The sequence below is a fragment of the Schistocerca serialis genome, chromosome 3, assembly GCF_023864345.2.
Source record: "Schistocerca serialis cubense isolate TAMUIC-IGC-003099 chromosome 3, iqSchSeri2.2, whole genome shotgun sequence".
NCBI lineage: Eukaryota > Metazoa > Arthropoda > Insecta > Orthoptera > Acrididae > Schistocerca > Schistocerca serialis.
The window spans coordinates 568115785-568187873 of NC_064640.1; positions in this window are offsets into that span (position 1 = coordinate 568115785).

Here is a 72089-nt window from a genome sequence, read left to right on the forward strand (position 1 = left end):
AAACGATACAAGCAGACATGACCACAGTAAAGTCCGAGATCGAGAAGGTTAATACAAACATGACACACATTTCAGACGACGTAAAAAATTTGCGCACGGAACTCAATAGTCTGGACACGAAGTTCACACAGCAGATTTCACAAATCTCCACGGAGGTGGATAGTAAAATTAATGAACAAGTACAAATTTCGGTTCACGATATGGGTGAGAAATTAAAAGGCATAGTGGGCGAAAAATTTGAAACACTAACACACACGTATCGACAGGAGCTATCCGGAATTAGAGAAACCCAAGAGAATTTACAGTCAATGCAAAAGAATACGCAGGTCAACTTAGACAATGTACAATCAGATGTAGCGAAACTACATTCTTTCTGTAACGACTTGCCAGAAAATGTAGAAAAAATCACATTGGAGGTAGGATTACTCAAGTTAGAACACAAGAGGATCAACTCAGACATTGTGCACCTTTATGAATCGGTAAAGAGCAATGCAAAGGACGACAATACAACGTTCGCAGAAAATGCGTACGTGAACAGCGTACCTATGTGGAAGCGGTAAAGGAAGTAATGGGGGACAAGGAAGAAGAAATCTTAAAACGCGTAGAACATGATATCAGGCAGTTAGAACAACGGTTAAGAGACGAAATAGTTAACAAACAAAGTACGGTAATATCATCGCCTGGGGCGGTAAGCGGAACGATAAACAGCCATCCGCCAGTGGGAGGAATCAGTGGCGCGGACAACAATGCCCAACCTACGCCGCGCGACCGCATGTCGACGCGCGACGCGAGCAGCGGGCAAAACTTTGCTGAAACAAATATACCATCACCGCAGGGAAATTCTGTTCCGCCGTGCTGGACAGCGTGGTTAATGGATGAGAGTTTAATAAAACATCGACAGTTTCCCGTATTCTCAAATGAGAAAAAGCGAACGCACCCAGTAGTGTTTGTCCGAGCCTTTAGAAACGTACTGCCCAGGACTTGGACAGAAGCTCAAAAAATTAAATATGTAGTAGGACACACCGAGGGTGATGCCCTTTTGTGGGCTACGGAGATGTCAGAACTTTGCGAGACATATGAGCAGTTTGAGAATGCATTTTTAGATAAATACTGGTCAACAGCTATCCAGGAGAGGTTAAGACGAGAGGTATTTAACCAGTACCATATCATTCAAAATTCGGGGGGCTAAGAAGCTATTTTGAAAAATACCTAAACAAGACCCGTTACTGGAATAATCCGATATCTCATGTCGATGTACTGAAAATCTTAAAGAACAAGTTACCTGCAAATGTTAGGGAAAAATTAATAACTGTTCCCGAATATGATCTCGAGTATTTTCTTTCAGTGCTCGACTCAATAGATCTGATTCATGAGGATGGGCAAGCCACACCTAGTTATCGTAACGGTAATGGGCACAACCCAAACGGGAAGAACTACGGTAACGGCAACGGCTTTGGAAATTATAACGGTCGTGTGCGTATGAATGAATGGCATCCGTATGTACCGCCGCGCCACAACGGAAATCCGTACAATCGGTCTACCTACCAGACACAGAGTGGCCGAGGGTCGTACGAAACTAAATATCAGCCCTATAGGTACGGTAATGGCAGAGACAATAGAAACTCGAGGGAAAACTTCGAGAATGGGCGACAAGGAAATGCAAATTACCAGGAACGGAATATGCAACACTGGGATCCGAGAGATAACAGGCAGCCCGTACAGTCAAATCGAAACAACCGGGACACGAACTGGCGAGCACGCGAACATACAGTAAACATAGTAGAAGTGACGGCAGAAAATGAAACAATACCTTTACCGGCCCCAGGAAATAATAATCGAGCGTGACTAGAGGAAGAAAGTAATGAACTGTCAGTGTGCCACAGTACTAATATGAGCGACTTAAACACTAAAGCGAACAGGAACGGGAAGGAGGAAGCAGACACTGAAACAAACCTACACATACAGCATATCCGGAATCTATTTTTAAGGTATGATAAGGGCGCAGAAATGAAAGAAGACTTGTTTATCGAAGAGAAAGAAACAACACGCAAGGTAAGTGAAATTATTAAAGCAATAATAAAGGTAAAGGTGGGAAACATAGATGTACTAGTTGTTTTGGATACTGGCGCGTCGACAAGCCTGATGTCTACTAACTTGTTCAAAGAGATAGCGAGGGAAGTAAATGTTCCCACACTACCTGTAGAGAACTGTAAGATCGTAACGGCGACGGGAAGTAAATCTAAAGTTATAAAATTACAGGCCAGCATACCCATTAGCATATGTGGCGTAATTTTGCAGTGTACTTTCTTGTTGGTAGACAAACTTATAGTGAACTGTATGCTTGGTATGGAGGTGTTCAGAAGATATGGGATAAAAATAGATATTGGCAGCGGGGAATGCCAGTTTCATGTAGGGGAGCGCACGCTGACTATGGACTTAATAAGAACTACAATGACAAATCAGGTTAGGCCGATACCAGACATTAATGTTAAATTTGTCTACCCTCAACCCATAATGGTAAAGGAGATGGAACTTGATGACTCTGGTAGGGAGATCCTCGATGAGCAAATAGTAGACAGTAAAATAAATAAATCCACTTGTCTTAACAATGAACAGCGAAGTGAACTGACAAAATTACTCTTCAAATATCATAACATTTTTCGTAAACAACCTAGTGTTATTAAGGGATATGAATATAAAATGGAAGTATACGCGCATGAAACTTATTGTAGAACGTCTTATGGCACCCCTTGGGCAAAGAAAGAGGCAGTAAGAAAGGAAATAGGGCGTATGATTAGTTGGAGGGTTATTGAAACATCGCACTCACCTTACTGCAGTCCGATTCTCGCAGTTGGTAAAACTGACGGAACGGTGCGGTTGGTGTTAGACGCGAGGGAAATAAACAAAATCATCGTTCCTCTAAGAACAAGGCCAGAGAATCTAGAAGAGCAGTTATTAAAGTTCCATGGCGTTAAGTATTTAACATCCCTTGATTTGAAAGCTTCGTACTGGCAAATTTTATTACATGAAGAGAGTAGAAAGTATACAGCTTTCCTAAATGCCCGGAGGAGCTACCAATTTAGGGTGCTGCCTTTCGGATTAAATGTGAGCGCTGGTGTATTTATTGAAGCATTAGACAGGGTTCTTGGACCGGAACTGCTTAGCCAGGTTACACTCTACGTTGATGATTTATTAATTGCAACTCAAACATGGGAGGAACATGTAAGTATTTTGGAAAGGATTTTGCAAAAATTTGATGAATACAATGTCACAGTTAACTTTAAAAAGTCTGAATTCGGAAACGAAAAAATAAAATTCTTAGGGCATATTATTTCACCAGTAGGAATTCTACCTGACCCCAGTAAACTAGATGCGATAAGGAATTTCCCAACACCCTATACTAAGAAACAATTAAAAGGTTTTCTAGGTATGGCCTCGTTTTTCAGGAAGTTCCTGCCACAACAATTGTTGAACAGTAGTTCACTATTAAACTTACTGCGTAAAAACCACACTTGGTTGTGGACTAAAGAATGTGAAAATGATTTTCAGCAGATTAAGCAGGCGCTGATTAACGCGCCTATCCTGAAACACCTAAATATGGAATTGGATTTTTGTTTAAGCACCGATGCTAGTTATCAGGGGCTCGGTGCGTGCCTGTTTCAAATAATAACAAAGGATGGTAAGGAAGAAGTCAATGTAATCAGTTTTGCCAGTAGAACCCTCACAGAATGTGAAAGATCTTATTCCGTAACTGAGCTAGAAGCATTAGCAGTAGTTTGGGCGTTTCGTAAATTTCAATATTACCTTTGGGGAAAACATACCAAAGTTTACTGTGATCATCAAGCCTTGTCTTTTCTTCTGACGTGCAAGTTGTTACATAAGAGAATAGCGAGGTGGTGCCTGTATGTCCAAGAGTTTGATTTTGAGATAGTGTACATAAAAGGGGAACAGAATGTTTTGGCAGATGCACTATCACGGTTACCTCAAGGTCTTACCGATTTCCACGAGTTAGAGGAACAAACATCAGACTTCAAGGTCCTTTTAATAGAGGATGGAACTTTTAAACCATATTATATTAAAACGTGCAAAAGCATGCAACGTTTACAGGAAGAAGACCCGAGATGGAGCAAGGTAAGGAAAAAATTGCAAGCTAGAACACACGAACGTTTAGAGCAGTATTACATTATACATAATGGCGTCCTCTTTCACAGAAGAGATCGACGAATGGACAAGTGGTGTGTGTGCATACCTCAGGAATACGTGGAAAACTTAATTCAACACACGCACCACACATGGGGGCACTATGGAGTGCTGAAGTGTGCTGCCAAAATTTCTACGTATTGTTATTTCCCTAATATGAGGCGACGTATAGGGCAAGTAATCAGACGCTGTGCGGTGTGTCAAAAGGTCAAACATCAGAATAGGACCTGTCTTAACGCACTAAACCCAATAATACCAAAGCAACCAAGAGATCTTGTATCTATTGACGCCGCAGGTCCTTATCCCCAAGCCCGCGGCGGAGTTAAATACATCGTAGCCCTGTATGATGTTTTTAGTAAGTATCTCCAGCTGTACGCAGTCAAAACAGTTAGGTCAGGGCCAATTATAAGGCGAATTCTGGAAGACTACATACCACGCATCGGGAAACTACAGGCAGTCCTAACTGATAACGCCTCAAATTTTACATGTGACCAATGGAAATCATTTTTAAAATCACAAAACATACGTCATATTTTAGTATCCAAGTTCCACCCGGAAGCAAGTCCCGTCGAACGGTGCTTCCGTGCATTTAATAGGTTTATCCGCACATATATACCACAGAACCAAAGGAAATGGATAGAATACCTGGGTCCGTTTCAGCACATAGTAAATCACCTACCACACACATCCACAGGGCACACACCGGCCGAACTAATGTTTGAAGAGATGGAGCTAGATGAATGGGCAAAACCGATACCTAAATTAAGGCACAAAGACGTAATCTTAGAAGAGAAAGTACGGCGAGCGCTAATAACATTGGAAGAGCAAGCTCAGATAAGGAAAGGAATTTACGACAGGAAATTGAAAAACGTAACAGAATTCCAGATTGGACAGGAGGTACTACTAAGAACGCATCCGAAATCATCGAAATTAAAGGCATTGAATAGAAAATGGCAATTGTTATATGTTGGTCCGTATATCATTGTTGACAAGCCACATCCGGCGTGCTACTTGATAGGAAATATAAAAAATGGTAAAATAAAAGGCATGTATCCACATAAAGATTTGCGGAAATTTATTAAATGAAAATTCAAATCTCATTCTGTCCTTATCTGTTGCATCAGTAAAACGCAAGAAGGTAGGAGTTTTGTCGTTCTTTGACGAATAAACCGACTGGCGCTCGGTTCCTCTCCAGCTAGGGGGTACAATATTTATATTTCCGGTGCCCTCTCCCTCTTCTACTATCCTGCTTAATCAATAAGGAATGTTCAATCTTCTTTTACTATCTAACATGCAGAGAGTGAGATTCAGCCTAGTGAAAATAAACTTTTCTTGTATTTTGATATTGTACTTTCTTAAGACTTAATTCACAGCGCGCGAGCTTTAAGCGAGAGGCAAGAGCGATGGGGTATACTGAGCCGTGCTGCCGCGCTTAAAGCAGAGCGCACTTCAACAATTATATACGGAGCGGCTTAACAGCTGATCGCAGGGGCCAAGTAGGCAAAAAGCAAGGTTGAGTTCAGTGTCCCCTGTACGATGCGCAAAGACACACTGCGCACCGCGACGGAAACCATTCTAGAATTTAAGCGAATCGGCATCCACACCGCCTAACCAGCTGGAAAAAATAGGAGCAATAGGAAATAGAGTACCTATCAGCTAGTTACTCTGACGTAGATGAGCAACACAAACTAAACGAACAGAGACATTTATTCCTAAGTCGGTGACTATACTGTAAAGAGCATTAATGTTAAGAGTAAATCATTAGTTTAAGCATATGCAGCTTTAAGAAAATGAGCACATGGACGCAAGTAAGCTATAAGGAGAGTAGAATACGCTAAATTTGTGAACTCAACATATTCTATTGAATGTACATAGCTAGGAATAAGTATAAGTATTCGAAGTAGAAGAGAATATATACAGGAAATGACCTATCCGACTATATACAACAGGACTAAGACAAGTTGAAAAAGAAAGTAACAACATGTACACTTGAAAGAACGCGATTAGCACATAACTTAAGAACTAAGCGACTTACATACAACACATACGCGAGCGACGATGTGAAAGGTAGAATGAGACATAAACATAGAAAAATGCGTGTGACTGAGACGTGCGTGTGACTGAGACATAAACTATAAAATAACATATCGTAGAACTACACTTCTTTACAGACAACATTAGAAGTAGTGAGCTTAATGTACAGGGAGAATACATATCCACAAATTTGTTATTACAGAGCTCACCTATGTTAGTTGCTATTAATTACACGATACCTTATAGTATAAGCAGCAAAATAAAGCTGTAAACATGAACTGAACAACACGCGGGAGATAAGCTAAGTAAATACAAACACCAACCAATACGCACACAACGTAATTGCATGAACTTAAAACAAAAGAACTGAGGTAAGTACTGTATGTTTACAAAAGCGATATGGAGAAATAAATGAAATTTCACTGCTGGATAATATTTTGAAGTAGAGAGAGTGAAAGGTTTTATTAGATTCGATTGAAGGTATTAATTAGTTAATCTACGTTTGTGGTGACTTACCGTGCATGGAGTGAATCTAGGAAGAGAATGAAAGTGTATTAGAGTAATACGAGTTTATTTATATTTGTGGGAAGAAATAAATAGTGCGGTGGTTCTAGTGTGAGAACCCGGTAGGTAGTACATGAGTATAAATGGCGATTTATGTGGAATATTTTTAATGAATAATTATATGGATATACGGCGATGAATATGAAGATTAATGTTACAAGGGTACCTAGGAAAGGGCCACGAAGCTGACGTAAGAAAGAATACACTATATAGTTTTAAGTCTTAGAATGAATGATTGTATGAGTGGGGAAAGCAAAGTATGATGATACATGTACGGTAAGTAATTATGAAAACGAACATCACGAAGAAGCAGTGAGTAGTATAGGAGAAACAGTGAAGTCGATAGTAACAATGGTACATGATAAACATTTAAAACACACCACAGCACAGTGATTTGCTACACAGACATCAGAATGTAAAACAACCTAGTATGAAAAATATTTCCTTAGCTACTAACTGTTACAGCTCGAGAAACTATAAGGTTAATATAAATGAAAATATGATACACGATTCGTATGAGGAATGAACACAAAATGCAGTGAAACAATATTTTCTACACTGAGTTCTTGCACGCAGAAGCTAAAGCATCATTTTAGCACTTGCGCGTTCTTATCTATCGGTAATGAATTATGAGTGGAGCAACACATGACAAAAATACGGTAAAATTATCGGTCACACGTCACAAAGGTAAACATGTACATGTCGTCGAATCAATAAGGCAGAAATATGGCTTGAAATATATATTCACGAATGTGGAATATTACGACGATTAACAAGCAGTGATGAAGTCAGGTTTGTCAAGGGATAAAACATTCCCCACACTCGCTCACAAACGAGCATTTGTAAATATTATACATAGTATGAAGATTTATCAAATGCCAAGGATAGAATAAGTACACTAACGACGCACTACAAATAGCAATCCTAGAAGCAGCTTGATCTCTGAAGCAGACCTTAGCAAATCCTGTTTTCCATGTAGTGAGTAGTGCTGGAACGTATTTTCTATGTGTATTTTTGATGCTAAAAAGACGCAGGAGGTTGGACCTGCAAGTCAAGAGAAAAACAAAAATTCAGAGCAAATGAGAGATTCCTTCTAATTTACTTATTAGTGTGTAAGATGGATGATGCCTAACATGGAACCCATATAGGAAATATGAATGTGACTTGTACATTTATGTGTCAACTTTACTATTGCCAATGTCGATGTCTATGAAAATATGTATGTAGTATTTTCTATTGTAGTTGTGGATGTAAAAACGCGCAGGAGGTCGGTCCTGCAAGACAATAACAAGAAAGAGCAAACATTCAGAACAAATGCAAGATTCCTTCTAATATACTTATTGCTGTGTCAGATGCTGCTTAACATAGAGTCCATATACGAAATGTGAATGTGAATTGGACATTTATTTGCCAACTATATAATTGTTAATGTCGATGTCCATATAAAATGTATGTATGTACTCTTTTCTTCTTTTCTATGTGTATTTGTGGACGTAAAAACGCGCAGGAGGTCGGTCCTGCAAGACAAGAATAGAAAATGCGAATGTTCAGAATAAATGAAAGATACTTCATGATTTACGTATTAGTGTGTAAGAGGGTGCAGGTCATCGAGTCCGTATATGAAATGTGGATGTGAATTGTAAATTTATGTGTCAATTCTATTATTGTCAATGTTTATGTCTATGTATGTACTATTATCAATTTTATGTGAGATTTTATACTTGAAGAAGAACAACTTATGTATGTATGTGAAGTGCAACGCGACGGACGAGTAAAATACTCGCACGTGTGAAGTGATACAAAAATATTAAGGCGTAATAATATTGAAAATAACGGCTCAGCCGTAAAATGAGTAAACGCTGCAGTCTAGCAAAGTGAATACAGAGAGTGTGATGCGTGTGCGACGGAGATATCAGAGGAAATCAGTATGACCACGAGTTGAGGTGTGAGAACCGCTAACTATAATGCACGACGGAAGATAATGCCGTATCCTGCAGTGCGGCTCTTACCTTCAATGTCACTGGCCGAAATCCTCGCCCAGGCGCGAGATGAGGTATTGGTATTCTTCGGTTGAGCGTTGGAGCTGAATCCGTCGTATCCAGTATCCGGACTGGAGGGCAAATACAACACCGACTTCACGAGCCTCGAGCGACATTACAGTGTGGGCGCGGGCAGTGCTGCTGCTCACGTGGCGTTTGCGTCACTGAGTAGGGCGCGTTAAACAATGAGCTGCTGCTGGCCGTAAGTGCAGCGAACAATGAGATAACGTGTGTCGAAAGGACAGCTTATCAGAATGGCTAATGAACCAAACACCAAGGAGAAAAACAATTATTAAAATATGGTGAAAGGACAATGTAAGAAATGTAACATTTTCCTCCTGATAATACTGCTTAATAAATGTAAGGAGAAATAAGAGACTACGACGTTAGCACGCCATGGACGTGCGATATGTAATATGAATATATGTGAATGTAATTACGTGATATAAGTATATGTGAATGTATTTATATGTATGAATTTGTAATGGCCAAGAAAATGAGCTTTTTAGATATATTTGTAGTAACATAAGGGTATTAAAACTCCATTGACGTGCACCAAGTGACTGAACTATGAGCCCCAAGGTTAATAAGACTACTGTATACTGTCTCCCTAAATAGAGAGACTTATTTCCGACAGTATACAGTAGGGGGGCATTTGTGATAAGCCTTTCGCATTTCCTTTATGTTTTCGTCTTCCTTAAAGGCAAACAGACAAGATGAAGCGGTAGCCCATCATAGAGCCTATGCCTACCGTCATGTATTTTTTGACTTTCAGTTGTTAATAAACAGAGGATTTTTTCTGGTACCGGTAGGAGGAAGGGGGGATTCGCGCTCAGCTAGTGAAAGAGTGAGAAGCACGTCAATTTTTAGCGAGTAATTGTAGACCGCCATTTTGGGGTCGCTATGAATAAGTGAGGAGTGTGGATTTCATATGTGCACCGTTTAGAAAAATACAGTATTGTTTTATTAACAGAAAGGTCGTGTGAGTTGTTATTTCAAATAGTACAATAATTACAATAACTGAAGCCCACCTGTGTACTTTGGAAAATTACGAAGATCCGATAAGCTTAATAGGAACCCGGTCAAGACTTCAAAGGTGAACGCGGCGACCAAACGTAGTATTATAAAGAATGGTAAGCACAAATCTACAGCGGAGAAAGAAACTACTCCGCCCTGCAAAATAATATGAACTAATACGGACTTATTTCCAGGCATAGCTCAGCTTATTGTGCTTGTCATTCACGCCGAAAAATTAATCTCATTAATTCAATACATTTTAAAAAGCCACGCATTTTATTATCATCTATTCCATTATTTTATTATACTATAGAACGACAGGAGACGAATAGATGCCCTCAGCAGCTGAATTAAGAGGAAGACCATCGGACCCTCCTAACCACTTGCAAAGAAAAAAAACGAGAAAAAGTTATGTCCATAAGGAATTGCACATACTAGATCATACACGCTTCTAACACTCCTGATACTTAAGGCTTGTCCCTTTGTCTGTGAAGGTCACCACGGGATATGGAACCACGCAAGTGTGATCTAGCAGCTTCCGAAAGTCTGTCTGGACAACACTGAGCTAATGGTGAGCATCGGCGTGGTATACCTCTTTACAAGGACACCCCTGTGAAACTCCTTCAAGCTCCTTGGGGAAACGTTGCAACCTTTGGGGATGAAACTGTTTAAAGTTGTGACAGTACGTCCCCTTGATCATCGAACGAAATCACCTTTAGCGTACACTCCAGTCTGAGAGAGAAGGAGCGTGGTCGCTCAGCGAGCAGTAGGTAGTGTCTGGACGGCAGGGCCTTGAGGTCACAGTAGTCATCACGTGCCTGACGAAAGTGATTTCTCGGAACACTCGGTTTCAAAGTAGCAGGTGAAGAGGTAGCCGAGTTTTGCCACAAACACATAGTGCGGCTACTTTGTGCGTTCAGCTAAACCATGCGGGATGCTAACGGACATAATCGCAATAGAAACTGAATGATTGGGGATCTGCAGAGTCATAAGGAAGTAAACGTCATTGCAAATTAGTAACTTTTGAAGTATTAGCTGCACAGAGCTGAGTGACGACTCAAAAGGAGCGTAATTCAATGTAGAATACTGATCCAGTAGCAGAATTTGGAAATTAATGCTTTTTTGGGTGCTATTAGCCCTTTTCCATTTTCTGGAAGCAGAAGCGAAACGCCGTCCGAACAGCCATTGAAGTCTGAACGGTATCGACAGGCCGCCGGTCATCCTCAGCCCTTACGCGTCACCGACTGCAGATACGGAGGGGCACATGGTCAGCACACCGCTCTCCCAGCTGTTCTCAGTTTTCGTATCCGTTCCTGGTACTTCTCTATCAAGTAACTCCTCAATTGACCTCACAAGGGCTGAGTGCACCCCGCTTGCCATCAGCGCCCGGCAGACCCGGATGATGACCCATCCAAGAGTTAGCCAGACCCAACAGCGCATAACTTCGGTGATCTGACAGGAACCGGTGTTCACTGCGGCAAAGCCGTTACCATTTTTAAAAGTAACTTTAGTCAAAATCGTTAATTTTAATAATTTTAACTGGAAATAAGAAACTCGATTACAATTCATAAAGTAGATGCCAAAACAGTGGGCTGAGACGCTGAAACCTCCGCTGCACTCAGTCTAACTAGAAGAAATCGATATTTCGTCGCCCAAAATCGCACTTAAATATAGCATCTGCCGCCTGTAGTACTCATTATATAAAAGCTGATGCCTTAACAGTCCTCAACATCTTATTATATAATACACGTTACACTGTTTTTAAATGGCCTATCTTAGTGTAAACGTTTGTATTGCAAAGAATGAATACTATATTCTAAGCATTGTGATAGTAATAACAGTTACAGACAATTTGTAAACACGCCACGAGACATGCTTTGGAATGACGTGCATAACACCTATGTAAATTTCAAATACTTTATAGGAAGTGGGAATATGACAGGAAACTAAATATTGCTGCGTTGATCAGTAGCCATTTGAAATAAATGCGACAGGCAATGTGTTACTGAGTCAAAATATTTAATAAATTCTTTGAAACTGATAAATTCAAATAATATGTATGCTACTGTACTTAGTTAAGGAAAGCATCTCTGCTTTGAGACTTGAAATCTTTATTAGCTATTGGGCATGGAAGTGAAAGCGAGCACCTCACCTTTGTGTTCTGTAGACACCCATGTAAATCTGAGTTATAAATAGTTATTATTCAAAGTCCCAGTGCCTAAAATTTGTCATGATGTCGATCTACTTCTTATTTGACCGACGTTACTATTATTGTAGAGACAAGAGGGATTACCCGCTATTACCAGTAGTAGCTAACATGGACATAGAGATTTTTCAAGGGGAATCATTCGGTACCATAGCGGGAAAACTGATATGTGCCTATCGGCTCCATTCCATCTTCCGATTAGCAAATGTGCTGTACCAGATGAGATCTGGAGGGAGGTATGAGGTAACGGACGAATTGTGGCGCCATGAAAATATTCTAAGTTCGGAGTTGGCGTGGTCGCACAGGCCGCTCGGCGGGCGCGGGCCGCTTGGCAGGCCGACCACGTGGTGCCGGATGTTGGACGAAGCAAGAGGGGTCCCACCTGATGGCGGGGCTGGGAATTCCATGTTGACGCTGTGACGAAGACCGTGCTTTGAGTCGATGAAGGAGATGTCTATGACGGGAGTGGACTTTGTGAAACCATAATAGCAGACATTTAACAGTTCGTATAGAAATTAATAGTAGCCAGATAAATCATGATACATCAAAAAGAAACATGTACATTACCGTTATTTGCACGACAATTCTGATGGTCTAATCAGATTTTCAATCTATTTATTAGTTTAAACTTTAGTATCTGATGATAAATTATACAAGTAACACCCAGCAACGAATATCCAAAATCTAAATGGTTCTTCTGATTTCGTCGATCTACGTTTCTTTATAAAGCTATTAGTGTAAACCTAAATTGGTATGAATTACAGGCATGTAACTTGAATAGTACACGAGTTAGTTATTGGAGGTCAAAGTGGCCGATTACTATCGATCGCGTCAGGCCATAAGTATTCCACAGTTACACGAATAAACGGTAGCAGCACGCTTATAAATATATTTATTCATCTATGTCCTTGTTTATATCCGATATATACTATTCACGAAGAAATTGGTTAAATATTTACTGTGTTTCGAAAGCACAGAGAGATTAGGCTACTGGCCTACCTTTTGTTGCCATTCCTTTGATATATGTTTATCTTATTTGTTTATGTATTTAATAACTTGTGTTAGAACGTGTTTATGGTCCAGCCATAGGAATATTTATTTAATTTCAAGTTATTTAAATATAAATCCAGTATTGCGTATTTGTTTCAATATATTTGTGAGTGCACGTTAGCTTGGAGACATGGAGAGTGCTCTCTAGCTAATCACAGCGCTCGTTTCTATGAGAGGCGTATGGAGGCTGGAGAAGATCATCGTTTCGACAGAGGACAGGGCAGTTCGAGGACGGCACAGGACACGGTCAGTACGGGACAGGACACGTTAAGTGCTGTACGTGACGGCACGACGGACGCACATTCGGCGAAAAAACTTGGACAGTGGAGCAGTTTGCGCGTGTCGCGGAGGATATAAATATTTCGGAGTGCCGATGTAGGCTCTTGTATGATTTCTGTGGCTTCTGCAGTGAAGACGTAGTATGCGTTTATAAGTGAGCTATGTTGTTGTTCATAACTAAATATGTGAAGTAGGAATCTATTGTTTCCCTGTTATTCAACTTATATTTTATTTAATTGCTCGACCATCGTCACCAATAAGTGTTTTGCAGGAATATACCGCATTCTCAAAAGTTCTTCTACTATCGTAATCAAGTCGTTAAGATAGTACCTGCAGATATTATTTAATTGCAATCTTTCATTTATAAATTTATATGTTACATTCATAATTCGCAACTGCCTAGTGATAGAAACCTTCGACCATTCCATTCATGTGTGGATTCTTATCGTGTACTGTAGACACAGCAGTATTTGGCGTGAAATGCGACAACTGAGTATCCCAGCCCTTAGACAACGAAACCAGCCAAAACTTTTAATATTGCAACTCTGAGTCGGAGGATACGTAGTTGAGGGCAACACCACCACATCATTTCATTTATCATTTGATAGCCCGCAGAGCGCACGTCGTGCTAGGAAACAGAATGTAGGCGGTGCCAGTTGACAGGCAGTTCGCTTGAAGACGTGAACAAGAGAGGTGGATCCCGTAGATAGTGCTGTAGTCGGAATCACATGCTGTGTATACGTTTGTCCTGAGCTGTTTTTGTGGGAAGTGTTTGTACTTCGTCCTGTTTGTGCTGCTCCATGCCTAGCGACAGTGTCTGGGCACAGGTGGCCGGACCCAGCTGTGGAAAATGTCTTTGAGTAGAGTTACTGAGTAATCGTTTCGAGTTTTTAGTAACATAATTTCATCTCCTTGTGTGCGAACTGGTGCTCACCATTCTGTCAATTACCTTTTTCGGAGCGTTCTTTTCGAACGTTGGGACCTTGTCCTACTTCTATGAAGTGCTGTGTAAGGTCAGTTTTGGACGTGAGTGGGGTGGCGTATCATATTCTTCTTGAACACGTGCTCACTCCACTCATTGCTCTGCCGATGGCAGAATATTTATCTAACAGCCGTTCCTCATTTCCACTGCTTGGAGTGGCCGATGGTGTAGTAAACTATAGGTTGTCTGTACTTGTTGTAGTAGGACAATGCATCCTGTGTAAGAATACTTGGCACGTGTTAAATATGTTTATCACCATGATTATTTCCTAGGAACTAGTTGTTCAGTACTAAGTACGCCAGTAACTAACTTATTATCGCTTTGTAAAAGGAAAAAGAGATTTGTTATTTCAATTTCTTAATTTTAGTGGGCAAATGCCCTTGATCTGAGTAAATATTAAAAAATCTTTATACCACAAAACGGGCTAGAGTTACCTGTCAGATTGCCCTCACTAGTGGTTAAGGCCTAGGTGGGCTATTATCATTCTTAGATGTTACTCCTTTAAAATTACCTTTTGAATTGGTTAATTTATGCGAGCTAGTACTCTTCCTATGGATTTAAGGTTTCTGTTTCTTTTAAAAAGAAGTTGTTTTCAGTTGTTACTCTAAGAGAGCTAGAGTTCTTAGCTTTAGCAGCTATTAAAATATTTTGCTAGAGCCTGATGCATTCTTTTAGTACCAACAAATTTGCTTTCTGTTTCATATTAATCCCCCCTAATTAATTTTGACGGACTATGTCAGTGATTTTACTCGTTAAGTTACGGATTCAAAAATTGCCTTTCAAATTTGTTAATTCATGTCAGAAACCTCTCTTTACTGACTTGCAATTGTTGACTTTATTGGACTAGTGCTCTTAGCTCGAGCACCCATTGGTTTTTTCCTTGCACAATGTACCGTTTGCGTTTCTTGACTATTCGGTCTGATTAGCTCCCACAAACTGCGTTCATTGACGGATGGATAACGTTCAAAATCGGTCAGTTTGTTGGTAAATTATGTGGGTCGGTACCCTTATCCTTCCAATCTGAGGCACTTCTCTATGTTATGTGTAGGTGCGAGACTGTTTGCTGTCAGATTTCATTTATTGGGCACAGTATACCGCCTCAGTAGTAATGGTGATCCTACGGGCTACTTTGAAGCTCGCAGATTTAAGAAGTGTGGTACCAACTTAGAGTCACTTACCATGTTCCACCAGCTCTGTTCTTGAAACTACTCTTTTTATTTAAAATGATTGTTTCCTAGACATAAATAGTTCATGTGTACCACCACTGTATGCGTTATAAGAATCTTTGTTTCATTTGGGTAAAAGAAATTATTATCAGAAATTGCTCAGGCTGTCAATTGATGCTTATCTATGATGCCTTTTCTTGGGATGTGATAATAAAGTTTTGGAAATCTAATAGCTCGGTGCCTTCCACCCAAAGATCTTTGCATCCAAGCAAACCAGCTCAAAAGGTAAAAATAGCCTAATCCTGTCCCCCTTCCTTTCCGTCTTGTGTCTTTGTGTATATACACAATGCGTACGTAAATGCCCAGCGGATGATGTAACAGGCAAGGGCCTTGTCTGCACCAGTGGACCCCAAACCCTGATATCCGTATCAAAATGGACGGGAAGCCAAACATCCAACTCTCATTTTTAATGCACGGGTTAAAAGAAGACCAAATATCACGCAAGCGGACAGCGTATAACGAAAACTATCGAAGACGTACTACAGTGTATCCAACTGTCATCACCATCCGCAACGTCAAGGCATCCTAAACACACTGGTCCACAAGGGTCTTGAAATTTGGTTGGTTGTGGATTTTGGGAATGGGACCAAAAATCAAGATCATAGGTCCAATCAAATAAGGGAAGGATGGAGTAGCAAATCGGCCATGCGCCTTCAAAGGAACCATCCCTGCATTTGCCTGAAGCGATTTAGGGAAATCACGGAAAACCTAAATCAGGGTGGTCGGACGTGGGTTTGAGCCGTCGTTATCCCGAACTCGAGTCAAGTGCGCTAAACACTGCGCCATCTCGCTCGTTCCTCTTGAAATTTCTGATCGAGAATGCCTAATAAAGGAGATAACATACATGAAGTCTGGAAGAACGGGTACAACAACGCCGTAAAAAGGAGCACATGCCACATGGAGCAGGAGACGAAATAATTCTATGGGTTCTTCAAAGTACCGAATCTACCGCATCCTGCACCAATGTGGGACAATGGTACCAACTTCAGACAGTTCGGACTGGACTGAAGAGGAGTGCCTGAGAACCACATCGACAAGCAATAACCAACAAAGGCAGCTCTCATAGAGCTCTTTCTCTTCACAGGACACCGAATAAACTACGGCGGGACCAAGTTGTCATAAAAGGTCAATACAATTCGGACTGCATACTAAAGGAATCAGTCAATATGCGGGTACATGGCGGACCTATGAATAAAATGAGTGGTTTTCAGGTTAATAGCCGGCGGGACCATGTTCTGATCCCGCTGGAAGCTCAGACTTGAAGATCTGGCCATGCTACGCTTAATAAAATGGTGAGACAATACCCTTAACAGGCCCTCCAGCAGTGTCTTGGAAACGGCGACTGAAGGCTGCGGCTCCTGTCTCTACGACACACTTACCCTTCCATCTCGACAATTAAGCCGAACCATGTCATAATAGACGCGGAATCGGCAAAAGGAGGGCACGAATATTCTACGCAGGATCCACAGAAAGAAATTCCGTCATCAGCACCTACTGAAAATGGCAAGAATTGACCATGTCGAAATGTTGTTCCGTCTTTGAGAGACCTAGTTCTTCTCTTGTTTCATTGCTCTAATAATGGGTATCACTATTTTACTACGTAACATGATGCATGACACAAAATATATTGCCGGCTGGAGTGGCCGTGCGGTTCTAGGCGCTACAGTCTGGAGCCGAACGACCGCTACGGTCGCAGGTTCGAATCCTGCCTCGGGCATGGATGTGTGCGATGTCCTTAGGTTAGTTAGGTTTAATTAGTTCTAAGTTCTAGGCGACTGATGACCTCAGAAGTTAAGTCGCATAGTGCTCAGAGCCATTTGAACCAACCAAAATATATTGAGTTCTGATCTGACACAATTTTAACTGTGATAGATGAGGAATTCAACGTTATAGTTATTGAACAGATTATGTGGTACGATTAGATAATGGTGTGAGGGCAACATAGTTTCAGCTGAAAGTTCCTCACAATCAAACGGTTTTAATCTGCCACGAATTTTCAAAACAATGAGAACTCCGGAGGAGAATGAGTGATTTATTTTGGAAGTTTCGCTTAGCTGCAAAAATCATTGATCAGTGCTGTGAATGTGGACCTAGGTACTAGCTGACCGGCTTGTATGCTCTCAAGGCATGGTTACTTGATAATCTCAGGCAGTTTACATGCACCCATGGTACTCGTACGAGATTACAAATGTTGGGCTAGCCGGATTAGTCCTCCACGAGTTACAAGCAGCGGTTGAATATGCTTATGTGGTTCCTATAACTCACTTTTCTGCTGTCAGTATGTGTCTGTTAATTTGAACTGAGATATCCAGTAGACAACAGTGACGATAGGGGTAAAGGCTTCGTCGTGTCCCAGAAGAGCGCTTCTGAGCATTTGACGCTTACAGTCTGTATAACACGTTATTTGAGCGCCTCTATATTCACTGGCAAAAGGCCAGGCATACTTGTTGTCATAAGATCCAATATATTTCAGTCTTGAGTGGGCTTCCGAATCATACGTTATAACTAATTTTCATATGAAATGCTCAGCAATATTTCAGAGGATGCTTTGTGGCGCCCATCACTTACAAAACTGTAATTATTTGACACCATCGTTAGTTGATTTAAGTCTCCTTCAGCGATGACAGTATGATTTGGGTACATGTTAGGGACAGAGGTTTCCTCCAAACTTTTCGGTAGCATCTGGGGTATACCCTGGTGATCGAGAGAGGGACCCATTTACAAGTTATTACCAACCCTTGTCACTGAGTCTCGAGGAGCTTCAATTTTTATCCCAGTAGATTTGATTTTAGTATCAACTGTGGGTAATACAGCACCTGTGTTTCCCGTTAGACAATATGGTACTTCATGGGTAAACATATATTCACCTGAAAAAAGTCACTGCTGTCAGTTTCTAGCTTGTCAGAATTCTGTATTTAGTATTACGGGAGCCCTATTGCCCTTTAATAGTGCTTTAAACTTTGTCATTAAAGTTTCGTCACTTGATTACTACGATTTTAATAGTCTTACCTGTGGGGTCCTTCACAGTTGTCTGTATATGGAATGTATTGAAAAAAAAACCCTGTGTGCTCCTAAAATACTGGCAGGTACCTAGGTAGTGGCCTTTGACGTTTTGTGTACCCATGAACCATTTATAGTGACCCAACAGTTCTCATTTTAGTGTTTCAAGCGCAAGACGTCTCACCCTAACTCGTCATAGAACCTTTAAGGACCTTGGTTCAAGCCATCTACTCGACTCGGCAGTAGAGGGCCACGAACAGGTCTGAGGACAGAGCAGCAGCTTATGAGTTTCGTTCATGTTCCGTAAGCAAGTGTGGTATTCTGCCCCTTCTCTGCCAGTCGCTGAAAAGTTACAAAAATGATCTCGTAACGCAGACCATTTAGTGTCGGTTCCAAAGCAAATGGCTGCATCGTGTTTCCCTGTAGATGATGGATCAGCCTATTCCACAAACGCATTGAAAATACTGGTTTGCTTTCATCTATATTATGTTATTGGCTGTACGTAACAAATTTCTGTGGTGAAAAAAATATTGAGAAAGAGTTTTCTGGAAAGAAAGAACAGGAGCTGTGCAAGTCTTGAGTTTAGTGGCACACTTCTTTAAACGCTATATTTACACTGACAAAAGATCTCCGTAGACCAGAAAAGGCGACTGAGACCCTCTGTCGTTTCAGTACATGAACTTCGCGTAGACCATTCCTTAATCACCACCGACTTACAACTGTTCTCTTTCCATAAACATTCTCACTGGGTTCAGATTATTTCTGCTGACCAACTCAGAAGGATCAAAACCTTCATTCACACAATGAATAATAAACCGGAAACCAATTTGAAGCGGGAAGTTCTCTTATAAGCACTGTGCAGAAATAGTACAGGAATCTGGAGGTTAAAGTTTTGAACATAATTGTAGATGAACTGAGAAATAATGTTAATAATACCAATATGCTTAAATCTAAGATGAAAGGTTACCTAATGACTTACTGCTTTTATTCAACAAGAAACTGCCTCTCAGTAATTTGAGGTTATTCTAATGTTTTGCATTAGCACTCTGTTAAGTACATATTGTGTAATTCCTTTTTAAAAGCGACTTAATTTCACTGAGTCGACTCCATGGAACTTCAGATAAATAAAGGGAAATTAGTGGAGTACAAGATACTAAAATTATGGTCTAGTGCGATCTTTCTGTAATGGCCCTTTCATTGTTCTCTAGTTCGATTAATTACCTACATAATACATAAAAAAACTTTAATCGTTTCGGAGCGTTGCATTCGTTTGAGCATTTTTCGTTTAACACAGAAGTATGTGGCAAATATTTATCTCTCTTAAGCCATTGGAAAAGCTCGAGATGATACAGCAATACATCGCTAAAATGACGATCTAAAAGTAAGTAGCGGAATTTATTCAGTTTGATTACTATAGACGTATACTTACAGATAAAGTGAGAAACACGACTAACGACAAAGCGCTAGTGACGATGAAATACGGAACGTTTATTGCGACTACAGGTTACACTCAGGCCGCTCTACCAGTGTGTGAAACAAAGCTCATTATGAAACAACACGCTGTTGGCAGAACAGTACACAAGAAACGAATTTTACTCTTCTTGATTATTGATTACTTTTTCACAGATTTACTTATCAGAATTTATTCTATGAACTGTTACAAGTGGAGCTTAGTTCGCAATTATTATATTTTTTAAGGCTCGTTATTTTGCATATATTTGGCCTATAGATGGAAACTTCATGTCAGCCTTGGAAATTTGGTAAATTACCAGCCAACGTAGAGGGTTTGAAGATATTTTCACCGTCAGTATTAGGCCGGCAGGAGGAGAAGAGATGGTAGCCTAAAATTCTTGACCATCAGACATTGCGTTAATGAGCTGCATTAAATTTCATATCTCTTCACAGTGTCTCATGCAGTGAGGGCTGCTGATGGTGGTGAATGAACACATTAAACTCAACAGCCCCACTGATGCTATCCCAGAGGTGTATAGACTATGTGACAGCAAAAGGATTCTCACTCTCCCTTCTCTAGTCGTCAAACAACACATACAAGACACCCATGTAGTCACCTGTACTCAAAATATACACTCACGACACAGTTCTCACACAGCGAGAGGAATGGTGTTTCTGTACGTGAAGGAAAACAGTCCGTTCCTATCAGGAGACTGAACGTACTCTGCAGGGTGACGTGTACCTCTTACTTGGTAAAATGAGATACTTGTGTGACAGTCATCAGTCTTTGAATTGATGAGTTATTTATGTTTCTTGTATTATTTCATATTACCAATTTAGAACGGACATTTCCTCTTCAGATGCTATGTTCGCAAGTATGAAGAGGCACGTGTGATTGTTCGTTGTATGGATTTCAGTGCAGTGGTGTCATTGAGGCCACCTCAGAGTTTTCGATTATTTATATACGCAAATAAAAAGCAAATATGAGTGTATTTCTTAAACATGAGTGGTGTTCTTGCTAAGTACAGAGATAAGATTTTATCTTCTGCATTCGCTGTCTCTAATGACAAAGTCGGTGAACCAATACTGTACCTTTCGAAGTAAGTGACATGTCCATTGGTGAGACATGATATGGTATATGATAGGCTGCCTCTCGTGTCTTCGTGTTGACAGATCATATCCTCCGTTGACTGTGGACCTTTATTCATAATCCTATAGCATTACATTACAAGAACAAGAACGGAACCTCATGATACCTCATCCAGCTTTGGCTAGTTTATTTTATTTCACTACGTCTGGTCTTACACTGTAGCTGTAAAACAAGAGCTGATATTCGATTGTGCATTCATAAGACATTTAAATAAGCGTCTGCCTGTATTTGGTGTGGTCAGTTCATTACAAATTTCAGCAAGTTTCATCCTAGTGATGAATAATTAATTGGAAAGAAAACTCATTACTTCAAGGCGTATCGCAGAGAAAGTCATATATTGTTCCCTTCGGATGTGTTTTTTCATTCCGGTCTTTGCATCCCTTCATCTCTTCGATGCCGACGAAAAGTCGAAGTATGCCGAATACATTTCCCAGTGGAAGACTCACATTCTGTTTCTGCTCTTAACCGTTCCATTACAAACTTAATTAGGAACACCCCCCCCCCCCGCCCAACTCTACCGCGAAATAAAGTTTAAACGAGTCTTCGTCGTGGTACGCCTCCCCCTAATCACCGAACCACTTCTTTGCCTCCTGCTCTATACTTCCATCTCTTTCTCTCCCACCCCCCCCTCTCTCTTTCTTATCTGATAGTCAGAAAATGTTCCGTGTTTTAGTTTCACCAATGGTTTGCTACTCCATTCGTACTTCACAGAAACAGGTTAATCTAGAATTAACATATAACCATTCCGGCTGCTCTTTTAAATATTCTTTGAGAGATAGTATCAGATACGAATCGCAATTCTTGTCATTTAACCAAAATAATAACAACTAAAATCTTTAACAATAATTCAACAGTTTTCATCGATTATACTCCTTCATAAACAGGAGTTACCAATTCACCAATCTCTAATTTCGCTTCATTGTCAAACTTTATTACGTTAGCTGACACAGCATGAAGCGTCTGTTGACAGTTATTTACTCAATTGCGTAACTTCTCCATTGCATACCGTGTCTGACTTCAAAATTTCACCAAAACAGACGAGACAAAATTACATACTTAACAGACAGCATGACGGATCTTACGAAAGAAAGTGTGATGTGCTATAGAGGTGGTACTACACCAGGAAGACCTGCAAATTGTTAATGCTTTGTGCATGGCTGGCAGGTGACTTAAAGGTTAAATAAATATAATATCGTAGTGATGAAGTAGATGGAAAGAGCAGGTAGAATTACGGTAATATCATGCAACGGCAGAGAGACTTTACTACAGTCTAATACATAGACGATTTCATACGAGCAGATTTAAAATATTTCGACTACTTGTATGTAGTCGGAATACATTTTTCACTTAGCATCGGAGTGTGCACGGAGGAAGTAAAGCTGTGAGAATGGGTCGTGAGTCGTGCTTGGGTTGCTCAGTTGGTAGAGCACTTGCCAACGATAGGCAAAGGTTCCGTATTCGAGTTGTGGTCCAACGCACAGTTTTAGTTTGCAAGGAAGTTTCACGTGACTGTAGTATTGGGAAGGACGAGTGTTACAATGAGATTCTTTGGAAGATTACCACGGAAGAGTAATTCTTTCTCGGAGTCAGCTGACATACAATACACATCCCATCAATATTCGATATTATTTGTGATTAAGGAAACCTTACTACGCCGAGCGCTATTGATAAAATTCCAATAAAAGATGTTCCATAAAGGAATAAGCAAAGTACTCAATTCGTCCCTACCACTAACATTAACGACAGCGAAATCAGAGAAATTAGAGATTACATGGATTCAGTTATACTATAGGAGGTTCCAATGGTTCAAATGGCTCTGAGCACTATGGGACTCAACTGCTGTGGTCATAAGTCCCCTAGAACTTAGAACTACTTAAACCTAACTAACCTAAGGACATCACACACATCCATGCCCGAGGCAGGATTCGAACCTGCGATCGTAGCGGTCGTGCGGTTCCAGACTGTAGCGCTTTTAACCACTCGGCCACTCCGGCCGGCATACTATAGGAGGGAACCAGTGCCCATAAGGTTGTAATATATTGGAAAATACACAGTATTTAAAAAGGCTTCATTTGATTTCATAAAACCATATCTTCTAGTTGATGAAGTAAGACACGCATTCGAGAGGGCACCAGTTCAAATTCCTGTTTGAGTATCTACATATTAGTTTCCAGTGGTCAGTCAAATTCGCATTAGTCGCATGCTGAGAAGATTCAGACTAATTCGCTCCTCAATCGGTAATGGTCCCATCGTTGAAAGTGCGTCAAACCAAAATCTCTTTTCCTTCCTTTAGTACAGCAACCTTCAAAAATACATATATCGACTATGACTACGAGGGACGATAAACTGGTTCAGTACCCTTGTGAGGATATTACTAAGGTATTAAAGAAAGCCTCATCAAAGATTTAAAAGGGGTAAAAGCCTAGTTTTCAAACAATATTGGAACAATGCCAAAATGAGGGTAAGAAGGGCAATGCGACAATCATTAATTAAATTGCAAGTAAAATGTTTCCCATAGATCTCTATGAAATCACGACATGGATCAAAATCATCATTACGGTCGCTCTGCGTTCATCCTAGCACCGAAACCGAAAATGACCGTAAAATTGACTAAATACTAAATTGGGTATTGTGAATGTATTTGACTGTGAAATATCATGACATGATTCTTTCTTTCAATTTTCATTAGAATCAACATGTAACTGACTAATTTTGTGATATGCGATTACACAATAGAAAATCAGTTAAAACCTCTCAACAGAAGGGAAGAATTTGGTGTCATTAGATACCTATACGAATATATTATGCGGAAGAAATTGTTCGATTTTCTGAGGACGATGTAAGCTCACGATAAGTGGTTAATTTCTTCTGCTGCTTTATTTTGATTTATAAATGTAAGCCACTTAATAAAAATGCTTCTCAGGATGCTTAGGATTGTGTACTTGGAAGAATACGGCTTATAATTATGACGCCAACAAAAAAGCGTATTAGTTCGATCTATAGAATTACGTGTGACTCTAATGTTGTGGCAAGATACATATATTATATTTGGAGGAAAATATTAATATTATTGTACATAGTAACATAAGTGGTCAATGTTTATTGAGTTCTGAAATATTCCTGAACGAATTTATGACTGTTGATATATAATGAGACTTAGCCATTAGAAGCTACCTTCATTACTCCAAATGCGAGCCTTTTACTGAAGAAAAAGGCAAAAAATTCTAATGGAATGCAGTCTATGTAAAGTGAAACAATACTAGAACACGCGGGTGAAGTTTTACGTGGCCACAAACGTTCTTAAAAGATAATTTCATAATGATACTAGTATATCAGCTAATGACCTTGCACCAGAGTTTGGTGAGTTATCAGGAAGTGAGTTTGCAGCGCGTTGAGTAGAGCTGAAACAGCGATGAGTAAGAACATTTCTTACGAAAATGACCCACGAATTTCTTGCATAATTTTGAATTTTATAATGCATCATATCTAAAAATTACAAATATCACGTTTTAGCTACTACTGAAAGATGGCAAAGGCTAAAAAACTTTATACTTAGTTTTGTGATAGGTGTTTCAATCCTCGACTGAAGGTCCTCATTAGGGTTCGAGAGCGAGTAAGGCTGATGGCTGCAGTCCGGACAATACCACGCCATGTGTGTGATTGTTGGCAGTAGACAATCTGATCGTCTTTTAAATGCCCCTTAATACGCATAATGCTGGCGTCAGCACCTTTTTTAACGCGTTTGCAGAGAATATCCACTACCATTAACAGACAATTTAGTAGTGTTTACAAAATAAGTTCAGTTCATTAATTGCATCCAAGAACAATGTAGGGGTTTTGAAATCTTATTTTATGACAGGGAAAGAACTGTGATTGAGTGTGTGACAGTTATTCGCCATTACGAATTGAAAAATTACAGCACGAATGGATCTTAACTACTGTTAAGGAATAACTTCAAGTTTTTTTTAATTATTCTTAGTTCCATTATATATTAAGGGGTGACTGTTCCACTGTTCCAACAGCTAAAGCGCAGGAAACTATTACACCTTACTGCCTGTACCATTTAATTTTAAAATGCTTTTTCTAGGGCGTGTGTGGAATGGGAAAATATTGATGTACGTGTAAGCACACGAGACAAATCTCACACAGATCGCAGAAAGTTTTGTGTTCTCTAAATAATAAGAAGTTGATTTTCTTTATAAATATTGGACAAGAGAACGTTGACGAGCAGCGAAATGCTATCTGTCTACTCAGCATAGTCATACTAACACTGATGGCATCATTACAGAATTATTACATCGATATTACAAGCGGAATTATTGTCTTGAAGAGCCGATCAAATACGATAAATTTTTTGCTAATTTGATTCGGAAACCACCACTGTCATGGCTGCAGCAGACATGTATTGTGGATGTTTATTTAATTGTAGGCCAACTTGGTGGAGGAGCTGTGAGAACGTCATAATTATTTATAACTAGAAGCTGAAATACAGAACATTCATTTCGAGAACATAGTTATTATAGTAAACTTTGAACTCCAAACCAGTACATTGATCAGAAAGTCGATATGAGGTCACGAGACTGTTGATTTTCAGAATTTAATTGAATATTATTAATACGAAAATACGTGAGATTGAATCATATGCTTCATTATTTCGAGAGGTCATTGAAAAAGGAAAATGAGGGCAGTACGTAACAGTACGTAACCTTCAGGGAACTAGGTTACTTTTAGTTGGTTACCGATGAAACCTGGTACAAAACTAATGAATCCCAAGACACATCACCTTTAGTATTAATTTACGTAATTCAGTGTAGTCTTGAATATAATACTAAAATGAAATGGCCTTTGAGATACAAATTAGAGAATATTTAGACTCTGGAATCGAATGGGGTGATTTCAGAGAAAGTGTTGATGTGATTATGAAAAAGAGAATGTTTCCAGTAAACAGGAATCGTTTGACCAGTGCAGTATATATAAAAAGTAAACCAATGAGACGAGAGGCTGGACTGGAAACTAAGATTCAAATTGAATAATAAGTGCAGAACGTTTCAATAATTGTTTCATGCTTGAGACTGATTTTAAGAACTGCTTGGTCGACAGAATTCAAATATAGATTGTACTTAGCTGTGGGATATGTGGTGTGGATCATTGATCGTGACCGGGTCAAATATTTCACGAAACAAGCGTCAAACGAAAAAACTACAAAGAACGAAACTCGTCTAGCTTAAAGGGGGAAACCAGATGCTTGGCCCGCTAGATGGCGCTGCCATAGGTCAAACGGATATCAACTGCGTTTTTTTAAATAGGAAGCCCCATTTTTATTACATATTCGTGTAATACGTAAAGAAATATGAATGTTTTAGTTTGACCACTTTTTTCACTTTGTGATAGATGGCGCTGTAATAGTCACAAACATAAGTGTCACAATTTTAGATGAACAGTTGGAAACAGGTAGGTTTTTTAAATTAAAATACAGAACGTAGGTACGTTTGAACATTTTATTTCGGTTGTTCCAATGTGATACATGTACCTTTGTGAACTTATTATTTCTGAGAACGCATGCTGTTACGGCGTGATTGCCTGTAAGTACCACATTAATGCAATAAGTGCTCAAAATTATGTCCGTCAACCTCAATGCATTTGGCACTAGGTGTAACGACATTCCTCTCAACAGCGAGTTGTTGGCCTTCCGTAATGTTCGCACATGCATTGACAATGCGCTGACGCATGTTGTCAGGCGTTGTCGGTGGATCACGATAGCAAATATCCTTCAACTTTCCCCACAGAAAGAAATCCGGGGACGTCGGCTTCGGTGAACGTGCGGGCCATGGTATGGTGCTTCGACGACCAATCCATCTGTCATGAAATATGCTATTCAATACGGTTTCAACCACGCGCCAGCTATGTGCCGGACATCCAACATGTTGGAAGTACATCACCATTCTGTCATGCAGTGAAACATCTTGTAGTAACATCTGTACATCATTACGTAGGAAATCAGCGTACATTGCACCATTTAGATTGCCATCGATAAAATGGGGGACAATTATCCTTCCTCCCAAAATGCTGCACCATACATAAACCCGCCAAGGTCGCTGACGTTCCACATGTCGCAGCCATCGTGGATTTTCCGTTGCCCAATAGTGCATATTATACCAGTTAACCTTACTACTTTTGGTAAATGACGCTTCGTCGCTAAATAGAACGCGTGCAAAAAGTCTGTCATCGCCCCGTAATTTCTCTTGTGCTCAGTGGCAGAACCGTACACGACGTTCAAAGTCGTCACCATGCAATTCCTGGTGCATAGAAATATGGTACGGGTGCAATCGATGTTGATGTAGCATTCTCAAAACCGACGTTTTTGAGATTCCCGATCCTCGCACAATTTGTCTGCTACTGATGTGTGGATTAGCCGCGACAGTAGCTAAAACACCTACTTGGGCATCATCATTTGTTGCAGGTCGTGCTTGACGTTTCACATGTGGCTGAACACTTCGTGTTTCCTTCAATAACGTAACTATCCGGCGAACGGTCCAGACACTTGGATGATGTCGTCCAGGATACCGAGTAGCATATATAGCACACGCCCGTTGGGCATTTTGATCACAATAGCCATACATCAACAAGATAGCGACCTTTTCCGAAATTGGTAAACGGTCCATTTTAACAGGGGTAACGTATCATGAAGCAAATACCGTCCGCAGTGGCGGAATGTTACGTGATACCACGTACTCATACGTTTGTGACTATTACAGCGCGATCTATCACAAACGATAGAAGTGGTCCAACCAAAACATTCATATTTCTTTACGTAGTACACGAATTTGTAATAAAAAATGGAGGTTCCTTTTTTAAAAAAAAAACGCAGTTGATATCCGTTTGACCTATGGCAGCGCCATCTAGCGGGCCAACCATAGCGCCATATGGTTTCCCCCTTCAAGCTAGACGAGTTTCGTTCTTTGTAGTTTTTTCGTTTGACGGTTATTTCGTGAGATATTTGGCCCGGTCACTATTAATGGACCACCCTATATATATATTGGAAAAGACGTCTTAGCAGCACACTGATATTTCAGAGAGTTCTTCCTTCTCTACTACAGAAACTTTATCATATCGTCTATTTTCAAACATTTTCATATATATATATATATATATATATATATATATATATATATATATATATATATATATATATAATGCAACAGGTGGGAGCTGTAATTTCACAATTATACGGCTGATAAATTAGTTGAAATGAAAATTTAGCAAGGAACACTGTTAATGAAAATGTTTGAAAATAGACGATATGACAAAGTTTCTGTAGTAGAGAAGGAAGAACTTTCTGAAATATCAGTGTGCTGCTAAGACGTCTTTTCCAATCAGCAAGGAAATATTCCGCTTTGTAAGGTCATGGTGCAACTATTTCGTCCAGACTGGCGCACGACATCCTTAGAGAAGTCTACAAGACTCGTAGGAGCACCTCTGACGATATATATCGCTGCTCTGGCGGAAACACCATCTGAGGTGGTGCAGTGGATAGCACACTGGACTCGCCGTCGATAGGGTGACGGTTATAATCCCCTCCAACCATTCACATTTACGTTTTACTTGGTTCCCCTAAGTCGCTTGTAGCTAATGCCGGGATGGCTCCTTTGAAAGGGCACGGCCGACACCCTTGAATGAATCCGAACTTGCACTCCGTTTCTAACGATTTCAATATCCACAGGACGTTAAGCTCAAATCTTCCTTCCTTCTGCAAGATGCGTTATGAAAGAAAACGTTTAGAGATGACGACCATACAACCCGGACGATTCACCAACTGCTATGACATCCCTTCATGGAAGCGTCAATTGCATGATACCATTGTCATTTGAAGGTCGGATAGCGTGGAGCTTTTGGATTTAAAACGCATTCAGTTCCTTCACGTAAGAAAAAGCAGTCAAAGGGAAAGTTCCTCGTATGTTAGGTAATCTTGTCATTTAGCGCTCTTATAATAACGTGATCCAATTCTTGTTGTAGGTAAAAGAGTAATACGCCTGCGAAAACTGTGTTCTCACAAAAGGTCACCCAGAAAATCTGGACAGGTATCTTCTAAAATTTAAATGTACAGTCGTTATTACAAGTAGATGGTTTCATCTTGTAAAACATAATATATAGTCTCAAAACGTGAAGCTTTTATTATAATATGTATTTTCAGGCCATTTAGATTTAATTTTATTCAGCAGAAATGTAGCATCTGACGTGATGAAATTAGCATTACAGTAGTGAATTTTATAATTCATTGTTCACTAGGAAGCAGTAATGGCTCCAAGATACCTTTCATTATTTACAGGAGACACTGGAAATATAAAAATAGTCATTCGGATGATAAATTATCTAAGAATCAAAATCAGCATAAGGGGCGAGGGAGGGTACATTAGAAAAGTATTCAGCAACACAAAGGCCAAACAGAGTACTGATATTATCCTTCAGTCGATTAATATTAAATGAATCACTCCATCTGAAGTCAAATTTCGAATTATTATCTCAAACATCAATATTACATTTGTAGCAGGACTACCAAATATTTGGCTCACTTTGACCTTCGAGCGTCTACAGAATCTCATCCTGTGTCCGTAATATGCACACACGAGGTCTTCGGTGATCCTGAATGTGTGGTGTCATCAACATGAAAGTGGAGGAAAAATTACAAAAAAAACTGCAAGATATCGAGATTGCATTGGTAAGAAATTTAAAAAAATATGAAATGGCACCGACGGGAAATTTAAACGTTTAGAAGATGGCCCTAGCAGGAACTACGGTACCTTTTTTAACATTCATTAAAAATTGAGCAGCCCATCATAGAGCAGTATTTTTTTACGTCAAACAAAAGAGGACAAACTGAATTTTAGCCCGTACAATAGTATCCAATTATACTACACTATTTCCTCATAAAATCATAAACTTTACCTGTATTAACGTCATGTTCAAAAAAGGATTGTCAGTACCAAAGAGTTTTAAAAAAATATGTCTTAACTTCTTGAAATGAATTACGTAAATCCATGCTATTTATCACTCACTCACTCACACACACACACCTTGCATAATATTCTACCTCTGCATTTCATCTACCTCTCCGTCTCTACGTGCGCTTCATACTTCACAAAAAATGTTTATGTCAAATACCTCACTGCCTCATCATCAAACATTGCAGCATGTTTAAAAATATTCCCTCTAATATCACAATAATAATATTTAGTTACCTAAAACTCTGATTCAGCAGCAAGTCTTTCCCCCCCCCCCCCTCTCTCTCTCTCTCTCTCTACCTCTCCCCCCCCCCCCCCTCTCACTGTCTGACTGCTTCATACATCACTAGAAAAATGCATATGTCAGTTACTACACATATTATCTCACATTGTCTCTCACATGCATCAGTAGTATTTATCAAATCCATATATGCATCAAACTTTGTGTCTCATGAGTAAATATCTCTCCTATTTACACTCCACTGAAGACTGTTTGTGTCAGATACTTCACTGACTCATCAGCAAATTTCATCTCTCTCTTCCTCTCTCTGTTTCATACTCAACTAACGTTTTTATCAAATTAAATCTCTCTGTTTCTCTCTCTATAATTGTTCCTTGAATGAGGCATTGCATTATAATATATCAGTTAACCGCCAGTGCTAATAAAGAATCGCCGCGCGGTGTAGCCACGCGGTGTGAGGCATCTTGTCACACTGCGCGCGACTGCCCCCGTCTGAGGTTCGAGTCCTCCCTTGAGCATGGGTGTGTGTGTTGTACTTAGCTAAAGTTAGTTTAAGTTAGATTAAATAGTGTGTACACTTAGGGGCCGATGACCTCAGCAGTTGCGTCCCACAAGATCTTACCACAAATTAATAAAGAATCGAGCTCCCTTGTATAAAACAGTTTCAAACGTCTGATTACTTAAAAACTCAGTTTAAGCGCCAAATATTTACCTTTAAAAATATAAGCGAAAAAGATTTAGGTAAGTTCTCGAATTATGCTTCAAGTTTCTAGGAAGACGCTATGTCCTCTCACTAAGAAACACTGGATGAATATAAACTGGGTAATCTTTGAGCCATTGTAAGCGAAAGCTTGTTTTCCACTTATCTCAATGTTTATGGCGTTTATATCTTCTGAACTATGTGTCGCACAATGACATAATTTTGTAGGCACAATAAGGATATATGTAGATACTTTATCTAAAGTGTTTTCGAACAGAGTTAGCACTTAAGAAGTAGTAAATTGAAACGTCACTCCTGATACTGTACGTTAACTGTGCGTCATTTGAAGCAGAAACCAGTTTCTCACGCATTTTAATATTTATGACGTCATATCTCCTGAACTGTATGTCGTACAATGAAATAAGTTTGCAAGCACATTCAGTGGTATATATGGATGCTGTCTGCAAACAGTACTGTGAATAGAGTTAGTAGTAAAGAAGTACTAAACTAGAACGTCATGCCTGATTCTGATGTTTGGTTACATTAACAACAAAAATATAGTAAGCGATAAACTTTTTTCCTGTCGTAATTTTGTGGGTATATCACAAGAAAAAGTTTCTTAAGGGTTTGAAATTATGTGCAGCTTCTGTTGGAAGTCACTAAATGCTCTCATTTGCCGCCCCTTGTTTGTAATTTCTGGCCTCTCCGGCACTGTCAAGCGACACCGGAACCAGATATGTTAGTGCCGTCCTTGTTTTTCTGCCGCTGGTTCTTTTCCGGCAGAATTGGAAACATCGCGGCTTCCGCCGCCACAGCCCGCGACTCCACCGACGATGCCTCCGCCGCTCGTGCCAACGACGCGGGCGCCCTTACCTGCACCGCCGGTCTGGTCTGCTGCACAGGGTGGGCGCCTCTCGTCCCCGACACGGTCCCACCCACCTCCGGCTGCCGTCGCCAACGTGTTCCTTCGCGGTGCCGGAGCCGATGGATGCTGAGGCTGACGTCACGCCGCTGCCGCCGTTGCTAATGGAGGCTGCCTCTTCGTCTGAGCATACCCAGTGGCGGTGCACGTCCTGGGCAGGTTTTGCAAGGGACATTTTCCTCGCCCCCTCGTGAGCAATTCGGGGACTTGGGTGGGCAGCACGTCCCAGCAGTTCCGCTGTCCGCCTCCTCAATTGCGCCTTCCCTGGTTCCACCTCCCCGCCGTCGGAAGCCCTGTTCCATGACGGTGCGTCCTTTCAGGGGGGCGGGGCGTGGCATCGATAGTTACGATGCCACAACATAGCTGCACGCTCTCGAGTTGGCACTACGAGAGAAGACTTACTACGCCGACCACAGCGCCCTCTGGCCAACGCTGTGGAGCTCAGCTAGTGCCGTCGTGATATCGCCCCCATTTCATCAAGAGCAAACGTCCTGGAAACATCGCTTCGACTACCGAGTGGGCTAGCTCGTTATTGAGACTTTAATTAGACATGGCTTCACACCTACCGGCTCATCCTAGCCGAAGTTATGTAAACCTTTATTTACTTGTGTTTTTTGACTCTAGTAAAAAAGTGTTAGTTACATGCACTACCGAAGTGCTTCACCTCTCCTGCTCCTAATCGCTTCCTTCACTCTAGCCCTGTGTTACAGAAGCGGTTCACAGCAGCAGACCCACGGGCCACCTATCCAGGTGGGATACAAAACCACCAATTTATTTGTATATTCCAGAGGATGTAGTCGACATCTCCTTATGATACGTTTGAGACCATCTCCCACTCGTGAACGTCATTTTCCTCACCATAATAATCATCTTCTTCTTCCTCCTCATCATCGTTATTATCACCAACCTCATCATAATAAGCCTCTTTTTCATCACTACAATCATCTTCCTAAATGTAATAACCCTCTTCTTCTTCTTGCTCTCCCAAATCTCCACCGTCTGCTCCCAAAAAGAGCATAGATTTCTTTGGCTGTAAGGTCTTCATCTTATTAGTCTTGGAATATGTTTACTGTTTCTTTTTATTTTCGTCATTTCCTTTCGGAGTAGTTCTCATTCTTGAATCAGTCTCTGTAGCTGTCGAGAAATGAATCTGATGAGAATTTCAAAATCGTGCCTCTTTATTCGCAACTTCTCCTCTGACAAAACCTGGAGAGTTTCTTTGCTAAATAATTGTAACACACTGTACGAACACTGTATTTAACACATTTTCGCATTTTGATTCGCTATATTGGTTGTGGATGGAAGAAATAAAATTAGAAATTAAGTCATGTTATAGTATTCACTCAATTACTTTTTATGAAATAATGTTTTCGTAGCTAACTGATGTGTAGAATTACGTATAACTGTAAACGATTATACCACTACAGATAGTTTTCATATTTGGACAGTATCACTGTAGCATCATGAAATTTATTCCACATATATTGTTAGTCTTCCTCAGTGAGGAAACATCATTTGGAATTGTGCCTCTGTTTGTCTTCCTTTTGTAATTTTGCACATTGTCTTCTGAAGAAAAATGCAGAATAAGATACTTCTGGCAGGTTATTACACAGGAACCACTTGGAACAAAATCTAACATATTAAGGATCTCCTACCTTTTTGTATTCAGTTATAGATAAACGTAACTGAAATTGTAACAAATTATTCCCACAAACCGCCATTGATACAGCAAAACTGTAACCAACTGCCCCATGTTGAATCGAATTTTGAGCATCTGCCCACTTTACAGCGAAATTATAATTTCATGTTACAGCAAATTTCCAACAATATCTCTACACAATGTGATCGAAAGTACCCAGAAAATTATTAGTGGACGTGAATACGGGGTATGTCCACCCTCCACCCTCCTGACAATTTGAACTGTGCTGAAGACACTTTCAGTGAGGTGTCTGAAGTCTGTGTTGGAATGGCAGCCCATTCTTCCTCAAGAGCTGAAAACAGAGCAGTTGGATGCTGGGTTGTGGAATGAAGTTGACATCCTGTCTGGTCCCAAATGTGATGCATCTGGTTCAGGAAGGTACTTTTTGGCAAGTTAGTCAATTTCAGGAATGTTATTGCCCACAAATCACTACCTCACTTATACTGTTTTATGACAGGGAGCAGTGTCATGCTGATAGAAACAGTCAGCGTCTCCATTGTTCCTCTTCTGCATGCAGCACACAGTCCTTAAAATGAATTCATATCCTTCCGTATTCAACATTTTCCTAAGCACGTAAAGTGACTTACCACCAGCCACGAAAACCAGTCCTGTATCGTGACAGCACCTCTTCTGTATTTTTCAGCAAGAAAAAACTGCCTACATTGTAAAAAAATCATAAGCTTTATTTACGAGTTTCGCCTTTATGAGGCATCTTCAGGATTTCTACACAGGAAAATTTGTAAAAACACGTTAGAGGTATGGTCCTGTCTAGCATGAAAAGGTCGTAAATTCTTTTTTAAAATACTTTAAAAACATCAGAGTGAGGGCGGATGTGTGTATAGCAACTGCGCGTAATGCATTAGTCATAAGTAGTGGAAAGTTCGGTGTACACCGAAAGTGCAAAAGCAGAAGAAATTCTTCTACTTTCGCATTTTAGGTGCGCACCAAAATTTCGGCTGCTTATGACTAATACAATAATGGCAGTTCCTACAGGTAAGTTCATCTTCACTCTGACGTTTTTATAGCATTTTACAAAAGTTTTTACCGCCTTCCCCTGCTAGGTAGGACCATACCTCTGGCATGCTTTTATGTATTTTTCCCATGTATGAATCCTGAGGACGTCTCAAAAAAGTGAAATGCTTCAATAAAGCTTATGCTTTGCAACCGATATGTATTGTCCATACTGAAAATATATCACAGTTTCTGCACCATGGCCATAGAGTGAGACGATTTATATAATCAATTGCCTTATAGGACAGCCAAGATGGCATATACCTTCCAGCGTACTAAATTCAAACTTACGAGAATTCCCATGGACGTCAGTTTCAGTAAGCAGTGTACTACTGAAAATCTAGTCCTTGTATGCATAATAAAATTTCATAGAATTCACAAGAGCCAGCCTGTGGACAGATCACTGCTGAAATGTGCCGAAGTTCTTACGAACAACGAAATCAGACGCTTTCATAGTGATAAAGATAAGTTTAATAAGGTCAAATATGATGTTCACATAGTAGGCCGGTGTGTCCGAGCGGTTCTAGGCGCTTCAGTTTGGAACCGCGCGACCGCTACGGTCGCAGGTTCGAATCCCGCCTCGGGCATGGATGTGTGTGACGTCCTTAGGTTAGTTAGGTTTAAGTAGTTCTAAGTTCCAGGGGACTGCTGACCTCAGCTGTTAAGTCCCATAGTGCTCAGAGCCATTTGAACCATTTTGATGTTCACATGTCTATTAACAGCTTGCTCAGACATTCAGAATTAGACAGTTTAATGACAGTGTTGAAAATCTGTTTTTTGGAGAGCAGCCATCCAGTTGTGCTAAGGCATTACTCTAAGATCCAAACATTGCAGGAAGTCTACTGGAAACCAGTTTGCAAGAATTATGGTAATAAGACTAGTTTGTTTCCCTTTGCTGAAAGCTTGGTCAACATAACATCTATTAACTTCCATGTTCAGTAAGAAGAGCTCTTAAATAAAGGGCTGAACATAACCTGCAACCCAAATTAGATGACAAAACGGGTACTGTCCTTGTATCTGATTTTGAAATGGCACTTGATAATGTTGTTGAAAATAGGACAGGTGAACGACAGTTGGCTTGTAAAGCCAGTGACCTTACAGAGAATGCAGTTCCAAGTAAGATAACAAATAGATATCAGTCTGTAATGAATGTAAGCAACTAAAATCTTAGAGATTACGAAGCTTTAATTGGGAAGGTACACAAACATCTAAGCATAGCTGCATGCCTTTGCCGAAGGTAAAGATCGTCACCTCCTTCACGGTTCCACTACGTATTTGCAATTTGGCTCTTCGTTGCTAGTCCAAGACAACTTTTCTTAAAATCCTTATACTTTTGCATTTTAGATGCACACCAAAATTTCAGCTACTTGTGACTAATGCAATACTCGCAGTTACTACAGGTAAGTTCATCTTCTCTCTGATGTTTTTATAGTATTTTAAAAAACGTTTTTACCGCCTTCTCTTGCTAAATAGGACCATACCCTTAGCATGATTTTATGTGTTATTCCCCATGTAGAAACTCTGAAGATGCCTCAAACTGTCACTAAAGCTTATGTTGTTTTTGAAACCTAGAATGTTTTCACCTACTGAAGGTATATCGCGTTTGTAGCACCGTGGCCATAGAGTGGGAGGGTATATATTCTATATTTCACTGTGCTCACTACAAATGTTGGTGGGCAACATTCTCTATCGAAATGCTACAAGGAGCAGTGTGTTTCACCACTCAAAATCACTCGTTTCGGTACACCTCCAATTAAACTGGTTATTTTTAGCAGTCAAATAATGTATCAGCCTAACCTTTATTTTAATAACTGTGGCGTAGTGGAAAAGTACTAATCCGTTTTAACCACAACATGAGTTACTTCAATGGGATTTTGGCTACGCGACAATACTACGCCAAAGACTAAAAGTTTTCCACTAATAAATGTCCTGAAAGTTTATTCTAAGTAAAGTTATATATTCTCGTTAAACACATCTATTCGCGTTTAAAATCGACACAGGTCAAATACACTTAATTATGGTCACATGCTGCTGTAATAATCTGCACACGTTACTCGCACCGCAGTCCGTCGGTCTGGTGCGGTAGATGTTAATGCATAATATTGGCACGATATATTTATAACCACTTTTCGGTAAAACACTTTAAATCACTTTACCACTATTTGGTATAATTCTTTCGGTTTTCTGGGGGTCAACACACAGAGGTGGGCACACTGCCACTCTGATAAGTCTATTGCTACACCATTATCAGAACGATACACACTTACTCAGCTGCAACTGACAGCAATAACACTCGCTGTGTGCGCTCGGCGCTTGACAATCCATTATTTACCAAACATCGCAGTCTGCGAATAAAAGCCGCGCGGTGTAACCACCTGGTATAGGGAGCCTTGCCACGGTTCGCATGGCTCCCCCCATCGGAAGTTCGAGTCCTCGCTCGGGCATGGGTGGGTGTGTTGTCCTTAGCATAAGTTAGTTTAAGTTAGATAAAGTAGTGTGTAAGCCTAGGGAACGATGACCTCAGCAGTTTGGTCCAATAGGAACTTAAAAATTTCAAAATTTTGTGAATAAAATACGCTTACCTCTGAGTAAGAGAGCATGAATTCCTTACACCCATACCCTCAAAGACGTCTTTGGATCGACAGGTGGAAAAGAAAATATAAAAGTTATTTTATAATAAATAACATAGAGAACATTAAACTCGAGAACAAAAAATAAAAGTTACAAAGTATCATATCTAAAGCCCCCCTGACTCCGATAGTGAACTGCCTCTACAAATATATCACAAGAAATTCAATATATCGTAGCGAAAAATGGTCATTGTTTTCATAAGTTCTGTTTTATATCCAAATAAAATCACTATTTTCTTTTAATGGTTTGTGTGCGCCGTCAGACACATAACTGCCGCAGGTTACATTTTTCGCGCAGAGCACAAACTCATTGGCTTAACTAATTTCAGGTATTCTTTCCGTTTGCAGTCCATTTCGCATGTCCTTTTACTGTCAACACTACCACCATTATTTCAGCTCACCTCAGACACCACACATGAAAGACAGAGAAGAGATACCACTAATTAAAAACCATACCCTTTCTACCTCTACCGAACAGTGATGACTGCGGGAGACATCTTCAAGGGGGTCCGTAACTCGATGGAAGGTCCGAAACACCCACTGGCTCGCTACTGTAGCTACAGTAGCGAGCCAGTGGGTGTGTTGGACCTTCCATCGACCTACGGACCCCCTTGAAGATGTCTCCCACAGTCGGAGACGAAACGTTGGGAATTGAGACAAAATTCATCAACTGACCACGGCATAACAGCCCGGATAATTATAATGGACAAGTTTCTAGCTATCTGTGGGTGAATTCCTCCTCTGTTTATACTTTTGCAGTGCATTAGCCTAGATGTACGTATTATCACTACACGTTACTGCAATGGCATTATATTCCCTCACTCTGAAAGTTTCAGTGTTAATTTCCCTAACAATGTCTTCAGCATTATCCTTCTCTTCTTGCATATATCCTTCAAAAGAGTTGAATCTCATGCTGGGATTGCTGAACCTGTCCACTTTCTGTCTATCCATTTCTTCCCTTAAATGCACAACCACTTCAGTTTCCTCAGTTTCTAGTGTTTCAATAGCGACAGTCCATCCTTGTGTCATCGCTCTCATTATCTGCTTTCCGCTACATCCCTCAACTTCTGAAATCTCCACTTGTACCTCAGGCTTAGCCTCCGTAACATCTTTTTATGCTTGTTCTGTTACCTCAACTCTCATACTATTCATACCGTCGCCAAGTTTACCTGAATTCTCCTACACTCTGACATCTCTTCCTCACAGTCTCTTATCCTGTTTTCTTCCAGCTTGCTTCTTCCTTTTTGACCAATTTCAGGTTGTCTTGGGATATTTTTAAGATCACTTCCAACACTGACTGTAATTTATCCCATTCTGTGCCCGATTTATCTCTTTTTGGTTTTACTGGTGTATCGGGGTGACTGACTGAATGACCCAAATTGCTGTCAACTGACAGTCAACAAATGCTGATGCATGAATCATCTTTAATCTGCTGCTCTACCACCTTTTTTCGAGATACTACACCCTCATCCTCTTGTTTTGGCTCAGAAGACATCCTGCTTATTTATAGTATTCTGTCAAGTATTATTAAATAACCCCTTAGTAACTCAAATACTCCTCTTAATCAAGAAATAATGGGAATGTCTATACTGTTCCACTTCAGTTAAACAACCACTAACATCCATATTCTTTGTCTTAAGCAAAACGTTCAAGTGATATATATATTAATAAACATATAAACCTGTAACTGACAATAAACAGTGCATCAAAATTGCAGTTGTTTTTGACAGTCACTGCTGAGATGTGTAAGCACACACACATGGGTGTACTATACTTCAGAGCTAAATCTTAAAAAAGATGGAAAATACTATTTAAACTTATCTGCAGTACTGAAAACTATAAATTGAAACCAAATATGTACTCTGAAGATTGCATAATGTAGGTTAGTATAGTTCCAGCATATTTTCTTCACTCATCCATTGACACAAGCACAAGTGCGCATGTTTGACTTCCGTGAGAGTACCTTATTATATGTTGCACTGATTATACCATGGGAAGGTCTACTCAGTGTGCTGACATCGTCGTTGTCTGGTGATTCATCACATGACGTAGCTGTCGTTTGGTATGGATATCAGAATACAATCATCGGCCACTCGGCGGAGCTGTGGTCACTAGTAGGTCGCAGGTTGGCTGGCAGATGGTGCAGCTGCTCTGGGTGCCAGATTGTACAGCTGCTCTACAGTTATGAGCTTCGCTGTTAGAGAGTGAGTCTGGCACTTGTTGTTCCCAATTTTGCCACTAAAAGTTACTACTACCATAAGCAGCCTCTCCAGGTCACAGGCGTTAACGTCAGAGGTTTATCATGTTGTTCTGCGATGATGCAAATTCAAGAAACGGTACTTCACCTCCGCACATGGTCTCAGTGGCGGTGTGAGAATATCGATGTGTGCCGCATTCACCTAAGGCTGATGGAAGGGCGATGTGCGCAGCATACGTGTGTCTGCCCTCAGACAGTAGTCAGCTAGTACTCTCCGTTATGGTGCTGAATACTCATAGGAACTGAACATTGGAGTTATCAGGTGCAGATGTCAGACCAAAAGGGCCGGAAGTATCAAGTTCTCTGAAGGACATAGTGCATACGGCAGGCGGAACCCAGTCTCGAACCTATGGCTGCAGCTGGCAGGGCCTATCGTCCCACTGTCAGGCATTGCTCTGGCACTGTGGTGCCACTGCTCGTTTCTCACGATAACAAGCGCTCCATGCCTTAAAATCGAGATTTATTTCTTTGCCTCCAGTGCCCATTTGTTTCATTGAAACCAAGCACGTAATGAGGTTCCTAAAACAAGAGTCTTGCCCTGGTTTCATTACACTGCCCTACTTACTGCATGGCTACACCTGTGCAGCATCGTTTAACACTGTGCTCCAATATCGTCTCTAAGCAATCCACTGGCATGTCTGTCGCTGTAACCCATATGTCGCCAGACTTGCAGATACCGACCTGCTTCTGTTAATGCGATTCTCTATGGCGCATTCACCTTACTTTGCTTAAAGATGAAATTATTTTCTGACCAAACGTTCGATCGTGGCACTGTACTGCCCGCCCCTACAGAGAAGATCAAGTTCATCAGTTTTTATCCTGACTCAGAACTCTATTGCATTTACTTCTACTGCCAATCTGTAAAACTAGTTCCTAACACTAAATCAGCTGTCTTTAACTATTAGCCAAATTACTGTGTTCATCCCTGACTCCTTAAATGTATCATTCATCTCTTACACGTGGCATCCAATACACGGGAACTTGGCTTAGAGCTTGATCGGCCTTCTTCATGGTTCATCGCTCCAAACACACACATAAAAAAAGGTTTTGAATCACCCCGGTTCCCAGAACTCCTGAAGATAGACGTTGACTATGGATATTGTATCACAGACACAGTCCCTTTGAATGTTCAGAGATGTCCCTAAACACACCCAAAGATGTAAACAACCTTGCATGATCAGCGCCTGTTAGACGGAGGGGGTCCGACAGACGATCATTTCCAGTCATTCCACCAGGAAGGAAGTTCACGGCTCCTATTGCCTGTTGTTCAACCACGCCTAGACGGTCAATTCCGCTGTTCGATCGCGTCCGCATTGTTACTTAGTGTCAGGAGGTGCTCTCAATAAGGGAAGTGTCCAGGCGTCTCGGAGTGAACCAAACAGATGATGTTCGGACATGGAGAAGATACACAGAGACAGGGACTGTCGATGACATGCCTCACTCAGCCCGCCCAAGGGCTGCTACTGCAGTGGATGACCGCTACCTTCGGATTATGGCTCGGAGGAACCCTGATAGCAACGCCACCATGCTGAATAATGCTGTTCGTGTAGCCATGGGATGTCGTGTTACGACTCAAACTGTGAGCAATTGGCCTCATGATGCGGAACTTCACTCCCGACATCTGTAGTGACGTCCATCTTTGCAACCACAACACCATGCAGCGCGGTACAGACGGGCCAAACAACATGCAAAATGGACCGCTCAAGATTGGCATCACGTTCTCTTCACCGATGAGTGTCGCATATGCCTTCAACCAGACAATCGTCGAAGACGTGTTTGGAGGCAAACCGGTCAGACTGAACGCCTTTGACACACTGTCCAGAGAGTGCTGCAAGGTGGAGGTTCCCTGATGTTTTGGGGTGGCATTTTGTAGGGCTGACGTACGCCGCTGATGGTCATGGAAGGCACCGTAACGGCTGTACGATGCGTGAATACCATCCTCCGACCGATAGTGCAACCACATCGGCAGCATATTGGCGAAGTATTCGTCTTCATGGACCACAATTCGCGTCCCTATCGTGCACATCTTGTGAATTACTTTCTTCGGGATAACAACATCGCTCGACTAGAGTAGCCAGCACGTTATCCAGACATGAACCCCATCGAACATGCCTGGAATAGACTGAAAAGGGCTGTTTATGGACGACGTGACCCACCAACCACTCTGAGGTATCCACGCCGAATCGCCGCTGAGGAGTGGGACAATCTGGACCGACAGTGCCTTGATAGACTTGTGGATAGTATGCCACGACGAATACAGGCATGCATCAATGCAAGAGGACGTGCTACTGGGTATTAGAGGTACCGGTGTGTACAGCAATCTGGACCACCACTTCTGAATATCTGGCTATATGGTGGTATAATATGCAATGTTGTTTTCATGATCAATAAAAAGGGCGGATATGGTGTTAAGTTGATGTCTATTACAATTTTCTGTGCAGGTTCCGGAGCTCTTGGAACTGATTTGATGCAAAACTTTTTTTGATGTGTGTTCGTAAGAGCTAGGCAGAACAAAAGTAGAGTCGCCACGATGCTAGGAATTGCGGAGGTCAGAGTCATGGCTACTTGATACCTACCATCTAGGTACTCTTCCACATGCTGCAGCAGTTGCTGTGCGGTAATCGACCCCTCCTTTTGACCTCTCATTCCGCTAGTGTCACAGGTTTGTTAAATAAGATAATGTTTTGTTTGTACAACATCTCTAAGGGTTTGTATGGCCAGTATAGCCGTGGCTGTGTCACATTTAGCTGAGTAACTCAGGTCATAGTAGCAGACAAGTGAAACGTGGTCCCAAAATATCGCACATAGCCCTGTTGGTCAACAATCCTCTGCTTGATAAATCCAACATCTCACCCCCATTAGGCCCCCTGGTGGTAGCACCTACATACTATCAGTAAATTACTGAACAACAAGTTTATGCATTGTATTCTTGCCTTCTGGAAATACGGTTCCAGTTTGATCACATCTTTCTTTCAACGATGTCTCCCTATTTTAGCCCTGAGGAGTTGCGAGATGCCTTTACTCCCCTTTGTCACAATTTTGCGAATCGGGCATGTGATGACTACCCCAGTCTGGCATTGCTTGAGTTCACCCTCAGTCATCAGCATATGTTGATCCCCAAATTCCACTAATAGCAGCGCCCTTCCTCCCTTACTTGCACCAATTTTCCAGTTTCTGGTCACTCCACTGGATAAGTTTGTACTGTATACCACCTGAACATCACATGATTGCCCATTACCTACACCAGTATGTACAATTGTGTGCTATCCATTTTTATACCCACCATTTCACTGTGGTAGTACATTGGCAAATTCGGCCTGATTGGCTCCTCTACTGTTTGTAATTCTGACATTAATTTTCTATGCATCTTCCTCAGTGCTCTCACATATTGTTCAGGTGACAACAAGGCAGGACTTAACTGCCCATGTAGCGTTTGATGGACGGCTTCCTGCAGTCTCGTTAACTCCACCTCGTCTGCCAGATACTATCGCCCGGACTGCAACAACCACGTTAACGTTAGTTTTGTGCCAGTATATGCACTCGAGGTTGTACTGCTTTCAAATACCAGTTCAGAGTGCTGGCTAAGGCCCTGGCATAATCCACAACTACCCTAGTCAGTTTCTGGTTCAAAAATGGCTCTGAGCACTATGGGACTCAACTGCTGTAGTCATCAGTCCCCTAGAACTGAGAACTACTTAAACCTAACTAACCTAAAGACATCACACACATCCATGCCCGAGGCAGGATTCGAACCTGCGACCGTAGCAGTCGCACGGTTCCGGACTGCGCGCCTAGAACCGCGAGACCACCGCGGCCGGCAGTCAGTTTCTGGAGCAAGCGTTTGTTGTTTAGCAAGCCGCTCTACAAGCTCATGATCTGCGTGGAATACCACTCACAGTTAATTTATCTGCCTCTGCCAATTCCTTTATTTTTTCTGCAGTTCCATTCAACTCACCTAGGTCGCTTTCATCTGCTGTCCTGAAGATTGTCTTCAGTATTCTACCCCCACCTTCTAACCATCTCGGTTTACTCTTCTGGATTCGTGTGAAACCACTCTGATCATGTCGTTCTTATGTCTCAAGCTAATTCTCGTGTTCCTTACATCTTTCCACTATTAACTGCTAATTGCTGTATCCCAGTAAACACTTCTTCCAAGCTCATAATTTCTTTCTGAAACCCCCACACATTAAATACTTAACACTTTTGGCTGGATAACACGAAGTCTTTTTCCCAGGAAAAGACAACTCCTCCGTAAAGGTGATGATCCTACAGCACCCTCTCTGTGCCTTCGACGAAGAAATACAGCACCACCAAAACTCGGATCCTACGTCTTCCATTTCTCTGAGGAAATGGGATAATGTCATCTCCCATCCCCCCCCCTCCCCCCTCCGAACAGCATGTCGCAATACACTTACGATAAGACCTATCCTACACTAACAAGTAACTTTACCCACAACATTCCTTGGTCTTAATTCATAACAAGCCTGAGATTTCTAGATCTCTCTCTCTCTCTCTCTTGTCACTTTTGCTTCCGCTGCTTCTTTTTCATCTCTCTCCTCAATTTCATCAATATCTCTTGTGTAACAGCCCCAATGCATTATAGAATTGTAGTAGATTAAAAACATTTTTGTCCTTGTCAGCAGCTGCAGTTTGACATTTGCCGGTGATGTTGTTTTAGTTACTTGGTGTGCGCCCTTCTACCGTGTTGCAAACTTCTTCATCTTTCCCTACAGAGTCTATGGTCTTGACTAGGTCACCCATTGACCAACTTCACACGGTGCTAGTGTTCCTACTCGTTTCATCGTCTATTCCTGCTTCTCCAACGCCTTAGTACTGGCTCCTTGGTCCTTTCTCCACATTTTCTTTATCGTTCTATCAATCCCCCATATTGCCTCTTTTCTGTCCCCGTTATGGTTAATCATATTGAACGGTGACGGTTTCTTCCTGTAAACCTTCTCGATGGGTGACAACTCTAATAGTGTGTAATTTTGAGATTTACACACCGGATCCAAATGGTGTGAGTTTACGTAATACTAAGCATCTTCCTACTTGTTTGATGTAGTAATCCCATTCTTCCGTTAGCTTGCAGGTGAAGTGGAACAGTGTTCAGTTTTTTCACCTTTAGTAACCAACACAACTCTTTTATCACGTTTGACATGAAGTTCGTACCCTCTGAGTCTCGTGGACGAATAGCGCGAGCTGAGTTTCACACGATCGTCTTTTTCGAAACCCATGTTGATTCCTGCAGATTAGATTTCTAGTATCCAGAAAAGTCATTATACTCGAACATAATACATGTTCCAAAATTCTACAACTGATCGACTTTAGAGATATAGATCTACAGCTTTGCACATCTGTTCGACGTCCCTTCTTGAAAACAGGGATGACGTGTGTCCTTTTCCAATCATTTGGAACGCTACGCTCTTCTAGAGACCTACGGTACACCGCTGCAAGAAGGGGGGCAAGTTTCTTCGTGTACTCTGTGTAAAACCGAACTAGTATCGCATCAGGTACAGTGGCCTTTCCTCTTTTGAGCGATTTTAATTGTTTTTCTATCCGTCATCTGTGCGGCAATCTAGAGAAGGAACTACAGTGCAATCTTCCTCTGTGAAATACTGCCCCTCAACTGCTTTCAACTGTCTTGATGCATAGGCAACATAATGCTTTTGCCTGTCGACTCCCTGACTCGAAACGCGCCCTAGAGCATGATTCGATAAACCACATGTTGATATGAAATCTGTCGAAAAAGCTCGGAAACACCATTACTCGACTCGACGTTAACTCTCTCTTCAACTCGACATATTCTTTCTGGCATTCTTCCGACCACATAAACTTCACATACTTCTTCATCAACTGCGTTAGCGGCTCGGAAATAAACGCGAACTCAGTCATGAATTTTCTGTAATAATTTGTGGTACCGAGAAAAAATATATCACAATTGTGGTTTGTGGTACTGGAAACTCTTGCACAGCTTGTATAATCCTCGGATCAGTCCTCGCAACATCAATACTAATGGTGTGGCCCCGATTGTTAATTTCTTCCAGCGCAAAGAGACGTTTTTCCATGCTGAGTGGCAAATGGGTTACATTTATTCTTTTGAACACTTCCCTCAGACATTATCTAAGCTCTTGTATATCCATGGAAAAGAAGATGATATCACCCAGAAAAGGTCATATCATATAATTAAAGAGTCACTGACGCCGATTCAATCACTTCAGCACTCTCTCCAGCAACTGTTGGAATGTTTTCGGTGCATTCTTCGACCCAAAGGGCATACCCTATAATTGATAGTGGCCCCAAGGTGCTGAACACCCTGTTTTCCGCCTATCTTCAGCAGAAAATTCCAGCTGATGGTACCATTCCCTCAACTCCATGCTTGGACATCGGTAGACATCTGTCGCAGTCTCACTATTCAAAATGTGGTAAGCGCGAAAAGCCGGATAATTCTTTGAGCTAATCACAGACTTTTTTCGCACGATCACATCTATGCTCCCCATGAACTAGTGGACTCTTTTGTAATTCCATTAGGCAACTGTTGGTTCATAAATTCCTCCAAACCTGACTGCAGCGGTCGTGGGATTCCAACACACCGGTGCTCAGTTTCCTGCCGTAATCTTGCGTTGTGTTATTCGTGAAGCAGGAAATGGCCCTTTCGGGAAAAAAACATGTCATGAAAGACTAGCAACATGTACTGTTTCTGCATCCTATCCGTTACCCACAAATACTTCAATTTGTCAGGAAAGTATCTCCAAGCAGCATCCTGCGCCTGATCACAACCAACACCGCCTGTGTGACAATATTCCTCATCCGGAATTTCCAATGTAGCAAATAACGTCCCCTTTAAAATCTTAACCTCTTTGAAGCCAAAGTTATCCAAATTGGTGGAGACTCTTTGCCTCTGTACCCCTCTTGTACGCGTACAATACTACACTACTGGCCATTAAAATTGCTACACCAAAAAGAAATGAAGATGATAAACGGGTATTCATTAGACAAATATATAATACTAGAACTGACATGAGATTACATTTTCATGCAATTTGGGTACATAGATACTGAGAAATAAGTACCCAGAACAATTACCTCTGGCCGTAATAGCAGCTTTGAAACTCCTGGGCATTGAGTCAAACAGAGCTTGGATGACGTGTACAGGTACAGCTGCCACGCAGCTTCAACACGATACCACAGTTCATCAAGAGTAGTGACTGGCGTATTTTTATGAGCCAGTTGCTCGGCCACCATTGACCAGACGTTTTTTCATGGTGAGAGATCTGGAGAATGACCTGGCCAGGGTAACAGTCGAACATTTTCTGTATCCAGAAAGGCCCGTACAGGACCTACAACATGAGGTCGTGTATTATCCTGCTGACATGTAGGGTTTCGCAGGGATCGAATGAAGGGTAGGGCCACGAGTCGTAACACATACGAAATGTAACGTCCACTGTTCAAAGTGCCGTCGGTGCTAAAAAGAGGTGACCGAGACGTGTAACCAATGGCACCCCATACCATCACGCCGGGTGATACGCCAGTGTCTACGAATACTCGCTTTCAGTGTGCGTTCACCGCGATGTCGCCAAACACGGATGGGACCATCATGATACTGTAAACATTATCGGGATTCATCCGAAAAAATGACGTTTTGCCATTCGTGCACCCAGGTTCGTCGTTGGGTACACCATCGGAGGCGCTCCTGTTTGTGATGCAGCGTCAATGGTAACCGCAGCCATGGTCTCCGAACTGATAGTCCATGCTACTGCAAACGTCCTCGAACTGTTCGTGTAGATGGTTGTTGTCTTGTAAACGTCCCCATCTGTTGACTCAGGGATCGAGACGTGGATGCACGATCCGTTACAGCCATGCGGATAAAATGCCTGTCATCTCGACTGCTAGTGATACGAGGCCGTTGGGACCCAGCACGGCGTTCTGTATTACACTTCTGAACCCACTGATTCCATATTCTGCTAATAGTCATTGGATCTTGACCAACGCGAGCAGCAATGTCGCAATACGATAAACCGTAATCGCGACAGGCTACAATCCGACCTTTATCAAAGTCGGAAACGTGATAGTACGCATTTCTTCTCCTTACACGAGGCATCACAACAACGTTTCACCAGGCAACGCCGGTCAACTGCTGTTTGTGTATGAGAAATTGGTTGGAAACTTTCCTCATGTCAGCACGTTGTAGGTGCCACCACCGGCGCCAACTTCGTGAGAATGCTCTGAAAAACTAATCATTCGCATATCACAGCATCTTCTTCCTGTCGGTTAAATTTCGCGTCTGTAGCACCTCATCTTCGTGGTGTAGCAATTTTAATGGCCATCAGTGTACGTTTCACCAAGCAACACACTGCATCCAATATTTTACTAACCTCCAGCGGTTCTATTGCACATATCATATCAACTGGTCATTCAGGCTCCATACCGATAGAAACTTCCCAGTACGTCCTGACACACAATCATGCAAATCAAGTCTTACTGTCATTTCTCGCTGTTTAACTGGATTGTTTTGTACATCAGATATTTCTCGCGGCAGACCGACGTTGATAAGAGTTTCCCATTGTCGGAATGTCTTATCACTAATTTCCGCTACAAATCATCGAAGGTCAGTTATGGCATGACGTTCATGCAAAAGTCTAACCCTGGGATTATGCTGTTGTTCTCATTTACATGAGGCACCACTCCTGCACATTGTTTAAATCTGGCTACCTCGAACAAAATGCTCATCACTACTGAGCCCAATGGTCGTATGGCATCATCCCCTACTCCACGCAAATTATAACGTGGTGGTTTGTAATGCCTCCTTCGCATGAGCTCTATTGAGATTACTGTTACATGTGCCCTGTGTCCAGCAAAGCTTTATATTTTCGATGATCTATCACACCCAGTATGGCACATTCCGCCTCTGTATTCGTTCTAACTAGATTTATTTTTACTTGGAAATCCTGTCGGTGGCCATGGGGCTCCCTCCTAGGTTTGATGGAACCTTCCTTCGCCCTGGAAAACCTATATCACCATCCTATATCCTTATCGGCGACCGACAACTCCCCTACTACCATTCTCATTAAATGGCTGGAAACCTCTATTAATCCCATCACTCCTTCTTGGCTGGTAGCACTGTCCCTGCATATTACCTCTTCGTCTTCGTCCACAATTTAACACGTAAGTAAACGCAGGTGGTCTGTGAGAACATGGAGAATATTTTCACATTAATAGAATGTCTGAGAACTGCTTCTAAGAAGCTGTCTTCTCAGTACATTTGAGTGACGTTAATACGAATCGTTTGGTACGGTGTAAGTAGTATTTTAACAAAAGCACTTGTTAGATTACGAGTCATTTCTAGACTATCACGTGCAATGGTGTCAGTTTATTGTTAGTTGCGCCTAGGTTACTCCTTTACGCAGCAGAGGAGGGAATTAGATGCCACTATTATTTTCGATAAAAATGCGGAATGATTACTGAGCAGAAGAGAATTACTGGGCCAATTTTCTTTTGCGCTTCTGCAAGACCATCTTTAGCAAAGAGCAATGTCGTAAACTTTGCCAAAGAAGACAACTGTGAGAACGGAAGAGCTTTGTGTTGTTACAGTGAAACTGTATCAAATTCACCCCAAACACTATTTCATCACAATCTTCTGGCCTCGTTGTCTTCCTATATATATATAATACCTTCATCTGCAAAATGTCTTACAGAGCTGCCGACGTTACTGCTAGATAGTATGAGTGAATACTGAAAACTAACGTATCCGAATTTTTTATGTGAAAGCTCTTAAAGATTGAAATAACAGGTGCTATTAACATTCTACATCCTCGTTCTACGTGTCTACATATTTATCTCTCAGCATAGTCACCCTGGCGATGGACGTATCTCTAATCGAGAGACCAGTTTATTGATACCATTACCGTAGAATGTCTGACTTCGTTGACGGAGCTGCAAGCGCACGTCTGCCTGCACAAGTTCATCACTATCATAAAGAAGTCCTTGAATGTGTTGTTTAAATTTTGAAAAACAGGTGAATATCGGGTTGGACCAAGTTGGGACTGTATCGACTATGATCAGTGAAAGTGAACCCAAGGTTTTGGTGTGTTGCGGATGTCGCACCACTCGTATGTGTTTCAGCATCGCATGCAGAAGGAGAGGGCGCTCCATATGTGGATGAACTTTTGGAAATAGAGCTTTCTGTTTCCTGGGGTCTTGCAGTACCTGGGAGATTTGGTTGAGGTACTTATGCATGAATTCAAAATACACCACTCCTTGGACATCTCAGATAACTGTGAGTATGGTTTTGCCTGCTGATGGCACTTTCTTGAACTTTCTTGACACTTGAGATCCTTTGTGGCAGAACTCCATTGATGCTGTTTTGTTTTCCGGATCAAAATGATGGACCTAACCTTTAGCACCTGTCACAGTGTTATTGAGGAACCCTTTCCCTCATCCTCAAAACGCCAAGTAAATTGCTGACAGACGCCTAGTCTCTGCAGTTAGATACTCATTTGCAGCACACTGTTTCTCACGACCCAAAATAATTACGTTACACACCGGTACATTACAAATTACGATTCAGAGCCCTCTATCAGCAGAGAGTTGCAGCTTGTGTCAGCAAAGCGTGAAAGTTGGCAGAGTAGTACGCATAACACACAATACCTCAAACGATATTGAGAACAGAATTAAAATTTGGAGGCATTACTTTCCAGCACGCACTTAGAGTTACAGCACATTAAGGTAGTGTTTCTTATTCTCGTTGTTTCAGACACAATCTGAAGATATCCCTAGTTTCCTGATGTCCGCTGAAGTATTCTATTTTCATATCATGATCGCAGGTGGCAGTTTGCGTTCTGTGGTGTTGTCCATTGGTATCTACGTTTTGGAAACAGCGATTACATCTTACATATAATCAGGGAGTGTCGTAATTAATAGGAAAACCTGACGCAAATTAATGTATGTGATGGTAAAAGCTAAAATGTTTCCAGTAACAATGATTTCTAAATAAATCTTTTGCAAGATGACTGTGAATACATTCTTAAGAGCTAACATTGATTTAGTATCAAGTATTGTCTTAGTTAGAGCAAATGTATTGTAAGTAGGCTGTTTAGGTTTTCTTATTGGTAACGCCACGTAGCGCTCTGTATGAAAAATGACTGGCTGTGCTGTGTGCAGTCTGTGGCTAGTTTGCATTGTTGTCTGCCATTGTAGCGTTGGGCAGTTGGCTGTAAACAGCGCGTAGCGTTGCGCAGTTGGAGGTGAGCCGCCAGCAGTGGTGGATGTGGGGAGAGAAATGGCGGAGTTTTGAGAGCGAATGATCTGGACGTGTGTCCATGAGAGACAGTAAATTTGTAAGACTGGATGCCATGAACCACTATATATATTACGACTTTTGAACACCTTTAAGGTAAATACATTTTTTTGTTCTCTATCAAAATCTTTTATTTGCTAACTATGCCTGTCAGTAGTTAGTGCCTTCAGTAGTTAGAATCTTTTATTTAGCTGGCAGTAGTGGCGCTCGCTGTATTGCAGTAGTTCGAGTAACGAAGATTTTTGTGAGGTAAGTGATTCATGAAAGATATAGGTTATTGTTAGTCAGGGCCATTCTTTTGTAGGGATTTTTTAAAGTCAGATTGCGTTGCGCTAAAAATATTGTGTGTCAGTTTAGTGTTGATCAGAATAGGTAAAGAGCGAAATGTCTGAGTACGTTCAGTTCTGCTCAGCTGTTTGAAAATCAAATAACGTAAGATGTTTATCAGCACAATCACTCATTAATTTTTCTAAGGGGACGTTTCATATGTCGACCCTACGCCGAGGATACCTCACTGGAATCTTCTGATTTTTTCTTGTACTTTCTGTAATTGTTAGCTCCACCGAGTAGTGAATTAACTAATGTTCAAAGTAGTAATTTGGTAATTGTGCATAGGGAAATGGGGCGGGCTGCAAATAATGGTGTAGACAGTAAAACAATTAGTGAACAGGGAAGCATTATCGATCAATCGGTCAGCAACAGCTCGCCTCAGGATTCCGAAATGACAGGACACAATCTTGCAAATACTGTAGATTCAGGTTCTGCGTCCTCACCGTTTTCTCAAATAATTTAAGACACATTTTCTGCTTTTCAAAATGCGAATATTGCCGGTTCAAATGCACTGCCGAATAGCACTGAGAAACATTTTTCAGACACCAGTGCATTGTTATTACAGTTAATGCAACAAATGGGACAAGGGCTACAAAAGTTAGACACAACGCTTGCACAAAATCAGAATCAAATGGGACAAAATCTTCAAAACTTAGACACAATTTAACAAAATCTTCAAAATTTAGACACGATGGAACAAAATCAGAGACAAACACAGCCAAAGCTTCAAAAGTTAGACACAATGGAACAAAATCTTCGAAAGTTAGACGCAATGGAACAAAATCTTCAAAAGTTAGACACCACGCTTGAACAAACACGTGAAGATTTAACTGCTGTGTTACTTAAAATCGAATGTCAAAAGGTCTGTAATGACGTAAAAACACAAATTTGTGAGCATTTTCAACCTATTTTTTCGCATTACAGAATCACGAAGCAGCCATAATAGAACTGCAAACTATTGTTCATGAAAATCACGACACCTTCAAGCTAAAATTGACTCAGTTGCATCTACCGATTCGGTTACGCAACTTACAAAAACTCAGGAAAACTTAAAGGACACAGTAGATACGATTTCAACACAAATGGACACCCTGAAACTTGGTTCAGAAAAACACGCTGAGGAAATAAGTTCACTATCGGATAAAGTAGCCGAACTTTCGGATCAGTTCACTAACTTATCTACAAAGGTAGATGATGATCTGAATGACACAGAAGAATATGAACAAATTAGAAAATTCAAACAAAATCAAAATCAAATCAGTACACAGTACAAAAGAGAAATCCGGGAAATACAAGATCAGTTGGCACAAGTAATACAAGAATTACATATTTCAGAGGACACTCGCGCTCCAATACGGGAAGAGGGACATAGAAATACGGAACAGCCACAATATAATAACACAGGGCACTTCGGAAATTATGAAAGAAATTGGCAAGGTACACCGAATTTTGAGATGGAACCAGCTAAACGAAGTTACAATGACCGATATGCGACTCGCTGACATGATGATTTTTGACTATCAGCTGTTCATTACTACACGTAAATTCAGAACATTTAAGAATTCTGGCAACGACATTCATCCAAAAGCATGGCTCCATCAATTCTCTCATTGTTTTCCTCCCAACTAGTCATTGGAGCACAGGTTAGAATTTGTGTATGGCTACTTAGAGAACGAACCAGCTGTAAGAATGCGATCGGTCATTCACGATTGTCACAGTGAAGGAGAATTGTATCATGCCTTCCTCTCAGCATATTGGTCTCAAGCTACACAAGACCGTGTAAAACATAGCATCATAATGATGAAACATTTCGAACACTCTGAATTTTCCAGTCTTGTGAAATATTTTGAAGACATGTTGCACAAGAATAAGTACCTGTCAAACCCATACAGCTCCTCAGAACTCACCCACATTTCCTTAATCAAACTGCCTCAACATTTACGACATATTATTTTAGCAGGACGTTGCAAAGACGACATTGAAGCTTTTCAGGGACTGTTACAAGAACTACAAATTGACACTGACAATCGCGGAACGCGAAAACAGGAGCACAACAATTACAGGTCACATCCGTCACAATTTCGTGAGGAAAGAAATAATAACTGAATACGACAAGGCTATTCTTACAACGTAAATTGTGACCAAAAGAGACACCACCCGTATGACAACCGTTGGCAGAGTAGTAATAATGACAGGGAAAGATCACCTCTCCGCAGTAATGGCTATCACAGAGACAATGAGAGAAACAGGCAATATGGGAACCAAAATAATTATTATCAAGGGAGACAGAATAATTTCAGACGCAATGGTCGACCGCGCAGTTACGATTCTGGGAGAAATTCTCCACCACATGACCGACAAACAAGAAACTATGTAAACTACCGACAAAACGACAGACCTGAATTCCATCAGAACTGGCGGGATTCAAACAGGGTAGGGCCCTCCCAACAAGGTGAATTTGTAGAAGTTAGATCTCCAAATCCCAATAAGGACGCGCGCCAACAAAGAGACAATAGGCAATGACTCACACCGCTGGCAGCCACAAAACGTACTTATGAATCTGACGACGTAGCTGCCGTGGCTAGTAATTACGTAAAAATGGAACACATTAGGGACATCTTAATCCAGGAACACGATGTAAACTGTTGTGACGTGGCAAGACAGCCAAGCCACTATGAGATAGCCGAAAGGCACGCATTTAAGCTCATGCAGGCTGGTGTGAGGTCTGGAACAGTTAAAGGAGTTGAGTCTAGTGAAAAAAGTACGTAGGTTCTGGAATACTTAACTTTAATCCATAATTGGTGAACATCGGTCTGACGGTATATGTATCACAAGATAAATAGCAAATGATAATGGCGCCTTGCTAGGTCGTAGCAAATGACGTAGCTGAAGGCTATGCTAACTATCGTCTCGGCAAATGAGAGCGTAATTTGTCAGTGAACCATCGCTAGCAAAGTCGGCTCTACAACTGGGGCGAGTGCTAGGAAGTCTCTCTAGACCCGCCGCGTGGCGGCGCTCGCTCTGCAATCACTAACAGTGGCGACACGCGGGTCCGACGTACACTAACGGACCGCGGCCGATTTAAAGGCTACCACCTAGCAAGTGTGGTGTCTGGCGGTGACACCACATAAAACATAACAACATTGCATATCCTGTAATTCACATTACAGTAAATGACGTAAAATTTACGGCAGTAGTTGACTCTGGCAGTCCCATTTCAGTAATTAGTGAAACAGCCTACTAACAGTATGTAAAATATAGATGTTTCAGTCAAGTTCCCATAAAACTGTTTAGCCATTTTGCACTTCCAGTCGATCTCATTTTTGAGAAGCTTGAGTTGCTTCCCACCTGCTTCATTTACTGCATTTTTATATTTTCTCCTTTCATTAATTAAATGCAAAATATGTCTTCCGTTACCCAAGGATTTCTACTATTCCTCGTCTTTTTACCTACTTGATCCTCTATTGCTTTCACTATTTCATCTCTCAAATCTACCCATTCTTCTTCTACTGTATTTCTTATCCCTGTACTTGTCAATCGATCTCTAATGCTCTCTCTGAAACTCTCTACAATCTCTGGTTCTTCAAGTTTATTCAGGTCCCATCTCCTTAAATTCATACCTTTTTGCCGTTTCTTAAGTTTTAATCTACAGTTCATGATCTCTAAATTGTGGTCAGAGTCCACATCTAGCCCTGCAAATGTCTTACAATTTAAAACCTGGTACCTAAATCTCTCTATTACTATTATATAATCTATCTGAAACTTTCCAGTGTCTCCAGGCGTCTACCACTTATACAACCTTCTTTCATGATTCTTAAATCAAGTGTTAGCTATGATTAAGCTATGCTCTGTGCAAAATTCTACCAGGCTGCTTCCTCTTTCATTCCCTACCCCCATTCCATATTCACCTACCACTATTCCTTCTCTTCTTTTTCCTACTGTCGAATTCCAATCTCCCATGACTATTAAATTTTCGTCTCCTTTAACTATCTGAAAAATTTCTTTTATGGCATCATACATTTCTTCAATTTCTTCGTCACCTGCAGAGCCAGTTGGCATATTAACTTGTACTACTGTCGTAGGCGTGGGCTTCGTGTCTATCTTGGCTACAATCGTGCGTTTACTATGCTGTTCGTAGTAGCTTATCCGCGCTCCTATTCTTTTTATTCATTAAACTTGCGCCTACATTACCCTTATTTGATTTTGTAGTTACAACCCTGTATTCACCTGAGCAGAAATCTTGTTTTTTCCGCCACTGAACTAATTCCCACTATATATAACTTTAACCTATCCACTTCCCTTTTCTAACATACCTGCCCGCTTAAGGGATCTGACATTCCACGCTCCGATACGTAGAACGTCAGTTTTCATTCTCCTGATAAAATTACGGCTGTAGTTTCCCCTTCCTTTCCGCCGTTCGCCGTACCAGCACATCAAGGCCTTTTCGGTTAATGTTACCAGGCCAGATCAGTCAATCATCCCGACTGTTGCTCCTACAACTACTGGAAAGGCTGCTGCCCCTCTTCAGGAACCACACGTTTGTCTGGCCTCTCAACAGATACCTCTCCGTTGTGGTTGCAACTACGTTACGGCTATTTGTATCGGTGACGCACGCATGCCTCCCCACCAACGGCACGGTTTATGGTGCATAGGAGCGGACTAACAATTACAGCCTTTGTAATCCGTATGGTTTAGGTTGGTTAGTACCAAAAAATATATTTCAGCAACAGTAAGCCATTAGCGCTTATGTTCACCTGGGCAGCGGATCAGGTGTTGAAGTGTGGACACGTGGACGAATGAAATGTAGGTCTATGCTGATTGGCGTAATTGACTCAGTGGACCATGCAGAAAACATTAGGTTGCAAAGTTTGTGACGTGTCTGTGGGACGACTGTTTGATGCAGAGAAAAACGGCCAACATACCGATCTATGTACATTTTAAAGTTACACATAAAAAAATATCTACGCTTATAGCCGCTGCACCCTGTATTATAGACACAATTGACCAAGTTTTCTCATAAGAAGAAACACTTCTCTGTTTCAGTGTATAATGCGGCAAACATTTTTATAAATGAATGACCCATTTTTATTCCTCTGCACTTTCCAGTTTCAAATCACAACAGTACTGATATAGGCCTACGTTCATGATGTTATTTTAGGAAATAAAATGGAAACCGGATTTCAGAACCGTATATATTTTCCACAAGAAAAAGAAATTTGATCACAAGAAAAACGTAAAATGGCATTATAATACATGCAAAAACAAAAATCAGTTTGCGGGAAGGCAGCACGTGACTCGGTATTTGAACATATTATCTCCAAAACGGGTGCTAACGGGGAACTGAAAGCAGTCACAGCCCCTATGTCTTACATTTCCGAACCTGTAATGTTTGATGCCGAATTCCCAAGACCTTTCGTATATTCACTATGTAACATATTTTATAATTACTATTATACAGAACTAGCGACCCGCTCGCTTCCGCACGTAATTCTGTTTACGTGCTAATGCGTAGAGTTATGATTGAAATTCGTAGAACAACGTTAGGTAAGTGAATATCATCACTTACGTATGGCTTATCGCCACCCGCCTAACAATGGAAGCAGGGCATCAAAGGCGCGTCCGCTCATTTGTTAGAGGGGCGGCCGCCGGCATGCTTTGTGTCCTGTGTTGGCTAAGAGCCGCCCATTACTTGGCCGAGCGGTAGCTCAAGCTCCCATCATTACCACGAAAAGTCACTCCAGACATCAATAAAATATGGAACAGATAACACTGGTGCCTCTAAAGAAGTTGCCGAGTTCCGAAGCGGACCGGTGCAAGTATTAAAATCCCTACCGTAGTTCCTGAGATCAGGCACAAAAGAAGGCGGTGAGGGACTGTAATATAAACCATGTATGGAACGAGAGTATACACTAACGGAAAAAACCACAACACTAAAAAATAATTAATGTTCATAAATGAAATTTCGAAATACATTTGTCTAGGTAACATATTTAAGTGATTAACATTGCAATATCACAAGTTAATGTAACTGCGAGATAAGCCGTTGCAAATGTAACCGCCAAAATGTCGAACGCAAGCATGGGAACGTGGATGTAATCTGTTGTACAAGTGCCAGATGTCAGTTTGTGGGATGTAGTTCCACGCCTGTTCCACCCGGTCTGTCTACATCTACATCTACATCTACATCCATACTCCGCAAGCCACCTGACGGTGGGTGGCGGAGGGTACCCTGAGTACCTCTATCGGTTCTCCCTTCTATTCCAGTCTCGTATTGTTCGTGGAAAGAGGGATTGTCGGTATGCTTCTGTGTGGGCTCTAATCCCTCTGATTTTGTCCTAATGGTCTCTTCGTGAGATATACGTAGGCGGGAGCAATATACTGCTTGACTCTTCGGTGAAGGTATGTTCTCGAAACTTTAACAAAAGCCCGTACCGAGCTACTGAGCGTCTCTCCTGCAGAGTCTTCCACTGGAGTTTATCTATCATCTCCGTAACGCTTTCGCGATTACAAAATGATCCTGTAACGGAGCGCGCTGCTCTCCGTTGGACCTTCTCTATCTCTTCTATCAACCCTATCTGGTACGGATCCCACACTGTTGAGCAGTATTCAAGCAGTGGGCGAACAAGCGTACTGTAACCTACTTCCTTTGTTTTCGGATTGCATTTCCTTAGGATTCTTCCAATGAATCTCAGTCTGGCATCTGCTTTACCGACGATCACCTTTATATGATCATTCCATTTTAAATCACTCCTAATGCGTACTCCCAGATAATTTATGGAATTAACTGCTTCCAGTTGCTGACCTGCTATTTTGTAGCTAAATGATAAGGGAACTATCTTTCTATGTATTCGCAGCACATTACACTCGTCTACATTGGGATTCAATTGCCATTCCCTGCACCACGCGTCAATTCGCTGCAGATCCTCCTGCATTTCGGTACAATTTTCCATTGTTACAACATCTTGATACACCACAGCATCATCTGCAAAAAGCCTCAGTGATCTTCCGGTGTCATCCACAAGGTCATTTATGTGTATTGTGAATAGCAACGGTCCTATGACACTCCCCTGCGGCACACCTGAAATCACTCTTACTTCGGAAGACTTCTCTCCTTTAAAAATGACATGCTGCGTTGTCAATGCAGGGACGGTTACTGCTGTTTCTGGATGACGCTGGAGTTAGCGTCCGATAGTGTTCCACACGTAGACAGATCTGGTGTTCAAGCCGAGGCAACATGTCGACAATCCGTAGAGCATTTAGGTTACAAGACCGGTATGTGGGCTAGTGTTTCCTGCTGGAAAACACCCCCTGGAATATTGTTTATGAAGGGCAGCACAGCTGGTTGAATTATCACATTGACGAACATTTTTGCAGTCAGAGTGCGTGGGATAACGACGACGGTGCTCTTGCTCCCAAACGAAATCGCACCCCAGACCACAACTCCAGATGTAGGTCGTGTGTGTCTTGAGCGCAAATAAGTTGGGTGAAAATCCGGAACTTACTCCTAAACAACACACGGCCATCACTGGCACTGAGGTAGAACCAGCTTTCATCAGAAAACACAACAGACATCCACCCTACGCTGCAATGAGCTCTCGCTTGACACCGTCGAAGTCACAAATGGTAGTGGTTTGCTATCAGTGGAAGCACGCTATGGAGAGTTTGGCTCTGAACTGTTCTTGAAGTAACCGATTCGATACAGTTCAAAGTGTCGCTGTGGTGCCGACTTCTGCCCAGGTCGCAGCTGCAGATTCAGTACGAAGCGCCAGAAACATATGCCGAACACGAATGTCTTCCCCCTCGGTAGTAACACGTGGCCGTCCGGAACCCAGTCTCCTTTCGACTGTACATTCTCATGACCATCGCTGCCACCAATCATGTACAGTGGATTCGTTCCTACCAAATCTTTTTGCAGTATCGTAGGACGAACATCGAGCTTCTCGTAGCCCTGTTACACGATGTCGTTAAAAATCACGGAGGTGTTGATAATGGTGTATGTCGTCTTAAAGGAACTCTTGACTATCATTGACTCACCACATACAGTCTCAAAGGTAACTAACGCTTACGACCGTTACAGAATTTATTAAAAGGAAACCTGACGTGCATCCTAATAGTGGCCATACTAGCGCAATTCTATGTGCCTGGCGCGAAATTTGAATAGACATCATCTTTTAGATTTAGGAACACGCTTACCAACTTTCGTTTACATCTCTCAGCTCTTTCTTGGTATCGCGTTTTTTTCCGTCAGAATATGTGTAGACGTATAGACTGTGGTAGTACTAAACCCATGTGGCTCAATGGCGTGGAGCAAGTGTTTAAAACGGACGTCTCTTCGTCGTCCGTGTCCGTAACGAGGGAAAGGCGTCCGAAAATATCTTTCGTCGCTGGCGAAACTCCACATCATTCAGAAATGGATGATAAGCTAAAATGCAGAACGAAGAGCATGCACTCCATCCGGGAATCGATCAAAGAACAACTCCGAGTCCAGCCCGGATTAAGTCAAGTTGTGCTGCTCTAGAAAGTTACGGCGGATGTACCGCTTGTTGGCAATGATGTCGTAGTTACAGCGACTGAAGACTTTAATTCGTCATGGCTCAACTAATTTCCACGAAATATTTTTAAATTTTACACACTATCTTTGCTAGTTTTTCAAACTCTTCTATTAGTAAAAATCTAAACAAAATCTGTTCAGTAGTTCCTGAGATTAACTCGAACTTGGACACAAAGTACGGCACAGAACTTTAATTTATATATTTACAGATAGATAGACAGACAGACAGATAGATAGGTGGCTGTATATTATAGCAGAAAGTAAGCTAATATTTGTGAGTTAGGACTGTGAATTTAACCTGAAATTCAGTTCTTACATTTACTGACGTTTTTGTGACTAATAATTGTAAAATGTATACTAAATACTCTTTGCTTTAGTGATAGATTTACATGAAGTGAACCTGCTAGTTTCAGTGACTATTTAATTTTCCAACATGTTCTCTCAAAAGTAGCGGAGAGTGTTGTATGCTGGTGCACCTTTCATACTTTCTCCTCTACCCATCCATGTAACAGAAGCTTATTTTATATTCTTCTAACCCTCATTAAATCTAGGTATTTCTTTTTACGTACTGATGCATTTTTCTGAAATTACAAAAATTACTCCAGCGAGTAAATTTTTTTCCCAGTGTGAAAACGTGTTCCGAGGTACAATAAGGTCATGTATCTAGGAACAAGTATTCCACTGGAATTTAAAGCTCTGCAGTCGAGAATATCTTCTCAATATATTTTGTGTACTAAGAAGTATTTCCATTTCCAGGACAGGAGAAACTGTTAAGACATGAAACACTCAGTTCTTACATTAGGCGTGGTAGAAGACCTGCTGTTTCAAGGTGGAAGATGATGCACGGCCGGCTAAGTATGACTTACGGGTCCACATGTTATATGAATAATTCTACAAGTACACAACATTTTTTCCAACATAAAATTATGTACCTGAAGAGTTAAAAATATAGTACAAACAGCCTGCGAGTGGCGTTGCATTGTGTTCAACGCGATGAATCGAGACTCTGCACTATCCTGGGTGAACTTCGATGGCGAGAGTGGCTGCAACATGGAGAAAGAGCCAAGTCTTCTAATGCTTTGGAGAGCCACAACGGTCATGATATCATAACGGAATAGCATGGATTTCTGCCACCCGGCTCGAGCCCTAAATTTGCCTCCCCATTTTTCGAAATTAAGCAAAAATAATCGAAATCTTTGACAATGAATTGCAATATTTCGTTAATATTTTAATCAGAAGATAGAGACGTTAGAATTTATTTTCCTTGCATGTCTTTCTAGTGTATTCTGTACTCTCCATTATGCTGAAGAGATCATTTTCGAAGATTATTTATATGACATTTTTGCCTGAGATGTTTGTAAGAGCAAAGGCAACAACGAAAATATATACACTCCTGGAATGGGAAAAAAGAACACATTGACACCGGTGTGTCAGACCCACCATACTTGCTCCGGACACTGCGAGAGGGCTGTACAAGCAATGATCACACGCACGGCACAGCGGACACACCAGGAACCGCGGTGTTGGCCGTCGAATGGCGCTAGCTGCGCAGCATTTGTGCACCGCCGCCGTCAGTGTCAGCCAGTTTGCCGTGGCATACGGAGCTCCATCGCAGTCTTTAACACTGGTAGCATGCCGCGACAGCGTGGACGTGAACCGTATGTGCAGTTGACGGACTTTGAGCGAGGGCGTATAGTGGGCATGCGGGAGGCCGGGTGGACGTACCGCCGAATTGCTCAACACGTGGGGCGTGAGGTCTCCACAGTACATCGATGTTGTCGCCAGTGGTCGGCGGAAGGTGCACGTGCCCGTCGACCTGGGACCGGACCGCAGCGACGCACGGATGCACGCCAAGACCGTAGGATCCTACGCAGTGCCGTAGGAGACCGCACCGCCACTTCCCAGCAAATTAGGGACACTGTTGCTCCTGGGGTATCGGCGAGGACCATTCGCAACCGTCTCCATGAAGCTGGGCTACGGTCCCGCACACCGTTAGGCCGTCTTCCGCTCACGCCCCAACATCGTGCAGCCCGCCTCCAGTGGTGTCGCGACAGGCGTGAATGGAGGGACGAATGGAGACGTGTCGTCTTCAGCGATGAGAGTCGCTTCTGCCTTGGTGCCAATGATGGTCGTATGCGTGTTTGGCGCCGTGCAGGTGAGCGCCACAATCAGGACTGCATACGACCGAGGCACACAGGGCCAACACCCGGCATCATGGTGTGGGGAGCGATCTCCTACACTGGCCGTACACCACTGGTGATCGTCGAGGGGACACTGAATAGTGCACGGTACATCCAAACCGTCATCGAACCCATCGTTCTACCATTCCTAGACCGGCAAGGGAACTTGCTGTTCCAACAGGACAATGCACGTCCGCATGTATCCCGTGCCACCCAACGTGCTCTAGAAGGTGTAAGTCAACTACCCTGGCCAGCAAGATCTCCGGATCTGTCCCCCATTGAGCATGTTTGGGACTGGATGAAGCGTCGCCTCACGCGGTCTGCACGTCCAGCACGAACGCTGGTCCAACTGAGGCGCCAGGTGGAAATGGCATGGCAAGCCGTTCCACAGGACTACATCCAGCATCTCTACGATCGTCTCCATGGGAGAATAGCAGCCTGCATTGCTGCGAAAGGTGGATATACACTGTACTAGTGCCGACATTGTGCATGCTCTGTTGCCTGTGTCTATGTGCCTGTGGTTCTGTCAGTGTGATCATGTGATGTATCGGACCCCAGGAATGTGTCAATAAAGTTTCCCCTTCCTGGGACAATGAATTCACGGTGTTCTTATTTCAATTTTCAGGAGTGTACATTCATGCAATGTGATGTAAATAATTTTCTGCGTCTGAAACTACAGGGAATGGGCTTTCATAGCAACAAGTTATATTGTTCTGATTTAACTTTTGGGAGAACCTTTTCATATATATTATGTCTGTAGTAATTCCTTGTTAAAATGACCTTAGTAATTACAGGACGTGCATCCACTCTGCGTGTGTAGAGGCAGGCTCTAGTTCGTCGACTTACCACCAGCGGAGAGGATGGATTCAGTTAAACCAGCCTTTTATGGACTCAGGAGAAATTAACCACTCGCAATACCTTAATGTCATGTATAAAATTTTCGTAACGTTAGGATGAAAATAATTATAATGGGTAGTCGTGGCAGGACGCGACACCAAGGAGGAAAGTTCTCGTAGCAGAGGAGAATGTGAATGCTTATACTGGGGCGGAAGGCAGTTAATCTGTTACCACACCACCTCTTAGCTCAAATATTTAATCCGAAATGAATGTCTTGCATATTAGGGACTTAGGGGACCTACTAAGAAACTCTTGCGGAGTCTATAGGATAGGCCGACATCCTGTGGATTATGGAAAACATGTGGCAATTTTTTTATTTTGCAGTCGTGATTCCCGAGGGTGAGTGATTGCGTATTAACTTAAGCATGGTATTACCTTTCGGTGGCCATCATCTAATAAGTTGTAGAGGTAAAATTTAGCTGAAAAGGGCTTTTGACTGAGAAAATCGACTTACCTATAGCTAGGATTAAAAGCAGTTGCATAGTAGTTGAGACGGAAAGTCATTGTCCAGCGATTTGAAGTGAACCTGTAAGTATATCTAGAACCGTCTACAAACATATAATTTAAGTTTTCCTTGGCGATCGTGATTTTTTTAAGATCACTTTGTGGAAAGAAATAGACTGATAAGCCAGGACATTATGACCACCGACTTACTATCGATACAAACCTACCCAGGCGGCACAGCGTCATCTGGCAATGAACGACTGCTAGTCATTTACGGTGCTTGTAACATCAGTGAGCGTGATGTTCGTGTGTAGAATTGGGAAGCCGTGAGATCTGAGTTTGACCGAGGGCAGATTGTGATGGCCCGGAGGCTGAGCACGAGCAGTTCAGAAATTGCACGACCTGTCGGCTGTTCGAGGAATGCTGTGCTGAGTGTCTTCAACACTTTCAGAAGTCGTGGGGTTGGGTGGCCACCCCTCATTACAGATGTCGGACATCGTAGGGTGGGCAGATTGGTCCACAAGACAGGCAGTGAAGTGGAGGAACTAACACCAGACTTCAATGCTGGGCAGAGAGCAACTGTGTCTGAACGCACAGTACACCGAACACTCATAACGATGGGCCTCCACAGCAGACGAGCCACGCAGGTGCCAATGTTAACACCACGTCACCGGCACTACGACTGAAATCATCGGCACTTTACGTTTGTTCAGTGGCAGAGGGTTGCATGATCTCTTGGTCTTACGACCGCGATACCTTCATCATTATGCCCAAGGGTGGGGGGGAGGGGGGGTGCGGCACGAATCCGTCGTCTTCCAAGGAAACGACACTTATTTGTTGGACGGAGATAAACTGGCAACAGCCCATTATGCTATGGGGAATATGGGCGTCCATTGGTCCAGTAGAGTTCGTGCAAGGCACCATAACGGCTAAGGACGTCAGTGAAAATTTTTGAAAAGATAATGCGCCATGTCACAAAACCAGAAGTATGATGGAGTGGTTCGAGAAAGGCAGTGGCGAATTCCAGTTGATGCAATGGTTCCTCAACCCGCCAGATTTGAACCCGATCGAACACCTCTGGGAGATGATTGAGCGTGGCGTCAGAGCTCATCGCGGCTCTCCCGCGAATTTACGAGAGATAGGGACTTGTGTCAGCCGATGGACAGCCAACTTCCTTCAGCGATCTACCAATGCCTCGCTCCTTTCATGTTGCTGTTATTCGTGCCAGAGGTGGATATACGGGCTCTTAGGTGGGTGGTCATAATGTTCTAGCTGATCAGTGTAGAGTGCGTCTCACGTCACGTGGAGCATGGGAACGGGGGCAGCGGTTGTTCTGACGGGCGTCGCGAAAACAGCATCTCAACTTAGCTGCGTTTTGGATTTGTTTGCCTCTAATGGTATAGGTATCTTCTCCAACAGAGAACAATAAAATCAAATAAATTTATACTACTGGCTTCAAATTCATGAGCCTTGTATGTATATTTACCTAATGCCGTTGTTTTATTATTTTTAACATCCTTCTGCTTTATAAAAACAAAACGTTTTGACAACATACACACTCACATGCACGCACACACACCATTTGCAGGAATCGGTCGTTTTACTTGATCCTACCACACACGAGTGATTCAAAAAGCAATTTCAACCATTGTTTCCGTCACCGTGTCTTTAAGTGCTGCCATGGAGAATGAACTGCGACATTTAGAAGCAGTGGCATTGGTCCCTCTCTGTTCACTAATACTTCAAAAACAAATAAAATAAACGGAATGAAATTTATTAAACCTGTTTTGGAACTCTTTTACCGGGAACTGTGGGCTATCGTATAAAATACCACACATTTTTCATTGACAGGAAGTATGTTGTGTACATTTTTCCAGTCTGTATTTCGTAAAAATATCTTAATATCTGAAGGCCTCCTGCTCCTCTTTGAACAAAGGCGAGATCATAACTCATGTGACCTCATTCAAAATGCACTCAAAATGTCTGTATCTTTATACCAAATTTTGAACCACTAATGAAAATTCTTGTTGTTGTTGTTGTTGTGGTCTTCAGTCTTGAGACTGGTTTGATGCAGCTCTCCATGCTACTCTATCCTGTGCAAGCTTCTTCATCTCCCAGTACCTACTGCAACCTACATCCTTCTGAATCTGCTTGGTGTATTTATTTCTTGGTCTCCCTCTACGATTTTTACCCTCCACGCTGCCCTCCAATACTTAATTGGTGATCCCTCGATGTCTCAGAACATGTCCTACCAACCGATCCCTTTTTCTAGTCAAGTTGTGCCACGAACTTCTCTTCTCCCCAATCCTATTCAACACCTCCTCATTAGTTATGTGATCTACCCATCTAATCTTCAGCATTCTTCTGTAGCACCACATTTCTAAAGCTTCTATTCTCTTCTTGTCTAAACTATTTATCGTCCATGTTTCACTTCCCTACATGGCTACACTCCATAGAAATACTTTCAGAAACGACTTCCTGACACTTAAATCTATACTCGATGTTAACAATTTTCTCTTCTTCAGAAACGCTTTCCTTCCCATTGCCAGTCTACATTTTATATCCTCTCTACTTCGACCATCATCAGTTATTTTGCTCCCCAAATAGCAAACCCCTTTACTACTTTAAGTGTCTCATTTCCTATTAAGTGTCCTAATACCCTCAGCATCACCCGACGTAATTCGACTACATTCCATTATCCACGTTTTGCTTTTGTTGATGTTCATCTTATATCCTCCTTTCAAGACACTATCCATTCCATTCAACTGCTCTTCCAAGTCCTTTGCTGTTTCTGACAGAATTACAATGTCATCGGCGAACCTCAAAGTTTTTATTTCTTCTCCGTGGATTTTAATACCTACTCGGAATTTTTCTTTTGTTTCCTTCACTGCTTGCTCAATATGCAGATTGAATAACATAGGGGAGAGGCTACAACCCTGTCTCACTCCCTTGCCAACCACTGCTTCCCTTTCATGCCCCTCAACTCTTATAACTGCCATTTGGTTTCCATACAAATTATAAATAGCCTTTCGCTCCCTATATTTTATATTATGTGATCTTATTCCGATCGTATTGATATATTCAGTAGTGGGAAATGTTTTTATACACCAGCAAAAAATATAAGGGGAGGTCGAATACATATTTAACAGTCCCTTTTTTTTTTTTTTTTTTTTTTTTTTTTTTTTTTTTTTTTTTGCAGCACTTATTTTTGAGCGTGAGCGATTACTTACTAACTTAAATTATAGGAAATTTCGCGGAAAAGTGATCAAGGTGTTCCTGATCTTGACCCTCAAGAACCTAAGTTACTGCGTCAGCACAAAATACCGTAACGCCTCGATCAAGGTAATAAGGACTTCGAGAAAATGGATGAAGAATGGGCTGGGACAGAAAGGATTATGCTATGATGCGAATGGGTATTTATGCCATATTGTTCAGATGAGAAAGCTTTAAGGTCGAGGAGAGATACTGAGAGGCGAAAAATGTCATTGGATACCTACGAATATCGTGTCGGACCTCCTTTTGTCCGGTGTAGTACAGCAGCTCGACATGGCATGTACTCAACAAGTCGTCGGAAGCCCCTGCAAAAATGTTGAGCCATGCTGCCTCTACAACCGTCCATAATTGCGAACAGTGCAAGATTTTATGCACGAACTGACCTCTTGATTATGTCCCATCAGTGTTTCATGGAATTTGTGTCGGGCGATCTGGGTGGCCAAATCATTCACTTTCATTGTAAGAATATTCTTCAAACGATTTTCGAACAATTGTGGCTTGGTGATAGTTCCATCGTTGTTTGGGAAGATAAAGTTCCAGAATGGCCGACAATGTGCTCCAAGTAGCCGAACATTTCCAGTCGATGATCGGTTCGACTGAACCATAGGATCCAGTCAGTTCCATATAAATACAGTAAACACAATTTTGTAGACACCGCCAGCTTGCACAGTGCCTAGTTGACAGCTTGAGTCCATGGCATTGTGGGGTCAGCACCACACTCGTATCCTACTATAAGCTCTTACCGACTGAAACTGGGACTCATATGATGAAGTCAAAATTTTCCAGTCGTCTAGGAAGCAACTGATATGGTCACTAGCCCAGGAGATAACGCTGCAGGTGTTGTCGTCCTGTTACCAAAGGCGCTAGCGCCTGTCGTCTGCTGCCATAAGCCCATTAACGCCAGATTCTCCAGCACCGTCGTAATGCATTCGTTCGTCGTACGTGCCATATTGATTTCCACCGTTATTCCACGCAGAGTTGCTTGTTTGTTCGAACTGACAATTCTTCGCAAACGCCGCTGCTCTCGGTCGTTAGTGAAGCGGTAATGCCTGAAAATTAATAGTCTCGGCACACTCTTTACACTGTGGATCTCGGAATGTTGATTTCCCTCGCGGCTTCCGAAACGAAATCCCTCATGTTTCTAATTCCAAGTACCGAACCGCGTTCAAAGTCTGTTAATTTCCGTCGTGCGGCCACAATCACGTCGGAAACAGTTTCACGTGAATCACTTGGGTACAAATGACAGCTCGGCCAATCAACTGAACATTTATACCTTGCATACACAATACTACCGCCATCTCTATATGTGCATATCGGCATCCCGTGACTTTTGTCACTTCATTGTATTAGGCACAGTGTTCGTTGATGAGACAGTAAAGAAAACAGAGGGTATGATAATCTCTATGCTTGTCTGCACGCAACCAGAATAGCTGTGGATATAATAGTGAAATATCACCAAGGACTTTATCGTCACACATATAACGAACACAGGCTATGAGTAACCAGTTACAGACACCGTCAGTTTTCCTGAAGAAGGTCTTGCAGGAAAACATCGCTGTAATCAATGACTGGAGGTATAACTGTGGAGGACTAAACGAAATAATAATTGGACCGAATCCTCTTGTGCCCAGTATATGAGCTAACAAATCTGCCTGTACTAAAGACACTACTGCTACCTATTGGAAAATCATAGTTTCAACACTGGAGTCAATAACTGTTGCCTCTGACAACAGACCGAAACTAATTTTCTCTTTGGGCTGAAGATGACACTGAGGGCTCAAGTAACACTAGTTTAAGGTATAATTGCTTACGTTAAATCTTAAAAATCACGCTACGCCGTCGGATATGGTTATGACTGTCAGTAATTGAGAAAGCTATGGCTCAATGGTACGTCACGGATTTCCCGCGACTTCATATTTTAATTCTCATGCGACAGTATCGTGGTACCATTTTTTAACATTACAATGCTCGTCCACACCTGGAATTAGTCTCTATGAACGGTGTGCACAAATGTTGGGGTCCTTCCACTGGCAGCAAAATGCTCATATCTGCCCCTTATACATTACATGTGGAGCCAGTTCGGACGTCTGTTCTGTCCCATTGTCACAGTGCAGAATTTCAAGAACCATTTACAGCAGTTGTTGACCAGCTTGATTCAGGAGAGGATGTAGTGGGTTTATCACACCATTCCCAATCGAATTAATGCAGTCATCAATTTCAAAGGACCTACAACGTCACACTGATAGATGGGCTTTTACTGTCTAGTTTGTTGTAGAAATGACTCGATTTTGTAATCACTGAAATTACATGACATACACTCTAAGCCCATTCTCGGTGACTCACTTTTTTTTACTGACTGTGGAAGATCAGACCTTTAGACAGAAGAAGCTATCCCATCAAGCGCACATAAATATGATTGCACGAGGCGGTTGTTTGCCGCTGAAGACGCTGTTATCCCGCCATCATCATCAAGACAGGTTTCAGTCTTTACTCGAGATGCTCAGTTAGCCAGTGAAGCTTCTGTCGATTGCAAAACGTTACTCATCCTCACGGAAGATTCTACATGTCAACGACGGCCATCCCAGTAGCATTGGTGTGCTGCAGAATACGTGAACGTATTCTGACTTCGAATATCATAAATTTCCTTGAGACCGGAAAGCTCATGTTTGCGAATCAGCACGGTTTTAGAGAGTTTCGCCCGTGAGAAACTCAGCTTGTCCTTTTCTCACATGATATAGGGCAAATTACGGTTGGAGGGCAAGAAGCCGGTTAAATATTTGTAGATTTCAGGAAATCGTTTGACTCGGTGCCCCATTGCAGTGTGTTTAAAAGGTATGAGCATGTGGAATAGGTTCACGAATACGTGAGTGGCTTGAAAACTTCTTAAATACAGAACTTAGAGCATTGTCCCAGATGGCGAGTGTCCAGCAGATACAAATTTATCAGCAGGAGTGCCCCAGGTAACTGTGATAGGACCACTTTTATGTTTTATGTATGTAAATCATCTTAACGACAGAGTGGCCATCAGTCAGCGGTTGTGTGCTGATGATGCTGCGGTGTGTGGGAAGGTGTCGAAGTCGAGTGACAGTATCAGGATACAAGATAAGTTAGACAAAATGAAAGGCAGCTGACTGTAAATGTAGAAAATTGTGTGTTAATGAGGATGAGTAGGAAAACCTAACTCGTAATGTTCGGAAACAGCATTAGTAGTGTCCAGCCTGACGTATTCACATCATTTAAATATCAGGGAATAACGCTGCAAAGCGTTATGATATGGTACGTACATACAAGGATTGTGGTAGGTAAGGCGTATGTTCGACTTCGGTTTAATGGATGAATTTTGGGAAAGTGTGGTTCGCTTGTAAAGGGGACGGCACGTATGGCGCTAATGTGACCTATTCCTGAGTACTGATAGAGTGTTTGCGATCCGCACCAGGTCAGATTAAAGAAAAACATCGAAGCAGTTCAGAGGCGGGCTGTCATGTTTGTTGCCGGTAGGTTCGACCAACACGTAAGTATTACGGATGTTCCTCGGGAACTTAAATGGTGGCCGAGCGGTTCTAGGCGCTTCAGTCTGGAATCGCGCGACTGCTACGGTCGCAGGTTCGAATCCGGCCTCGGGCATCGATGTGTGTGATGTCCTTAGGTTGGTTAGGTTTAAGTAGTTCTAAGTTCTAGGGGACCGATGACCTCAGAAGTTAAGTCCCATAGTGCTCAGAGCCATTTGAACTATTTTTTGAACTTAAATGGGAATCCCTGGAGGAAAGGGGACGTTATTTTCGAGGAATACAATGGAAAAGATTTAGATAGCCGGCATTTGAAACTGACTGCAGAAAGATGGTACTTCCACCCACGAACACCTTGCGCAAGGACCATGATAATAAGATACGACAAATTAGGGCTCATGGGGAGGCTTATAGAAAGTCAGTTTTACCTTGCTCATTTCGCAAGTGGAACAGGGAAGGAAATGGCTAGTAGTGCTACATGGTACTCTCCACCACTCACTGCACAGTGCTTGCTGAGTATGTATGTAGATGTAGACGTAGATGTAACTAAACTAACTAAAACCAAACTCCGTACGAACAGGCCTTTCAAGGCCCAACACTACCTACCGGCCGCCGTGACATCCTCAGTCCAGCGGCATCACTGGATGCGGATATGGAGGGGTATGTGGTAAGCACACCGCTACTCCTCAATCAAGTAGCTCCTCACTTTGCCTCACAAGGGCTGAGTGCACTCCGCTTGCCAACAGCGCTTGGCAGACCGCATGGTCACCCATCTAAGTACTAGCTCAGCCCGGCAGCACTTAACTTCGGTGACCTGACGGGAACCAGTGTTACCACTGCGGCAAAGCCGTTGGAAGGCGTAGATGTAGGAGCCACAATTCATCAATAAAGGTATGTGTGAAGGGGCAGTGGAACCAGTCCAGGAAGGACAGCTTACCTGTTAGTGTCAGTAATGAAGAATCGTGCTCCATTATTTCTGCAGACAACGCAATCGAGGAAGCTACTATCGAACTGCCAATAGGATCTAGTCTGACTGAGAAACAACGTCAGTGAGCAATACGTACTCTGCATCAATGCAGATTTTGCATGCTTTCAAATTCGGAGTGGAGAAAAGATAGTACAAGCGACCCATGACAAAATACCAATCAATGCAGGGCTCATCCACCAATTTGCTTGCACTCTTACAACGTTTGTTATACCTATATCGATTAGAAGTAGGCTTATACTATGTAACTGTGTATCTGTGATTCTGAAGTGTTTGTTCTTTGTTATTTAAGGTCATTGATTTGTGACAGGAAATTTAAAATTTGTAATGTATGTTCGGAAGAAACTAAATAATGTTTAACGTAATGAAATTTTATAATATATGTATGTCAATAAAGAAAACATTGTATATTGGAAGGTGGTTCATGCTTAAGACACTTGTATTGTAAAATGTAAAAGATGTAATGAAGTCCTTCCGCAACGGAAGTGGCTCGGCGTGATGTAAAGGGTGGATTTGGCGGTCGAACTGGGCGGCTACTTGGTGGGAACGATAGCATTCAGTGGCTAGCCGTTGCACGGTACACATCGAGTGTCCCAAGGGAGGCGATTGGAATCCGTTTTGCAAGGAATCTAGCCACGGATGTGGATTTGGCTGTTGCATGGTACTCTCTGCAATAAGGAATGGCTCTAACACATTAAAAATCCGTCACCAAGAAGAAATTGTAAAGGGCATTCAAACATCAAGAGCCTTGAGTACATTTAGCCGCCACGTCGCTTGCCACCACTACTTCGCCACTGCTCCCCCAACTTCAGGCATTCAGATATGTGTCAGAGCATGGACCAGTTAATTTGTGTGAATGATTTAATAATAATCCAAGGGCTATAAACCTGTGTTTGGAACCGTGTCTTTTATCCAAATCATGAACTTACACAGTATCCCCTCCTAAGTGCTCAGAAAAACGAGTATCCGGTT